This window comes from Macrobrachium nipponense, chromosome 8, assembly GCF_015104395.2.
Source record: "Macrobrachium nipponense isolate FS-2020 chromosome 8, ASM1510439v2, whole genome shotgun sequence".
Classification (NCBI taxonomy): Eukaryota; Metazoa; Arthropoda; class Malacostraca; order Decapoda; family Palaemonidae; genus Macrobrachium; species Macrobrachium nipponense.
The window spans coordinates 29,313,461-29,377,778 of NC_087203.1; the positions used below are offsets into that span (position 1 = coordinate 29,313,461).

General features: G+C 38.4%; 1 pseudogene; it reads right to left on the reverse strand.

Moving 5' to 3' along the window:
• Positions 1–18,344: 18,344 nt before the first annotated feature.
• On the reverse strand, positions 18,345–58,485 carry LOC135223026 (N-acetylated-alpha-linked acidic dipeptidase 2-like; annotated as a pseudogene).
• Between the last annotated feature and the right edge of the window lie 5,833 nt (positions 58,486–64,318).

Below are 64,318 nucleotides of genomic sequence, written 5' to 3' on the forward strand. Positions count from 1 at the left end.
AATCTCAATTTCCTTCTCTTTACAAATGGATTTAAGATTTACATCTTATAACGTAGATCAGTTAGAAATTGCCATTTTGATGTAGCCGAATTAACTCATGTTTCTGATATAGTCTGTCTGCAGGAGACTGGTTACCGGTGCAAGAATCAGACTACCTGAATAGAATAAATTCTGAATTTGCATATTATGCAGTTGCCCCAGTTGATTCATCGAGGGAGTTGTTGGCTGGTCGTCCTTATGGGGGCGTTGCTTTTCTGTACCGAAAAGGGCCTGCCTCTTGTATACAGCGAGTGGGACACCTCAGATGACAGGACCTAATTTGTATTGACGTGTCTATAGAGGAAAAAGTTGTATGAGGATTATCAACTGTTATCTTCCATACTCAGACGGACAAAATGATGCAGAGTATACTGATTGTAGCAAAAAATACACTGTCTTATGTCAGATCACCCAAATGGAAAAGGTTTTTGTAGTTGGTGATTTTAACGCTCACCTTGAATCACGGTTTGGTAACGAGCTGAAAGACTTTTGCACCCATTACGATAATTGTATGGTGGTGATGTTGTGTGATGCCCTCCGACACTTACACTTGGGTGAGTGACGCAACGGGCCACACCCGTTGGTTTAGACCACTTGTCTGCCCTCCTAGTCTTCTAACACACATTAACAATATGTGTGTGTTGCATTCCATTATTGGGTCAGACCATCGTCCTCTTTCATTTTCTTTGAAGGTCTCGCAACTACCTACGCTGGCACAAACGAATGACGGTAGTCAGACGAAGTTTTATCTCGGGGATCTACTGGCATACAGAGGTAAATCTGAAGAAGCTTTGAAAAACATTGAGTTGCCTTTGGAAACTCTACAATGCACACAAGATCATGTCAAGACGAAGATCATTTTAGAGCTATTGAGAAATTTCTTTGGACATAATTAGTGCACTTCAGCGGTCGTCTGAGCCAAGGAGACGAATCACAGAGGTTTCAACCATATTCCTGGTTGGAATGACTTGTAAAGGAATTCCATCGTGAAGCACGGATGACTATTTAGCATGGAAGGAATCTGGTAATCCAAGGGAGGGATATTTCTATGATAAAATGAAATTTTCTAAAGCACAGTTCAAAGGGATGCTCAGATTTTGTACGGAAAATGAGGAAGAAATTAGATCAAATAAAATTGCTACAAAGCCTGAATGGGAGTATGAAGAAATTTTGGACGAGTTAGAAATAAATAAGAAAAAGAAAAATCCGAACCTTCTACCTGGCATAATAAATAATGTGAGTGTTATGAAAACATTGCCGAGTTATGGAAAAGAACATTATTCTGAGCTGTTTAACGACCCTACTATCCTGTTCCAGACCCAATGGAAAATCAAGGTCAGCGAGATGTTACAGGGACAAATGTCAATGAAATAAAATTAAATTATTCTGAACATTTCAAGCAGCCCTGGACATGACGGGCTGACCCTTCAGCACTTAACTGAGGCTCATCCGGTACTTAGAGTTTTTACTAAGTTTATTCGTCACTTCCTGTTTCTGTCATTCCTATTTACCGAGAGCCTCTTATTCTGGTTATACTCTCTCCTTTGATTAAAGATAAAAAATGCGGACCACAGTGACATTCCAATTTATAGGCGATTGCTCTAGCCACTGTTATCTCCAAAAGTTTGGAAGCGATTATATTGGAGAGATGCAAAAAAGCACTATTGACAAAGTGACAACCAGTTCGCTTACAAAATCCAATCATGGAACGGAAATGCCATTTCATATTCTTAAACCACGTAAATCGAGGAGTATAATGCTCGTAAAACACCTGTATTTGCTTGTTTCATGGATATGTCTAAAAGCCTTTGATAAAGTGTCTCAAAAGATGTTGTTTTTGAAGTACTGTCAGAAAGAAATGTTCCTTGCTATATTATTAAACTGCTCGGTGAGTGGTATAAAAAATCAGCAAATGATTGTCAAATGGGGCCATGTATTTTCGAGTGAATTTTCCACTTCATGTGGAGTGAGACAGGGAAGTTTACTTTCACCTTACCTGTTCAATGTATATGGATGACCTCTCACATAGGCTGAGTCAAATTGAAGTGGGAGATGTTGTTTAATAACATGATTTTAAACCTTTTGTTGTACGCTGATGATATTGTTTTATTTGCTCCTTCAGTAAGGTGGGTTGCAGCAGCTATAAAAACATTTGTTGTGATTTTTATGTCTGACAGACTTCTATTGTTAAACGTAAGGAAGACCAAATGTATAATTTTTTTTTCTTAGAGTAATATCTGCCCAGGTAATATATCACCATGTTGTTAACTATGCACATATAGATTTTTGCAGGAAATAAAGTACCTAGGATATAATCTTACTGCTCAAAAATTCGCACGATGCCCATATAGAATATTTAAATAGAGGTCTATGTGCAATATGATTTCAAGGAACTTTTTTAAATGTAGCGAAGATGTCAAGAAAATGCTTTTTCAGAGTTTTTGTACAAGTTTTTATGGCATATCTTTGGTTGTCAGAGCGAAACAACGAACTATGAATAAGCTGAGAGTTTGTTACAACGATAGCCTACGAAGACTCTTGGGCATTCCGAGGCATGCAATCGCATCCCGATCTTTTTGTGGCTTTGGTCAGCCATCTTTTCAAGAAACTGAGACGCAAAACCATAACATGCTACTTGCAAAGGCTGAAGAATTCCGACAAAACTGTATTGTGAAAAGGGTTGCCCACCCAGTTTACGTTGCATAATTCAATTATTTCAAACAATGGAAAGGCCTCATTTATGCTTAGTGCATTTGGTGCGCTCATTATGCAAGAATATAGTATTTCTTTGTTTTGTTCTGATGCTACATATGTATGTGCCCTTTTAGTAGGAAGAATCATTTAGTTTCATTATCCGCATCTCATTCATATCATAATTTTTCACCTCTCTTTCATAATCATTTCTCATACTTATTTTAAATTTTGTCTTCTGGAGTGTGGAGACTTTTTATATATGTTTGTGTGTGTATATGTATGTATTTGCCTATGGCCTTTCATGTCCGAAATAAAGCATTTGAATTTGAATAAGGTATGGAGGCATACATTAGTTTTTTTGGTACGTCTATCATTGGTTTAAAATGCGAAGTTAAAAGTTTATTAAACAATATTAAAAAATACATCCTTAGGGTAAGAGTTTCATTGGAAGATATTAGATAAAAATTCAATTTCTTTATGGAAGATATCCCAGTTCGATTGAGAATACTTTATTGCTCTACGAACCAGGGGTAGAGATGGCATTAAGCTTAAAAAACTCTTTTGAAAAGAGCTATAAAAGTTATTAGATAGTCCGTATACGTTTCTTCCTAAAAAACTGTGTTAAAAATTGAATATCAAGAAACGGTAATGAATTACCATTTTCGAGTTCCACAGTAAAGTTAATGTTAGGGTGTTTCAAATTAATAAACTGTAAAAAATTGTGAAGCTTTCCATTCGTATCTAAAAAAGGGCGAAGGTATCGTCCACATACCTTCTGTAGAACAATGGTTTAAAAAAATCAGACAAGAATTCAGAAATTCTTGTTCAAGACTAGACATGAGAAAAATTTGCAAATAAAGGGCAGAAGGGAGAAACCATGGCCACACCATCAACCTGAGAATGTAATTTTATTGTTTTAAAAAACAAAAGGCTGAGTCTTGAACGGCAAGTTCTAAAATTGTTTAAAAAGAAGCTTATTAAAACCATGAAAGCTTCTTTTTAAAAAATTAAAAAAAATTTAGAACTTGCCGTTCAAGACTCAGCCTTTGTTTTTAACAATAAATTATATTCTCAGGTTGATGTGTGGCCATGGGTTCTCCCTTGGGCCCTTTTATTTGCAAATTTTTTATGTCTAGTCTTGAACAAGAATTCTGAATTTCTTGTCCTGATTCTTAAGTATGTGGACGATACCTTCGCCATTTTTAGATGCGAATGGCAAGCTTCACAATTTTAGTTGTATTCTTGTCAATCACTAAGATGAAATATTATCTCAATGTACTCCACAATGGAAGCGAAGGAGAAACCAGGAGGAAAAGGAAAAGGAAAAGGAAATAGATAGAGTTCTTAATGTGCCCCAACAGTTTCGCCTTCCATCAGCCTTTTCCGGGGAACTTGATTGACTAATTAGTTAAGAAAAACATTACACCGGACTATGTTTACATTGACTTCAAGGCTTACATAAAAACATAAACAAGTAAAAATGATTAACGGTGCGTACAACTGTTACAGGATGATAAAAAGAAATATGAAAAAATATGGAAATATGAGGCAAACACTTTACAGAAATAAATGCTAACACCCACAGATAGCTAGGCTGACACTTGACTTTTTGTATCGCAATTATGTAAACTCATGTAGTCTACAACACACTTTTGAATTACGATGATACAAAGTTTATAACTACAAATATCTATGCTATATAAAAACCATATCAGAACTGCGTACATAGTTTGTTCAACAGAAAAAGGTTAACAGTCTCATGAGGCTACAAATAGGTAATTAAGTGAAACGAAAGTCAAAATTTGTACTGATTTCTTATGACATGTAGAAAGAGCCGGTCTGTCACGAATAAAACCTATACTGCCCATTTAAAGTTATTGTATTCTCTATGCTGCTGAATACATGTAGTTCCTATAAGATTCCTCGCTATAAAATTATTGTTTCTGAACAAAATTCTTGCTTGAGGCACTGAATATATAAAAAACATTCTCTAACATGTTACTAATAGCACTATTTCTCTGATCAGTACCGATATCATCCTTATGCTGTGCAATCCGTTTCTCAATATAAAATTTATTGCAGCCACAAGGAATTTTGTTTGACTACATACACCGTTGTCGTATACAAGACTGTTTCTTATTAAAGTTTCTGCCAATGGTACTGCGATATGAAAATACAACAGCCACATTAGTTTAGTCATTTTAGTGGGGTGGATAATATGATCAAAGGCTGGATAATGTCTGGCAAACACAGTATATTGCTGTTCAAATTCCTATTCCTACTAGTGGCATAAAAAGATTTTTTGGCAAAATGAGCACACCAATCTATGTCATGTAAACGTAAAATTGTGTACGATCCAATCCGTATATTGTTTTTTTTTTCTTTTTATGGTGTTTTACGTTGCATGGAACCAGTGGTTATTCAGCAACGGGACCAACGGCTTTACGTGGACTTCCGAACCACGTCGAGAGTGAAAACTTCTATCACCAGAAAAATTACACCTCTTGAACCCCCCCTCAATGGAATGCCCGAGAATCAAACTCACGGCCACCGAGGTGGCAGGCCAAGACCAAGACCGATCACGCCCCCCCACTGAGGCATTCCAATCCGTATATATAATTCATCTCGGCATCAAAGAATTCCGGGCTGACTGGATGAAGAGCTTAAAAACATAGATCTTATTCGTGGCTGCTTAATCTTGTTATTATGGAATGATCTCGCGTTGATAATTAGATTATTGTTGCTACCTTTTTGATGTAGTTTAAACTTTAAAGTATTATTATTTCTAATGACTTTTACATCCAAGAAAGCTATATTCTTATTTTCTTCCTTCTCAACTGTATATTGGATCGAAGGTACTAATCCATTCAAATATGTTAGTGCAAGTTCTATGTCCAAGTGAATTTTCCAAATACTACTAAATATAGGCATATATCACCAACATAACGGAACCAAAGTACATACACATTATTGCCGGGTAAAATGGAAATAACCAGCTTACTCTCACAAAATTCCACGTAAATGTTAGAGAGAACTCCATACCAAATTTCTGTCTACCCCCCTAAAGTATTACATTAGAAACAAAGCAAGTACGTATCTACTACGCAAAGACTAATTAACTGTCAAATGACACTAACCGGTCAAGTAAAAACATATTTGTCTCGTTCATACTTTTAAAAATCCAGTACATCACTAACAGGTGCACAAGTAAACAAGCTATACTCTGTTTTTTTCCATCTGTCCATCCGCCTGTGGTGTTTTCGCATGGTAACACTGCGTCCCGGACTTTAAATAGTTATGCTATGTGTAAGTTTTAGGTAGTTAAAAGGATATCTGGGTGTACATTTGCAACTGAAAAGTGTTTTAATTAATTATCGTATGGTATTTACACCGTTAATATTTGAAATAGAATATTACTATCATTGTTGAATGTAAGCTGAATGTAACTATCTAAAGCCCAGGACGCAGTGTTACCACACGCAAACACCACAGGCGGATGGACAGATGGAAAAAAAACAGAGTATAGTTACATCGAAACTAACCATAATTGCATCGTCCGTAAGCTTATATTTTTGCCGTTTATCAACAAAATCCACTTCTATACCTTTTGGTGATGTCCTGGATTTTTTTCTCTTTAAATATGAACGAGATGAATTAGTTTTTACTTTGTTTCAAATGGTAAATACTTTAGACAGAAATTTGGTATGCAGGTGGGGAACTACCTTTCTCCGGTTCTCTCTAACATTTACATGGAATTTTATGTGTATTTCTGGTGATAGAAGTTCACTCTCGACGTGGTTCGGAAGTCACGTAAAGCCGTTGGTCCCGTTGCTGAATAACCAACTGGTTCCATGCAAGGTAAAAGCTCCATACAAACAAACAAAAAAATAAAACAATCAACAAATAAAACCACGGAATTTATGATATGTGACTTGGAAATTGTGCCAACTGAATGTAATAAGTCAAGGATATGTGACCCCATCAACTGTACTGATTGTAGGTCTCATAGGATAATTGGGTTTATGGGTCTTTACATTACCGTACAAATAGTGTAGACTTGCATTATATGAACGAAACCTGCCAATCATATCTTGATTTTTGCCAGAAATTACTTTCAATAGTCCCTGAAATTCACGATTAACTCTCTCTAATGGGTTGGATAACAAAGGTTCATATGTACTGGTATCGCTTAACAAATCATTGTTTGTATGGTGGTTTTACGTTGCGTAGAACCAGCGGTTATTCAGCAACGGGGCCAACGGCTCTGCGTGTCTTCCGAACCACGTCGAGAGTGAACTTCTATCACCAGAAATAGATCATCTTTAACGCCTCAATGGAATGACCGAGAATCGAACTTGCGGCTATCGAGGTGGCAGGTCAAGACCGTACCGATCACGCCACTTAGGCGCTTAATCATTCATCCTATTTAAATACATTTCTTTGTCAAGAATGACAATAACACTTGCTTTCTCGGCTTTGGTGCTATACAGATTATCATCTTTAAAAGATTTCAGAGCTACATTGAATCTTAAGCTCCATAAATTATGCCTTTGGCTATACTCAAAATATTACTTTCGTTGGAATTATTATTCTACAAATTTTTCGTTTTGCACAAAACTTTTGAAGATATTGAAAATGTCGGGCTTCTTTGTAGCGTTATGAAACTTATCATACCCAAACTTAGTACTGTCCTCCCTCCTCATTTCCTGATAGCTGTCGGGATGTAAGGTTGCAGAAATTGGATGCAGAAATTGGATGCATCTCCTATCTCATTCCATGTAGAACGGTTGATGAGTGATTCCAGTTTCCTCTTGTGCATTGGTCTGGATTTTCGCCCTTGCTCTTCTGTGACGATTAGATCCTATCCAGTTCATGAGGGGGCGGTGCCACTCCTGGTGAATGTCTCTGTAAAAGTCAATTCTAATACCCTGAACATTTTGGAAACGCTGCTTTGTGGATTCTCCGGCACTGTTGATATGGAAATTTCCCCCCCGGCCGGTTCTCTCTCTCTCTCTCTGGTCTCCATTGGGTTGATTTTGTCACCAAAATGGTTTTGTAACAATGCCCTAATAGCAGAAACAAAGTCGTCTCTCTCTCCTCTCTCCATTGGTTGATTTTGTCACCAAAAATGGGTTTTGTAACAATGCCCTAATCGCAGAAAAAAAAGTCTTCTCTCTCTCTCCATTGGTGATTTTGTCACCGAAACGTTTTTCTTTTTTTTAACAATGCCATAATCGCACGAAAAAGTCTTCTCTCTCTCTCGTCTTCTCTCTCTCTCCTCTACTCTCTCTCTCTCTCTCTCTCTCTCTCCTCTCTCCTCGGGTTGGATTTTGTCATCAAAAACGTTTTTTTTCTGCTAATCGCGAAAAAAAGGCTTCTCTCTCTTCTCTCTCTCTCTCTCTCTCTCTCTCTCCTCTCTCTCTCTCTCTCTCTCCATTGGTTGATTTTGGTCATCAAAACGTTTTTTTTTTTCAAAAAACTGCCCCCCCTAATCGCGAAAAAAAGGCTCTCTCTCTCTCTCTCTCTCTCTCTTCTCCTCTCTCTATCTCTCTCTCTCTCTCCTTGCTTCTTTGTTGATTTTGTCATCAAAAACGTTTATTTTTAACAGCTGCCCTGATCACAGAAAAAAAGCTCTCTCTCTCTCTCTCTCTCTCTCTCTCTCTCTCTCTCTCTCTCCTCACACGGGTTAATTTTGCATTCAAAATGCTTTTCCTTTAACGGTTGTTGTAATCGCAGAAAAACCGATTGTACAGAGTAGCATTGGCAGTTATGAAAAAGTAATATAATTTTTCCGTTCCTCATCTATTTCGACCTGTAACCGTGTGAACCTATGAGATAAATAATATGCGGTAATGTAGCATGTGTCCTAACTGAAACTCTTAAAATCAAAGAATGAAAATGACACTTTATATCAAAACGTCGATGAAATAATATTGCTGGAAAAAGAGAATAGTTGACGTAAACTGTTATAGTGAACATTAATATGTGTTTTGTTCTGTTTTAAAAGTAGAGTTCAGAACGTAACTGGCTCCTGTTTTTTTTTTCTGTCTTGTATAGTGCCTGTTTATTTTTGTTCTTTAAATAGACAGCCGATCTAATCATTCTAACAACTATCTTCCCAGGTGATATACTTCCTGTACATGACATTTGTTTGTTAGATCATTAACCTATCTGTTTTTCCTAAACAACTCATCGCTTTTTCCAGTGTTTCCTGTCATCTTTTAGAACTTCATTCAAATGAATCTCCATATTCTTTGGCAGCTTTGAATTTAAAGTCAATGGCCCTTGGGGTCTTTGTTCCACATGAATTGGGGTTTACCTATGGCTAATAATAATAATAATAATAATAATAATAATAATAATAATAATAATAATAATAATAATAAACGTGGCGCAGTGGCAGAGTGGGTTAGGCCGTCAATTGACTGGTTAAGCAACATCGGGGCTGGTCAGTCGTTGGATGGGTGACCGCTCTCCCCGGCGTTGATTCCTTGGGAAAGGTTCTTTACCATAATTTCCTCAGTCTACTCAGCTGTAAATGATGGGGTACGGTCCAGCTATGGGTTAAATAGCAAAACTCAGCAATGATGGAAAGAAATGAAGGAATAAACGACAACGACGTAAATGGAACCTCTGGCAACAGAGGAGCTTCGTCCGGCAGCCAGGTATTCAGCCCAATTGAAGGGGAAGACGGTCAGGTACTTGGAGGTCGTCATCCAGCAACTGACCACCACAACGACAGTAACCAACAGCCTGAGATTGGAGCTACAGAAGCAAACCAAAGGAAGAAATGGACAAGAGAAGAAAATAAGGAAATATGGAGATGCTACATCAGAAGCAACCCGACAGAGAGAGGATATAGAAGAAGGTTGGTCAACATCTGGAATGAGAGGAATAACACCCCCCAAACAGAGCAGAGGCTGGCAGACCAAGTAAGGAACATAAAGAAAAAGAACTGGCTCTCCCCAACAGAAAGAGAGGAACTGGAAAGGGAAATGACACACGGCAACGAATTACAAGAACACGAACTGAGAGACGATGCCACAGAAGACGACAGGGATGATGAGGTATCAAACAACGACACACGAAGAAACACCGACGAAGTAACAGACAGGACGGAATGGGTAGAAAAGATCAGACAATGGATGAAGCCAGATACAGAGAGAACAAAGATCCCTACAACACCAAGAAATTAAGGGAGAAAACAAGTGAGGTCAATGAAATAATGAGACTAATACACACCACCAATATCACAGAAACAAATAATGCACACCACCAATATTACAGAAACAAATAACTTGACATATGCTGGAGCAAGTTTAGTAGCAGAACTGATGGGAATACGAACACCAACATCACCAGCACAAATAACCCAACAGAAACCAAAACAGCAACCGCCATGGAAAAGGCGCCTGGAAAAGCAAATCATGGTGATGAGATCTGACTTGAGTAAACTGAAAGAGATGGCAGAAAAAAGGCTAAGAAGCAAGAAAACAAAGGAGGAACTGAACGAGAAATACAAAGTACAAGAGAGAGGACTAAACAACACAATAGAAGATGTAAAACAGAGACTTGAAAGACCAAAGCACACAAGATCCAACGGTACATGAACAGGAATAAGGGATACCAACAGAACAAACTATTCGGAACCAACCAGAAAAGACTATACAGCCAACTAAGAGGGGAAGACAACCACCAAGAAATTCCTGAAGCCGAACCAAGTAAGAGACTCTGGGAAAACATGTGGAGCAATCCGGTATCACACAACAAACATGCAACATGGCTCCAGGAAGTCAAGGCAGAAGAAACAGGGAGAATAAAACAAAGATTCACTGACATCACAACAGACACAGTCAGACACCAACTAAAGAAAATGTCCAACTGGAAAGCCCCAGGTCCCGATGAAGTCCATGGATACTGGCTCAAAAACTTCAAGGCCCTACACCCACGAATAGCAGAACAACTCCAGCTTTGTATCACAAATCACCATGCACCCAAATGGATGACCACAGGAAGAACATACTTAGTCCAGAAAGACAAGAGTAAGGGAAATATAGCCAGTAACTACAGGCCTATCACCTGCCTACCAATAATGTGGAAGTTACTAACAGGTATCATCAGCGAAAGGCTATACAACTACCTAGAGGATAGAGACACCATCTCCCACCAACAGAAAGGCTGCAGAAGGAAGTGTAGGGTCACAAAAGACCAGCTCCTGATAGACAAAATGGTAATGAAGAATAGTAAGAGAAGGAAAACCAACCTAAGCATGGCATGGATAGACTATAAGAAAGCCTTCGACATGATACCACACACATGGCTAAAAGAATGGGCAGAGGAAAACACCATCAACATCCTCAAAAATACAATGCGCAACTGGAATACAATACTTACAAGCTCGGGAATAAGACTATCAGCCATTAATATCAGGAGAGGGATCTTCCAGGGTGACTCACTGTCCCCACTACTCTTCGTAGTAGCAATGATCCCCATGATAAAAGTACTGCAGAAGATGGATGCCGGGTACCAACTCAAGAAAAGAGGCAACAGACTTAACCATTTGATGTTCATGGACGACATCAAGCTGTATGGTAAGAGCATCAAGGAAATAGATAACCTAATCCAGATTGAAAGGATTGTATCTGGGGACATCAGGATGGGGTTTGGAATAGAAAAATGTGCCTTAGTCAACATACAAAAGGGCAAAGTAACAAGGACTGAAGGGGCAAAGCTACCAGATGGGAACAACATCAAACACATAGATGAGACGGGATACAAATACCTGAGAATAATGGAAGGAGGGGATATAAAACACCAAGAGATGAAGGACACGATCAGGAAAGAATATATGCAGAGACTCAAGGCGATCCTCAAGTCAAAACTCAACGATAGAAATATGATAAAAGCCATAAACACACGGGCAGTACCAGTAATCAGATACAGCGCAGGAATAGTGGAATGGACGAAGGCAGAACTCTGCAACATAGACCAGAAAACTAGGAAACATATGACAATACACAAAGCAAAACACCAAGAGCAAAATACGGACAGACTTATACATAACACGAAAGGAAGGAGGGAGAGGACTGCGTCAAACATCGAGAACAGAGCACTGGGGCAATATCTGAAAACCAGGTGAAGACGAGTGGCTCAAGGTGCATGGGAAGAAAGACTGATAAAAGTAGACGAAGACCCAGAAATATAAAGAGACAGGAGAATGACAAACAGAACAGAGGAATGGCACAACAAACTAATGCACGGACAATACATGAGACAGACTAAATAATTGGCCAGCGATGACACATGGCAATGGTTACGGAGGGGAGAGCTCAAGAAGGAAACTGAAGGAATGATAACAGCAGCACAAGATCAGGACCTAAGAACCAGATATGTTCAAAGAACGATAGATGGAAATAACATCTCTCCCATATGTAGGAACTGCAATACGAAAAATGAGACCATAAACCACATAGCTAGCGAATGTCCGGCACTTGCTCAGAGCCACACTGGAGCCTGTGCAAGAAACGCCAGATACCTTGCAGTAATAAGTGGTACGACCACCAACCTGAAGGAGTGATAGAAAACGAACAGGTAAATATCCTCTGGGACTATGGTATCAGAACAGATAGAGTGATACGTCCAAATAGACCAGACGTGACGTTGCTTGACAAAATCAAGAAGAAAGTATCACTCACTGATGTCGCAATACCATGGAACACCAGAGTTGAAGAGAAAGAAAGGGAAAAAATGGATAAGTATCAAGACCTGAAAATAGAAATAAGTAGGATATGGATATGCCAGTGGAAATTGTACCCATAATCATAGGAACACTAGGCACGATCCCAAGATCTCTGAAAAGGAATCTGGAAAAACTAGAGGCTGAAGTAGCTCCAGGACTCATGCAGAAGAGTGTGATCCTAGAAACGGCGCACATAGTAAGAAAAGTGATGGACTAAAATAAGGGGGGGGCAGGATGCAACCCGGAACCCCACACTATAAATACCACCCAGTCGAATTGGAGGACTGTGATAGAGCAAAAAAAAAAATAAATAAATAAAAATAAAAAATATATAATAATAATAATAATAATAATAATAATAAATAATAATAATAATAATAATAATGATAATGATAATGATAATGATAAGATAATGATAATGATAATGATAATGATAATAATAATAATAATAATAATAATAATAATAATAATAATAATATCATTATTATTATTATTATGCTGTTGAATAAAATGGCAGAATTCAGCGAATTAATCTTAATCTTATATGTTATCTTTTTACTGAATTTATAATAATAATAATAATGTAACCTGATACAGACGAAGCAGTACCCCATCAGGTTCCTGTGTATTGTGTTCCTTTTTCAAATCACTGTCAATTTCCGTAATCATCCGCCCCTTTTGCGTCGTGCAATGGCTTTGCTCTTCCCGGAGACAGCGATCTCTTCCATTTGGCAAATTAATGAAGAAAACGTATTACTTTATCAGGTCGTTGTTGTCGTCAGAGACAGATTTCCTTCAATTAACTGCTAATTATCCATTTACCGAACGACTATACAGCCTTCCAAGGTGATTTCTTGATTGACCAAACAAATGAATTCAAACTATTCATAATTGATCACGTGTCTACGAACTCCCGAGGAAGATTCTTTACTATAGTAGATTCACATCAACCGTGCATTTGATGTCTAGGCCAGTCCCTTACAACGCTCCTGATTGGCTGTTGATAAGCCAATCACAGGGTTGGAAACTCTCAGTTTCTCGAGTGAGTTCACATAAGCAGGATGTATGTTCCACCTCTCCAGGGATACGTCTTTCAAAAGTATCCCTCGGGAGAGGTGGAACATAGGCAGGATGCCTGCGTGAACTCTCGAGAGAGACCGAGAGTTTCCAGCCTTGTGATTGGCTTATCAACAGCCAATCGGGAGCGTCGTAAGGGACGGGCCTAGACATCAAATGCACGGTTGATGTGAATCTACTATAGGATTATTATCTGAATTAATCTACTGACTACTGCCTTCCAAGGCCAATTCTTTCTCTGTCAGGCATATTCATTCAGATTATTCTCAATGAATAGAATGACTACTGCCTTCCAATGAAAATTCCTGATAAAGGAAATCATTTCAGATTATTCCGAATGAATCTGGTGACTACCTCTTTTCAAGATGGATTCTTTATGAAGAAAATTAATTCAGACCATTCAGTCAGGTGACTACTGTCCTCTAAAGTAGATTCTTTGCATATCAGGCAGATGAATTCAGACTGACTACTGCTTTCCAAGGTGGATTCTTTGTCAGGCTTATCAATTCTGACTAACCGGAATTAATCTGGTGACTACTGCCTTCCAAGGCAAATTAATTCAGCCAATTCTGATCTAATCTGGTGACTACTGCCTAAGTGGATTCTCTATAAAGAAAATTAATGCAGACTACTATTCTTAATTAGCCAGGTGACTATTGGCTTCCAGGGTGAATTCTTGATAAAGGAAATTAATTCAGAGTATCCATAGTTAATCAAGTGGCCACTGTCTTGTCAGTCGGATTCTTTATAATTGCAAATTAATTCAGACAATTTAGGTGATTACTTCCTTCTACGATGTGTTCATGAGAGAACTTTAATTCAGACTATTCTGAATTAGCCAAGCGACTTAATGCCTTCCCTAGGGGATTTTGATCATCAATCTTGCGAATTAACACAGCGGGCATTTTACTGTATCAGCTGAACCTACGTAGCCTTCCAAGCGCAGATATGATGAATACAGAGAATAAAGACGAGTCGTGACTCTTATCGAGTGACTACTGTCCACCAAGGAACATCCGTTGTACAGACGGGCCACCTAGGGTGTCATGTATGCAAGATATATTATATACCGTAGACAAGTTCAGTTCAACGCTATTGCACACCACTGCATCATGCTTAAATGTTGTAATTGTAACCAATTATTACTGTATCAGTATCGAGTCAGACACACAAGCTTCGACCATGTTAAATTCTACCTCATGTAGTACGTAGGATATGATTCCTTATTGCGTACTGAGTTCCGATGCTCCCGTGTTTGTTATGATTCGATTATATACGCTTTGTATTTTGTATAATCTACTACGCGCCTTCTTCAATGAAGGGCGATATTAAAGCGATATCTTTCTCGCTTGAAGGAAGATATCGCTTTAATATCACCCTTTATCCCCCGACCTCGGCAACGAAAGATGTTATTCCACCTCCAATACTAAAAGACCATCTTTTAAGGCCCCCATACACTGAACGATTGTCTGAATGACTGTCTGAACGATTGTCGTTATCGACCCACACACACACCACACACACACACACACACACACACACACTATTCATACAGTTTGACCAAAGATTTTGTCTCGAGTAGACATGGCATCATTTCTAGAAGAGATAGCGTTATATCGGCAGACAAACCCAGACATTGAACGATCTGTGTATGACAGACAGACTTAAGTCGCAAGCCAGCAACTTGGGTGTGATAATTCCCGCTGAGATCGTTCAGACACGAAGCTCCGCCCACTTTTGCATTCAGACAAGCCCATACACAGTGTTTTTGCGAACGATACAGACAGTCGTTCAGACAATCGTTCAGTGTATGGGGGCCTTTACTCTCACACAGGTAAGAAGAAACAATCATTGTTATCACAAAATAGAGAAGCCGCAACATAGTGTCCTGAGATAAGGCAGTTGTTTCTTGAACAACCGATGGGAGATCATCTCTGCCAACATAAGACGTGCAAAAAGGTCTCGCTGGAATTTCCCTGTCCAAACATCAACAGAACTGCGGCAGATCACAACAGGTTGACCATTACTTTAATGGGTGGTAACTACCTCCAGAGTCCCTGCTGTCATGCATGACTATGATATCGGCCTTCAGTTTTTTTATCCACCAGGTAAACTCAGCCTCGTCATTGCCATGAAGAGTAGAATTTCATACACATCGGGCAAAATAATACAAACTAGTCAACAGTTTGCTTCTTTCTTTCCCAGGTGGCTTTGGTAATTCATTGGGCCTATCAATGCAGTCTCGCTATTATCTTATTAGTTACTTTTGTCTTCCGGACCGATTATTTTGTTTCATTCAGAAGGCAAATTCATAATCTGTAAGGTGACTATTGTTTCCCAAACTGGGCTTTTATTCCTTGTACAGGATAATGCATACAGAAGTCATGACTTACTTCATCAGGTAACAACTGTCATCCAAGGTGGGCGTTTCCTATATTAGACGAACAGACAGATCGTAACTTTATTGGATGACTACTGCCTTCCAATGTAGATTTTTCTTTATCCAAAGAATTTCGCTCAGATAAGGCAATATATTATGAGGTGAAGATTGACCTAAGGTTGATATTTTTTCTGTCAGCAAAATTACAGATGAGCGAACACCTTATCAGGTTAAGATAGAAACAAGTTGTACTACCAATAAAAGTTACATGTTTCAAACAGCCTGACAGAACATACAATTTAGGCCAAAGGTCAAGCGCTGGGACCTATGAGGTCATTCAGCGATGGAATGAAAATTGAGAGTAAGGGGTTTAACAGGTATAAAAGGAGAAATACTTCTCATTTGCAGTTATTAGAAGATGATGGATAATCAGATGGAAGGAAGAATATGAACGGAGGTACAATAAAAGTGATGAATGGGGGTTCCAGCTAGGGGCCGAAGGGACACTGCAAAGAACCGTATGAAAGCCTACAGTGCACCGCTTGAGGATGACTGTGACTAGGTGCAACTGACTGGTTCATTTCTGTAAACCAGTGTCATCCAAGAAGGAGGTCACTGATCACTCAAAAATTCATTGCTGTGGGAAGATGTCAGACCCATCTCCCTTATTCTATATACCTTGGTCAGACCAATAATGTCGACCTGAGTCTTTGATAACGGCCATTTAGACTTATCTAATTAAATCTAAAAATTCTTAAAATTTCTCTAATTGTGTTGTTTTAAAAGTCCTTGAAGACTACGTGGAAAAATCACTATTCAAGCTTTGCAGATTTTTGTGTGATACCATTGGTTGTTGAATAATTCCATCGCTGTTATGGCGTAATATTAAAGTGAAGAGACTAGCCAATTGTGCTTGTCTAATTCTGTCAATACGGTTATCTTAATACGACTAAAGATTCGAATCAGCATTGTACATTGTGCACGATTGTGACGAGTAAGTACAGAAGGTTCCAAAACAGGTGCACGATGGTTAAACACACCAAACAGCAGAGGTCAGAAAACAGAGTCACGATGGTCGTGTACTGTACATATCTGATCCGAAAACAGGTTGGAAGAAACAGTGGTCGGGAAGACAGAAGATTCCTTGACAGTAAACAATGGTCGTTTAAAGTAACTGGAACAGGTAGCCTAAGAAAAGTGGAGCATGATTTTCATGCACAATTTACCAAAATAATGCTGTATGGTGGGCGTACATGTAAGCGATCATAAAACAGGTGCACGATAGTTAACCAACACAACTGAACCGAAAATAACTGTAGCCCTTGTACATAGTAAATGACCAGGGAGCAGCAGAATGATGGTTGCTGAGTGGTAAAGAACAGCTTATGTTTATGTGAAACTATGCACATGATTGTCGGGTGCACGGCTGATCAAATGTAGGTGCACGATGGTGAATGTACATATAAATGACCAGTGTTCCCCTACGGCTTAATAATTTAATGCGGGAAACAGACGCAAAATGGCAGGGGAAAAAATAGGCACAAATAGCATAGTATCCATATAACTAATAGAAAAGGTAGCCCTTAAAGAAAACAGTTGCATATGAAGCGTAAACTCCTATAACAAGTGCAATTTTTTTTTTTTTTTTTTTTTTTTCCTTTTCGAACCTTGTCGTTAAGATAACCGTATTAACAGGATTAGACATTCCCAACTGGGTAGCCTCTCCACTTGAATATTACGCCATAACAGTGATTAACTTATTCAACAACCAACTGTATTACGCAAAAAACTGCAAAGCTTGAATAGTGATGTTTCCACGTACTACCTACTCTTCAAGAACATTTAAAATAATACTGTTAGATGTTTATTTGTGTTTTTTTTTACGCTGCATGGAACCAGTGGTTATTCAGCAACGGGACCAACGGCTTTACGTGACTGCCGAACTACGTCTAGAGTGAACTTCTATCATCAGAAATCACATCTCTGACTCCTCAATGGAATGCCCGAGAATCGAACTCTGTGGCACGCCAGCACCATACCGACCACGCCACTGAGGTGCTTAAAGTTTGAGAAATGTTAAGCATTCTTAGATTTAATTATTTAACTCTAAATGCCCGTTATCAAAGACTTAGGTCGACTTTATTAGTCTGACATCTTCCCACCTCGATGAATCTATGCTATAGGTATTTTGAGTGATCTGTGACTTTACCTTTTACCTACTTTTCAATTCATTGACAATCAAACCTAAGAAATTTCCCCCATCCTTCGTTTTCCCACTGAAAGAGGACAGTGTATCTTTCTTCAGATCACAACCCCACTTATAATCTACCCCCTTCTTACTCTTGAATTGCCCGGCTCCATACCCAAGCCCTTTAACTTGGCGTTCGGACAGCCATGTACATTAAAAACCAAATTCCATATTTATACGCCTTTAATATCAAAAGTCTACATTAAAATTTATCACAGACCTTACAATGTGTGTAAAAACAATTCAGAAACAGCCTATTCTCCGTAACCAGCATGGTCACTACACGCACTTGTCAAAAAATGCCAAATCTTTTACCTTTCTGCGCTGAAACAGTTTAATATGGCGAAAATATCTAGCTAATCTTTACTTAACATGAACATAAACTCTTTTTATTTGTCTTTGCCCACGACAAGTTTGTCTCCTACACAAACTTCAAAGACTGGCAACAGATTGAGCTGCTGCTACCAGAGGTCACCAGAGGTCGTCCGTGAGTACTTTGGCAGCGGTGTTTAACAGGTGCGTCACTGCAGCTAGATGCTGAGCGAAGGTCCTCCAAAGGGCGTCCCGTTTGTCCTCTGGTGTTTCAGTAATGGCCACGAGTGTGTCCTTGAGTCCCGCGAAGGCTGTCCCTGAATAGGCGTCCTTCTGGCTTGGCGCCATCACGATGTGGCTGTTATGGAGGAGGAGGGCTCGTGGGATTAATCACCCCGTTTCAAGGTGGGGTTTTAGGACACCTTAATCTTAAAGTTGATTTTGCATATCAACTGTTGCACGGATAGTGGTCTTATTCTTGAAAAGAAATTGCACGGTTGCAAATCAAATTTTGCATTGAACATTGCCTTACTGTTGAAAAATAAAAATTTTGCAGAAAAACTGCAGCAAAGAACATGAGCTTCTGCAAGTCCTGCTTGAATAATTCATGTTTAAGTGAACCACATAATTGCTTGGGAACTAACGGGGTCTCATCTTGAGAAAAAAAATTAGCAAATGATCTGCTGCAAAGAACATGGGTTTTAGTAAGCCATGCTTTACTAATCTATTTGTAAGTGAATGCCTACAGAGCTTACAAACTGAGAAAACTCCACAATGGAATATGCTATCTTTAAAGCATTCCTAGAGCGAGCGAAATCCTCTTTGCAAAGAGCAATACATAAAAATAATCCTTTCTTCAGATAAATGTTATGCAAATCACGTTTCTTTAGTCATGCGTTATCTGCCAAGAATAGTTTCTACCCAGAAACCTAAAGTGGCAAATTCTTGCTATGATGGATAATTATGGACCTTGTGACATTCACCAGATCCACGGAGACAGTCCATTGAATTAAGAATGACCTCTTCTTAATGAGCTGTTTACTGTAACGCAGAATAGATGAGTTTGGGAATTTAATGAAGATAAAGAAAAATTGCTATTCACCACTATACTACAAAAGTTCACTAGCAAAGTTACTGACACAAAGTGCGCAGTAGAAAATAATTCCCCTTTGGCCAAACCGGAAACCTTACAGAATGCCCTCTCAGCCTCCCCTATCCAGAGGTTTATCATAGCAGAAGGTACTTTAGCCCCTTTCAGTTGTCTTTTTCATCTTGCCTCTCTAAGAGATGATTCCACATAAACTAGGACTGAATACCCCAATAGCAACTACCGGTTTCTACTGAGTGAATAGAAAGGTCACAGTGCGATGGTCACTGATTTGAAGTGGTATTATGACCACATACAGATCCTGCTGAGATGACCGACTTGGGCACACTCGAGAAGCAGTAGTAGAGCTATCACATTATAATTTGATTAAACGTTAGACAACATTTCTATTACAGTAGATATTATCATTGGAAGATATGAATAAAAATATTAAAAACTCACATCTCTCGGTAAGGCCTGTTTCAATTTTGACCATACAAGTTTTGAACTTAAACAAACACTAAGTACACATCTTTCGATATAAGTACTACACAGAGATCGTGTGAATCAAATGAAAGCTACCTATACTTCCACCTGACACAAAATGGCATAACTTCCTACTCTCAGATTTCTTCTACAGACTTAATGTTTACAACATACGTACTAGTCTGTAATGTATTTCATTTTCATACTCCAGGCCTTTGGTTTAATATAGCCTTTGTTTTAACATTATTCCAAATTGGATCGTATAGTTTATCTAGAATTTGTCACTTCACATTTTATTTTTTCCCTTTCAGAGCTTTAGCTAAAGATGCTTCGTTCAACGCAGCAATTTCTTCTATGTGCAATTCTGCTTATCAGACATTTCTGATAGATCTGATTTCTATAGAATTCGTATTTTTTTACTTTAAATTGTTTTATTTTTTCTCTATTCAACACCTCCATGTAATATGGACTACTTCTTTGATCACAACATAAAATTTGATTTCGAAAGGATCTGCATTGCCTATTTGTCATTTTCGTCCAATTCGCACCTTTATTTCTTATGTAATATATTTATCTTTATTCAGAACTACATTCTTTGTGGATTATACTGTTCCTATTAAAAAAAAATTATTCTCTGTTAACTATTATACATATATTCCCCAAGTCTGACCTTCATTTATTTGGATAAATACTTTTCAATAGAACTTTAATTTGTTTTTTATGATCATATTAATCAAAACGCCCCCTTTTCGGATCTTCATATTTAAGGAATAAACAATGCTCAATTTTAATGATTATATTTCCACCAATTAGGACTTTCATTTCTGAAGTACCCTGCTTTCGGACCTATATTCTAAGGACTTATATTTAATGCCCCACCCCCCACCCCCACCCCGCCTCAACAACACAATTTCTACCTTTATTCTTTTTTAGGATTATAGTTTAAATTGAATTGAATATAGTATTTGGGCCAACGGCCAAGCACTGGGACCTATTCAGCGCCGAAGTGAAAATTGGACAGTAGTAAAGATTTGAAAGGTGTAACAGGAGGAAAACCTCGCGGTTGCACTAACGAATCAAGTGTTAAGAGAGGGTGGAAAGTCAGATAGAAGAGAGAGAAAAGGAAAACAGGTACAGTAAAGAACCTTAAGTAATGCCAACAGTGGGGATTATATCTAAATTTCAACCGGTTAAGACCAGATTCAAGGATCACATCTAATCCCCCCCCATTTCACTTTCGAACTTCAAATCTAAGGGAATATATTTAAATGGCCCCGATCTGACCTTTCATTCGTAAGAATCCTATTAACTTTTCCCCCAGTCAGGACCTTTTATTTTATTAAGGATTCTACTACACTTTAACTTACTTGTACTCCGGTCTCCCAGGTAACCCTCGCGGATCGATGAAAGCTCTCTCCACCATCATTTGTTGGTCGTTAACTTGTACGCACCTGGAGTGGACTGAGAAAAAATCGTTATTGAAATAATTGAATTGAATATAGGATTTAGACCAAAGTCCAAGCACTGGGACCTGTGTGGTCATTCAGCGCTGAAACGGAATTTGACAGCAAAAGGTGTGAGTGTAACCGGAGGAAAAACTCGCAGTTGCAAAACTATGAATCAACTGGTAGGAGGGGTTGGAAAGTCACATGGAAGAAAGAGACAATGAAACGAGGTAAAGTAAAAGGAACAAAAGGGGTCGCAGCTTAGGGCCAAAGACACGCTTCAAAAATCCTTAAGTAATGCCTACGGTGCACCGCGTGAGGTGCACTAACTGCACTAACCCCCTACGGGGAGTTATTGAAACGTACACAAAATAATGGTTAAATATTACCAAAAAGAATTGCAAAGCATTTTCAAAAACTGACTACAAACTGAATATACTGTCCACAAGCTTAAAATGTTAAAAGTTCAACTAGTATTCAACTTTAAATCTGTAATGCGCAAAAAAAACTTACTAACATTCATATAATAAGGAAAACGCGTATTTCAAATGCTAACCACAAAATGGAAATGTTAAAATCCCCTAATATTTAAGTATTTAACTTTATAAATTGTAACTTTACATCTGTAATAAAAAAAAAAAAAACTTATTTCACCTACTGCCCTCAACCCTGAGAACCTAAGTCACCGACATTCACTTTAAACTCTGAAAATTGAAATATTTCACCAAAAAGAAAACATACCATTTGGCGCAGTCTGACCTTATACTATATATACTCTGTTTTTTTTTTTTTTTTTCGAGATTCTGTCCATCCGCCTGTGATGTTTGCGCGAATATTAACGGTGTAATTTGCATACAATAATTATTACAACACTTTTCAGTTGCAAATGTACACCCAGATATCCTTTTATTTACATAAACTTACACATAGCGTAACTATTTAAAGCCCGCCGGGACTCAGTGCTACCATGCCAAAACACCACAGGCGGATGGACAGATGGAAAAAAAACCGAGTATAGTTAACTTACTTTTCCAAGTCGACTTGTTTCAGTTCTTCGGTGAAATCCTTCACTATCTTGTGAAAGTTTGCAACGGCTTCTGTGAAGAACTCTGAAAAAGAAATGACACCAAGATATCTCAGATGAAAAGGCTCCTGTTACCTACAGTTATGAACGGAACGAAAGAAAACCCCAAGGTGTAGCAACCTATACTGGAACGGAACGAAAGAAAACCCCAAGGTGTAGCCTAGAACGGAACGAAAGAAAACCCCCAAGGTGTAGCCTAGAACGGAACGAAAGAAAACCCCAAGGTGTAGCCTAGAACGGAACGAAAGAAACCCCAAAAACCCCAAGGTGTGTAGCTAGAACGGAACGAAAGAAAACCCCAAGGTGTAGCCTATACTGGAACGGAACGAAAGAAAACCCCAAGGTGTAGTAGCCTATACTGTACTGAGCGACAAGCATAGAGTCAGAGCTCATACAAGATAACTGTCTGAAAGGAACTGAATGATAAAGATTCACATAAGTACTTAAATAGCACAATTCTTACTCTACTAATTAGGTCTATAACAATCAAAAATAATAATGAATGTACTAATATAAATTTTACCAAAGGCCAAACACTGGGACCTATGAGGTCATTCTGCACTGAAAATGAAACAGAGTAAGGTTTTAAGAAAAGAATTGAGCTGTTCCACTGTGAAACAGGAAAGTGTGGAAAGTCAAGATAGAAGAAACACAACTATGAACAGATGAAGAGGAATAAAAATGAAAGGGGTTGCACAGCTGCAAAGTCGAAGGGATGCTGCACAGAACCCCAAGTAATGCCTACAGTGCACCGCGTGAGATGCACTGTCGACATTATCCCTTTACGGAAATAATAATAATAATAGAATAATAATAATAATAATAATAATAATATGTGGCGCCGTGGAGGAGTGGGTTAGGTCGCAATAGACTTAAGTCCAGTTAAGCAACAACTGGCTCTGGTCAGTCGTTGGATGGGTGACCGCTCTCCTCGGAGTTGATTCCTTGGGAAAGGATCTTTACCATAATTTCCTCAGTCTACTCAGCTGTAAATGAGTACCTATCCCTGATGGGGTAGGGTCCAGCTATGGGTTAAATAGCAAAACTCAGCAATGATGGAAAGAAATGAAGGATTAAACGACAACGACGTAAATGGAACCTCTGGCAACAGAGGAGCTTCGTCCGGCAACCAGGTATTCAACCCAATTGAAGGGGAAAGACGGTCAGGTACTTGGAGGTCGTCATCCAGCAACTGATCACCACAACGACAATAATCAACAGCCTGAGATGAGCTACAGAGGCAAAAAGGAAGAAATGGACAAGAGAAGAAAATAAGGAAATATGGAGAAGCTACATCAGAAGCAACCCGACGGAGAGAGGATATAGAAGAAGATTGGTCAACATCTGGAATGAGAGGAATAACACCCCCCACAGAGCAGAGGCTGGCAGACCAAGTAAGGAACATAAAGAAAAAGAAACTGGCTCTCCCACAGAAAGAGAAGAACTGGAAAGGGAAATGTCACACGACAACGAATTACACGAAGACGAACTGAGAGACGATGCACAGAAGACGACAGGGAGGATGAGGTATCAACAACGACACACGAAGAAACACCGACGAAGTAACAGAGAGGACGGAATGGGTAGAAAAGATTAGACAATGGATGGAGCCAGATACAGAAAGAACAAAGATCCCCTCCATGAAAGCCTACAACACCAAGAAATTAAGGGAGAAAACAAGTGAGGTCAATGAAATAATGGCCATAATACACACCACCAGTATCACAGAAACAAATAACTTGACATATGCAGGAGCAAGATTAGTAGCAGAACTGATGGGAATTCGAACACCAACACCACCAGCACAACCAACCCAACAGAAACCAAAACAGCAACCTCCTTGGAAAAGGCGCCTGGAAAAGCAAATACATGGTGATGAGATCTGACTTGAGTAAACTGAAAGAGATGGCAGAAAAAAGGCTAAGAAGCAAGAAAACAAGGGAGGAAACTCAACGAGAAATACAAAGTACAAGAGAGGGGATTAAACAACACAATAGAAGATGTAAAAACAGAGGCTTAAGGCCAAAGCACATAAGATCCAACGGTACATGAACAGGAATAAGGGATACCAACAGAACAAACTATTCGGAACCAACCAGAAAAGACTATACAGCCAACTAAGAGGAAGGAGCAACCACCCAGAAATTCCTGAAGCCGAACCAAGTAAGAGACTCTGGGAAAACATATGGAGCAATCCGGTATCACACAACAAACATGCAACATGGCTCCAGGAAGTCAAGGAAGAAGAAACAGGGAGAATAAAACAAAGATTCACAGACATCACGACAGACACAGTCAGACACCAACTAAAGAAAATGCCAAACTGGAAAGCCCCAGGTCCCGATGAAGTCCATGGATACTGGCTCAAAAACTTCAAGGCCCTACACCCACGAATAGCAGAACAACTCCAGCATTGTATCTCAAATCACCAAGCACCCAAATGGATGACCACAGGAAGAACATCCTTAGTACAAAAAGACAAGAGTAAGGGAAGGGAAATATAGCCAGTAACTACAGGCCTATCACCTGCTACCAATAAGTGGAAGTTACTAACAGGTATCATCAGTGAAAGGCTATACAACTACCTAGAGGAGACAAACACCATCCCCCACCAACAGAAAAGGCTGCAGAAGGAAGTGTAGGGGCACAAAAGACCAGCTCCTCATAGACAAAATGGTAATGAAGAACAGTAGGAGAAGGAAAACCAACCTAAGCATGGCATGGATAGACTATAAGAAAGTCTTCGACATGATACCACACACATGGCTAATAGAATGCCTGAAAATATATGGGGGCAGAGGAAAATACCATCAGCTTCTCAAAAATACAATGCGCAACTGGAATACAATACTTACAAGCTCTGGAATAAGACTAGCAGAGGTTAATAATCAGGAGAGGGATCTTCCAGGGCGACTCACTGTCCCCACGACTCTTCGTAGTAGCCATGATTCCCATGACAAAAGTACTACAGAAGATGGATGCCGGGCTACCAACTCAAGAAAAGAGGCAACAGAATCAACCATCTGATGTTCATGGACGACATCAAGCTGTATGGTAAGAGCATCAAGGAAATAGATACCCTAATCCAGACTGTGGAAGGATTGTATCTGGGGACATCAGGATGGAGTTTGGATAGAAAAAATGCGCCTTAGTCAACATACAAAAAGGCAAGTAACGAGAACTGAAGGGATAAAGCTACCAGATGGGAGCAACATCAAACACATAGATGAGACAGGATACAAATACCTGGGAATAATGGAAGGAGGAGATATAAAACACCAAGAGATGAAGGACACGATCAGGAAAGAATATATGCAGAGACTCAAGGCGATACTCAAGTCAAAACTGCGTCAACATCGAAACAGAGCACTGGGGCAATATCTGAAAACTAGTGAAGACGAGTGGCTAAAAAGTGCATGGAAGAAGGACTAATAAAAGCAGACGAAGACCCAGAAATATACGAGACAGGAGAAAGACAGAAAGAACAGAGGACTGGCACAACAAACCAATGCACGGACAATACATGAGACAGACTAAAGAACTAGCCAGCGATGACAATTGGCAATGGCTACAGAGGGGAGAGCTAAAGAAGGAAACTGAAGGAATGATAACAGCGGCACAAGATCAGGCCCTAAGAACCAGATATGTTCAAAGTACGATAGACGGAAATAAACATCTCTCCCATATGTAGGAAGTGCAATACGAAAAGTGAAACCATAAACCACATAGCAAGTGAATGCCCGGCACTTGCACAGAACCAGTACAAAAAGAGGCATGATTCAGTAGCAAAAGCCCTCCACTGGAGCCTGTGCAAGAAACTCAGCTACCTTGCAGTAATAAGTGGTACGAGCACCAACCTGAAGGAGTGATAGAAAAACGATCACGCAAAGATCCTCTGGGATTATGGTATCAGAACGGATAGGGTGATACGTGCAAACAGACAGACGTGACGTTGATTGACAAGGTCAAGAAGAAAGTATCACTCATTGATGTCGCAATACCATGGGACACCACAGTTGAAGAGAAAGAGAGGGAAAAATTGGATAAGTATCAAGATCTGAAAATAGAAATAAGAAGGATATGGGATATGCCAGTGGAAATCGTACCCATAATCATAGGAGCACTAGGCACGATCCCAAGATCCCTGAAAAGGAATCTAGAAAAACTAGAGGCTGAAGTAGCTCCAGGACTCATGCAGAAGAGTGTGATCCTAGAAACGGCACACATAGTAAGAAGAGTGATGGACTCCTAAGGAGGCAGGATGCAGCCCGGAACCCCACACTATAAATACCACCCAGTCGAATTGGAGGACTGTGATAGAGCAAAAAAAAAAAAAAAAAAAAAAAAAAAAAAAAAAAAAAAAAAAAAAAAAAAAAAAAAAAAAAAAAAAAAAAAAAAAAAAAAAAAAAAAAAAATAAGAATAATAATAATAATAATAATATTTTACAAAAAATCTCCTGATCACATAAGCCACTAAAAATGGTAAAGAATTCTATATTAATGTAAGTGTAAATATACATTTACACACACCGTGTATATATATATATATATATATATATATATATATATATATATATATATGTATGTATGTAGTATGTATGTATGTGTGTGTGTGTGTGTGGTCTGTGTATGTGAATGTGTATGTGTGTGTGTGTGTACAACAACGAAAGCTTCCGAGAAACTGCTAGATTCTCCTTATCACACTAACTAAAACAGCAAAGTTGCCACCAAAATAAAACATTTCAATAATATAATAATAATAATAAACAAGAAGACAAATTTGATTTGTATGTATATCTTATGAATATTAATTGTATCTTGACTATGTACATTACACGTATCTCCTACATCTTGACATGTACAAGACATTAAGACGAGGTGAAAATATACTTTACCCATGGTCATATTTCTCTCTGGGCAATCAAATCTCCATAGGTCTTGGTAATATCTTCCGAAGCCCTACTGATGAAATCGGCATATGCCCCTCCGAGAATAATGGAAGTATCTGTAATGAGTAAAAATTGTTATGGCATCATGGAATTTTGACTTGGCCTCATTATCCCAAATGTGTTGCATTTCGCTTTTTGTGCCTCACTGTCGAACTTCTCAGTTCTAGAGGTCCTTTATTCCTCGCACCGTTGGACTGAGGACAGTCTCTTTACTATAATGGAGCTTCAAAATCTCAAGGGGAGATGAATTACTAACCTATTGCTATCCCCCTGACGTTTTAGTACTTTTTTTTATCTCTTCATTAGTTTATATTTCCTTTCTTAACAAGCGAGAGCTCTTCTTTCTGTACTTTCCTTCACCTTATATCTTGCTTCTTAATGAGCACCATATTCTTTGGAAGCCTGGATTTCAAGTCAGTGGCCCCTGGGGGCCTTGTAACACATGAATTGGGTTATCTTCTGAATAATAATAATAATAATAATATAATAATAACAGAATAAAGCAACTGACCTTCGACTCCGAAAGCACTATGGCGGACATCCCCCAGAGAGCTGTCACTGCCTTATGGTAGAGGAAACCCCTGTCGTATATCTCGTCGACGAGGGCAAAAGTCTCGTACAGGGTATGGTACATTGGTTCTCCTAGAGTAACCTGGAATTTAAAAAGAACGCAAGTGGAATACAGAATGAAGACCAAAGGCCAAGCACTGGGACCTATGTGGTCATTCAGCGCTGAAATTGAAATTGAGAGTGGAAAGGTTTAACACGAGGGAAACCTCGCAGTTACAGTATGAAACATGTGTTAGGAGAAGGTGGATAGCAAGATGGAAGAGACAGGAAAAGAACGGAGGTACAGTAAAAGGAACGAAAGGGGTTGCGGCCAGGGGCCGAAAGGACTCTGCAAATATCCTTTAGTAATGCCTACAGTGCATCGCGTTAGGTGCACTGACGACACTACCCCCTACGGGACTGGAATTTAAAACAACGTCTTATTTTACACCGGCTTTATTGTGTTGTTGAGATTTCATTGTCGTAATGACCAGCAATTAAAAAAAACACCTAAGAACTTGATCTACAGCAACTCGATTCTTGCAATTAAGACAAAATCAAGTTGTGCTTCCTGAAACCTTCTAAATTAACGACAAGTTGTTTGAAATATGAAACTCTTTACCAAAACAAGCGCCCGGATTTAACTGAACTTGACAAGATGAGATCAAGGAATTTGAGAGACCAATTAAGTCATATTTAAGAATTACTCTATACAGTCTGCTTTCAGCCTCTCACACTGTCTAGGTGGCAAATGCCAGGTTGCCATCTTAAAAAGACAAGTGTGTCTAGATAGCATTTAAACAATAAGCCTTCCTGACGGTACACTAGCCTTAGACATAGTTATCAAGTAAAATTGTATTCTTCATGGAAAAAACGTTATCAAGAAAAACTAATGGTGCCATATTTCATTCAACCCCCTTCCTAAAACGGGCTGTCAGATTAATGTCAAGAAATGAAGGTGCCTTTTACGTTGGTGTCAAATTCAGAGTTTGGTCTATGGCCTACTGAACAAAATGCGCTCTGCGACTTACATTATCGTGTGTGTATCGCACATCCATGCTTGGAATGCCAATGTTATGCTGGAAGCCCTTGTAATCGCTGCCAGATCCTATGAACTGCATCAATGGCAGACCAGGCTGAACTGTGTCAGGTCTTCTCACAGCCCAAGTATCGTAAACGGTCGTTCGCCCTCCAGCCACTTCTTCCGGGTTCGGGTTGGGAATCTTTCAGAGAATAAAATATTTGAATATTCCTTTTCGACGTGGGAGAAAGTATACTAAATCAGTCAGTATTCCTTTGGGACATGTAATCCGCAAAGTCTACTACGTTTCATAACAATGTCCTCAGGCGACTTACCTTTTTTGTACCTTCGAAGATGATGTCGTACAACATAGGCGCTGACTTCGTCCGGAGAGTGTAATTACCTTAAAAGTAAAGTTATGAATAATGGTTTATTCAAACTAATTGGATCTTTCTGAGCGACATCAATCCTCATGCTGCTGAAACGATTACCTATTTTTGTATCAAAGTAGAAATGACTGCTGAAGGGATCTCCATACTTTAGAGAATGGCATTTATATTGTTTACATGAAAATGCAACAAATGGTTTATAAACTTGAAAAGCTCTGGATTCAAAAGACTTATCAGGACAATTAAGTGATATCTATTCAAGAATTAATTGCCCCATATTCCTACAGTTCCATTTGCTCGGGAAGCTGCAAGCTACATTTATCTTAACACCACAGAAATGACTTTTTAATATCATATGTAACCTTATTTCCAATAGCCATGACAAAACAAAAAATTTAATAGCTCAAGGCCACTTCTCATTCAGCGTCCTAGATAAGCAATGAGCCAAGGCTACAACTGCAGTATGCTAAGGAGAGGTGTCGGGCCTCCAGCGGCTGGAAAATAGATCCAGAAACACAACTGTTGTTGATGAGTTATCAGCAGAACAAGGACGAGTGGGAAGCCCGGAAAAATATGGAAAATGGCATGGGTGACTTCTTGGGCCAGGTACAAATTCAGACATTAATTACAAGACGGGGGAGAATAAAGACAATCTTGTTACATGTCCAAACCCATGAAGAACAAAATCTTACTTAACCGATTGGGATGAAGTCACTGCCACCCTATAATTTTGATTTTTTTTTTTTTTTCTTCCTGTCTTACCTTCAATGGCCATCATGTCGACATTCAAAGGTAAGCAACAGCACGAGAGGCTAGCTGTTTCTCAAACTGTTCTGTCCATTCCAGGGAAGCAACAACACCATATTCTTCAGCGCCCCAAGCACAGAAGACCAGTGACCTCCTCGGACGCCACCCTGTGACCATTCACAAATAAACAGACACAAGGAATCACAAGTGATTACATTTTCTAAAAGTGAACTTTTGCAACTGCATACTATGAGAGACCTGGCTACACTTGATACTTCAACAAGGAAATTTTCAGCTTACATCAAGAGATCATGAATGCACTCTTAGAAAAGATGAGCCAACGATGGAACACGAAAGATTAGTATATTGCTCTGTCTACCAATGTTTCCAAGGAAATTCAGTTGATTTGGACTTGCCTGTTTCCTTTGAAAGATTGCATTAGAAGGCGAGAAAGTTCTAGCATAGACGGCTGTCCCAGAATTGGAGGATCAAAACAGCACCAAAAAACCACGGCGTCATAGTGGTTGCCAAGTACTACATATCGATCTGTAAAAAGAAATGCCACCGAAACTTAATCAACACAGCTATTATAGTTCCAGTTCACCTGAATGACAATGGCTCTTATGTCTAAATCTCAATTCAGAATGTTAGCTCTGAGGGTACTGCAGCCAAGGAGCTGTTTATGCAATCTATGACGACTTTTCCATCAGTCATGTTAATGTTTGGCATATTTGAAATACTGCATTATACTACATGATACAACTCAAATATACAACGCAACTTACCCGGTTCTACGCTTCCTTTGATAATGCCAATGACATTGTACGTTGTTGTGGGAGTATTTTCGTTATTGACATCCAAGTTCAGTTTCAGATTTTTCTGCTGGAATCCTGGTCCTTGGCGATAGGTAACATTCAAGCCACCTTGCCAATCACTGGGTGCTGCCTCGCCTCCCATTCGGCTGCAGGCAAATATACTCTAGTAATGGCTGTAGTTAAAATAACTTTCATAAATGGTAATCATTTTAATCTGACTGCAAGCAAAATGAACTTAACAGAGTAAAGGTTAGTCTACATACACGTTCATATATGGTACTCAGTTACGTGTTGTACGATATGGGAATTACTATACCCTACTGATGGCTATAGTAGGGATAACTTTAATGTGATAATCTGCTAGTATTCAACTGTTGGAAAATACACCTGGATAACATCTACTGTCGAGCTAACGCTGACTGTAAGGAGGTGGAGGTGCAGTATACAAAAACAACATTATTTGAGAAAATGCTATTATAAAAGGCGCTCTCCCAAGTACAGACTGTAAGGAAATACACACTAACAATGGCTTTCAAGCAAACATGTAACATTACTTTGAGAACACATCTAACAAGAAACATTTACAAGCATAACTTTGAGAACAGGTTTATAAGAGGCTTTCTATTAGCCACAGTGGAGAAAACACGTTAATAAACCGTACACAATAACCATTTGACTACACTACTGGATGTTGTTTAACACATTCACAAAAGGTGCTCTTATAAATGTATCAAGTATATTTCTGTAGAGAAATATAATTGATGGCCATGTTTCCTATAGAGATTACGGTTTTAAAACGATAACCCTCTACTACGTATTTGGTTGTGTGGTGAGCATAATAAAGTCGCAGCTGAGGAACTGAACTCATCACTGTCCTCATTTCCCGATACTTTTTATCTTTTACGATTGAATTCTATATTCAATCAATTTGGTGATGCCTTGAGTATCTTTCTTAACGGAGTTTATCTCCTAAAATCACACAAACCTGAGACTTTATCCCAAACCTTCCAGAAATTTCTCTTAAGACGCCAAGACCTGTTCATCAAATATCATAATAGTTTGAGCGATATCCTTACCTGAGGATCTGCCACGCATCTTCAGGGCTGATAGGTTGAACAGGCACCTTCGGAATTTGTGCTTCGTCTTCTGGGATGTGGAATGCACTTTCTGGCCAAAAACAAAACGAAATATCAAAGTTGGTTCTGCACATTGTAGAAAACAGTCCAGGTAAGAATAGATCAATAATGATTCAGTAGATTTCAGTGCAAGTTTCTCCAGGCAATAAAAATTTGAGATGGTATGGGTTTTTAGAACACTTGAAAGAACAATTTCATGTACAAGAAGTTTACAGATGAGTCTTTACACTCAAGTGTACAATTCTTTAGATAAGAAAATGCACGAAAATGTAAAGGAGTTCTGTCTGCTTAGACTCTCAAGGATTATGAAGGTTAGGAACAGGCATTCACAACACAGGCAAGGTATGTTTTCAGTCAATGGCGACGAAGAAAAAATACCATAAAAACCATATTTAAAAAATAAAAGATTTCGCCAAAACCTACTACTACTACTACTGATGCTGCTGCTGCTGCTACGAGTATATAGAATACCAAGATCATGCAGAGAGTGCAAGTTAGGACCTCTCTTCTCCTCTCCTCAGGCAACTCCTCCTCACACCTACAGTTCTGACACCAGAAAACACACCGACCCTCTGTTTAGTGGAGATTTCCTTCTCATTCATTTATTACTCGCGGATTTGTATCACATTACACAAGCTCTGGGGCTCTGAGTGGCCCCAAAGAGGTCGTATGAGGATGACTATGATAGAGCCACACCAGCAAATAATGCCAAGTCACTCTGAACACCCCCATGAAACCATTCAATTCTTGCCGACGACCTTTAACAATAAAATCGAGAAGAAAGTAGTTGAAGTTAATGCTGTATTTTCTCTATGTATTTTCACTTTACGGAACCATAACGATTCTAATTCCTAAAGCTATACCTTTTGCACAATACAGTAACACTGCAAATTCCATGATCATGACATAATACTAGGAGCCATGGCAGCAGAAGGCATGTTAGTTTGTCAAAATGTAAATTCCGACAGATGGTAAAAGAGGTTTTGTAGAGTCGAAATTCATAAAGGTGCAAATGAAAACTAGTCAGGAAATCCACAGAGAATACCACTTACTCGCTATTTTCAAGTAAAGGGGATAAAATGGACAACTTACAACGCCAGAACAAAACTATACTAGAGGTAGTCAACCTACAGTCAGTGACTTAAGACCCCAAAAAACAAAAAAAAAAGAAAAAAAAAAGTCTGGATCATAGGTGATGCCTAATCGAGAGTGCGCATTACGTAGAAACCAAGTGTACCTCATCAATTCATACCCTAAAAAAAATTATAATGTACCTGGTATTTAGGCCTTAACTGCCGATAAAGCCACGCCCCCCTAGCCCTTACCCACGGTAGCCGCTTGATTCATTATGCAATGTTCCTTTCCCCTTTCTTTGACTCACACCAAATCCGGCCAGTTTATAGGAATGGAGTGGAATATAGAGTTCAGGCCAAAGCTAACACTGGGACCTAATGAAGCCCTTCAGCGCTGAAAAGGAAATTGAGAACAGGTAGATTTGAAAGGTGTCACAGGAGGAAAACCTCACAGTTGCACATGAAATAATTGTTAGGAGAGGGTGGGTAGCAAGATGGAAGAAAAATAATATGAATGGAGGTACAGTAAAAGGAATGAAAGGGGTTGCAGCTAGCGGCCGAGGGGACGCTGAAAAAAACCTTCAGTGATGCCTACAGTGCACGCTGTGAGGTGCACTGACTTGTTCCTACGCATAAAACTGTTATAAATCGGGACCATGAGTACTTATAGGCACGAGCATTTGAGACAAGTTGGAAATATTAAACATTCAATCCTGAAGCTCAAGTTTAAAATAACAGCATCATTTTTGAAACTATGTCTATTCATTATTTTAAAGTTTTGTAGCAAATAAACTGACAGAAACATGGCATGAAACAGGTCAAAATCAGTGGCGGTTTGCATAGACTAATTATATCGCATGCCATAATATAAAGAATAGATTAATATAGTATACAAGACAGACGACTCTTCATTTTCGTGAGGGTGGTGGTTGACGACCGGGTGGAAGAGTTGCCGAAAATTTGAATCAAGATCGAAGTAAACACGTTAACTCAGTCTCCTATAGACATTGTAAACAAAATAGGAAAGTGGCTGTCCCGTGCAGAATAATATAACAAACACTCTTGTTTTCTGTATTAGAGATATGTACTGCGTAGGAGCCCCGTAATATTAGATATACAGAGCCATTACAAACCACATAGTATTGCAGATTGTACTTTGATTTCATTTGCTCAGGTTTACATTTGTTTCCAAGTGAAGAATGAATAAATATACCGCATTCGAAAACTATGCTGGCCATGACTTCGAGCTTGTGTACATACATGGTTTAATATTATTATTATTATTATTATTATTAATGCTTGGCATCCTCTTTCGAAAGTGCCGAGTGCCAATACCTTAAAATCATTTAGAACGAAGTTCCCCAGCTCTTAACATTATACAGAAATAGGTATAGTTAAAACGGAACATGTATCACAGAAATAACACTAACATTGCATAATAAACCAATCAGCTATTTTCATTAGGGGTGAGGGGCGTGGCTTGTGGGCCTTCATAGGGTCAGGGTGTCTAGTTAAGAATCTCTCTTTCTCACATTATATTTTGCGTGTATATATATATATATATATATATATATATATATATATATATATATATATATATATATATATATATATATATACTATAATGTAGAGATATACCTAGGTAGATGATTTACGGCGTGCTTCAGGTTGCTATCTTTTAGATTCTTAATTAAACACCCTGACCCTATGAAGGCCCACAGCCACACCCCACACCCCTAATGAAAATAGCCGATTGGTTTATTATCAATGTTAGTGTTATTTCTGTGATAACATGTTCCGTTTTAACTATACCTATTTCTGTATAATGTTAAGAGCTGGGAACTTCCGTTCTAAATGATTTTAAGGTATTGGCGCTTGGCACTTTCTAGGGAGGATGTCAACCATTAAACATGTATTGTACACAAGCTCGAAGTCATGGCCAGCATCGTTTTCGAATGCTTTATATTATGTGTTCACTCTTAACTTGGAAATGTAAACCTGAGAAAATGAAATCAAAGTACAATCTACATATTTATATATACATATCTATATATATATAGTATATAATATATACACACACTATATATGTTATATTATATATATTACATCATATTTAGTTTATTTTCCCAATGGCCCGTACCTGTGGCGGGATAGAAGGGGGTGAGGGGATCACCGTCCACCAGTTTCACGGTGCCGAACGGAGCAGCTGAAGGGGGCATGAAGTACGAATTAGGGTAAACGAAACTTGAGCCCTCGGGAGAGTAATCTATAGGGTCGCTGAAAAGGACCACGCCGACGGCTCCTCTGGCCTCTGCAATCTCTGCCTGCGGGAGAAACGGCGCGTGTTGCAATCATCTTATCTGGCGTCATGAATGCACCAGGAATATTTGGTGACTGGCACATCACAAAGCTCTTCTAAATTTAAAATCAATAGCATGTGTTGCGCAGAAAATGATGAACGTGATGCAATACAAGCATCACACTGTTAAAAATAATACTTTTCATGAAAGCTTCCCTCCTCCAATAACGACAAATGCAAGCACAGTAGTACTTACGATGTTAGCTCTGAAGATTTTTCCGTATCTTGCAATAATGATCTTGCCAGTCATGTCGACACCTTCACTTTCCAGGAAGTCAAAGTCCTGCTCCCGTCCGTAATTGACATAAACTACATCACTCTGCAGAGAAGGAAAGATCAGCACAAAAATGAATGTCTTAGTCTTCTATATGCAAGCTTACAGACTTTTGGTATTGTCAGATAATGCAGGTAGTACGTTGAGAATGTCTACTTGCTCGTGATGTGCATGTAATTTGTGCGCTCTAACCTCTTTGCTTCTCAAATATATCCGATATAAAGTATACAATCACTTTCATACAAAAAAAAAATCATAATTAATTGCCACAGCCATATCGACCACAAACCCGGATTCATGAAATTTTAATATTTTGGTAATAATCACTACATAAGAGCTAAATGCAACTGAAAACAAGTAAAACAAAATGCACCGAACACAATACAGTTTTCTGTACAGGGTATAAGCAAGGCCACCAAATATAGATCTCTCTTTCGGTGGTCTTGGTATAATGCAGTATAAGCTGCGGCTCACGAAACTTTCAGCCACGGGCTTAGATAAAATAAATAAAACTACTGAGGCTAAGAAGGGCTGCAATTTGGTGTTTGATGATTGGAGGGTGGATGATCAACATACCATTTTGCAGCCCTCTAGCCTCAGTAGTTTTTAAGATCTGAGAGCGGACAGAAAATGTGTGGACAGACAGACAAAGCCACCTCAATCATTTTTTTTACAGAAAACTAAAACTTACCTAGCTCTGCATTTTTTGGAGCTGTTAGGCTTAATGAAAAATGTTGCAGAAACCTGATTAGTTCATTCATACACAAATGTCTGATCAGAACAAAATGTACACCAAAATAAAACCAGAACAGTTCACTTACATTAAGAGCGCCCTTGATCTTGGCCTGAACAATCCGTAAAACGACAGGAATCCTGACTATAGTTCACTTACGTTAAGAATGCCCACGATCTGAATCAATAATGAACCTGTTCTGAACAAAACTGTAAACCAACGAGACACCTGACCAGTTCATTTATATCAAACGCTCCCTGATCTGAACAAACCCAAAAACTAATGGGACACCTGGATAGTTCATTGACAATTACAGTGCCTCCGAACTGAAAATGCCATAAGACAACAGGAAGCCATACAAGTTTATTTACAACAAAATGTTTTTCATCTGGACTAAATCATAAAGCAACCAGAAAAATCAAGGGCGCTTCTGATCACCACAAAACCATCAACTAAAAGGATCTGAACAGCATCATAAACTAACAGGAAACCGGAGTAGTTCATTTATACCAAAAGTGACTCTGATCTGAAAAAAAATCGTAAACATGAACTATAACAGGGCCTCTGATCTGAATAAAATCGTAAACACGAACTATAACAGGGCCTCTGATCTGAATAAAATCGTAAACATGAACTATAGCAGGGCCTCTGACCTGAACAAAGGTAAATCAGCACGAAATATCAAAGGGCCTCTGGTCTGAAGAAACCATAAACCAAGCGTAAACATAAGGTGATAATCATAGTGCACCGAAAGGTGCCTATGATCTGAACAAAATTAAGGCAACATGGAAGAGGACTAGTTCACTTGTACCAAACGTGTTTTTGATCTTAACATAACCGCAACCAACTGACAGTTATCACTCCCAAAAGTGTTTTTATTCTGAAACAGAAAAATCTGAAAACGAGTTGTTTGTTTGTTTTGTTTGTATGGAGTTTTTACGTTGCATGGAACCAGTGGTTATTCAGCAACGGGACCAACGACTTTACGTGACTTCCGAACCACGTCGAGAGTGAAGTTCTATCACCAGAAATACACATCTCTCACTCCTCAATGGAATGTACGAGAATCGAGTGTACGTTACTGATAAGAATAACTAATATTTTTCTGGACATCGTAGAAAATGATTCTTACTATAGTTATAGTTAAAACCCCAACTTTCAACAAATTTAAACAAACCCATCTATTTGCCGCCATAATGCCAGGGAACGCACATGCAACTCTGGCTGGTGAACCCTGACTAAAATCCTCTAACTTTTTAAAGAATGACATCAACTTTCCATTTTTACCGTCACATTGCCGGGGAACGCGTAGCCGTTGAAAGTGAATGGGAGGTCCGGTAAGGCCTCCTCTTCAGCATACAGAGGCTTCTGCTTTGGCGCTGAGACCCATATTGTTTTATCGTCGTTGCTGTCAATAATACGAACCTGCAAGATGGACGAACACAAGCCCAATTAGTCAGTGCAGCTTGTAACCGCCTGTCAAAAATCTCCTTTGTAAACATAGTTCGTCAGGAATTCAGTGTAGAAGAAAGAATGCACAGTATCACAGTTAAAATGAATTAACACAATTAAAATGAATTAACATAAGTGTTATGCCAAGAAAAACGTATGAACAGTTATTATACAATGAATTGACAATTGTCAAATTAGGTCATCAGGAAGTTCTTTTCTTTGCAAATACTGAGTAAATAATAATGCTAAAAAAGTCACGCAATTTCTAAAAATGGAAACATTCCTATGAAAATATCAAAACAAAACTGAAGTCACAAACACAAAACTCAATCTTTGGTAAGTTTTCAGTCACTATAGACAATCTATAGTAACTTCGACGCCAGGCTGTAAATTATAAATCAATCCTTCAGACAAGTTTTCTTTGGGCAAAGGGCTCTGATAATTTCATGAAAGCAGAAACTTTTGGTCAAGTTCTGGCATCTGAGATTGCAGAGGAATGAGAGAAAATAAGGAAGCGAAGGTGAAAACTAAAAATTGACAAAGAAGCCTTACACAATTATTCTAGGATAAAAAAAATGAATAAAAAAACAGGAGCTGGGACCTATGGGTTTCATTAAACCACTCAGCGCTGAAAAAAAAAAGGGGAAAGTGGGAGTAAAAAAAAAAAAAAGTTTTCCAAGATGTACCAAGATGAAAACCGCTAGAAAGCATTTTTTTTTAGGAGAGAGTGAAAAGTAAGATGGATGAAAGAGAATACGAAAGGAGTACAGTAAAAAAGGGGAAGGAAGAAAGGGGTTGCAGCTAGGGACGCTGCAAAAGAACCTGAAGTAATGCCTACATACAGAAAAACACTGTGTGAGGAGCACTGACGCACTACCCCCTACGGAGGCTGGAAGTGTTCGTGTTAAGGGTGTAAAGAAACTTGAGAAAATGAGTCAGTTTCCCACCCACCAAATTCGTGGGACATACTGGACTCGGGTACGAGAGAAGACTTGGTATGGAACGAGGTGCACTTCATCCAGTCCCTGGTCCTTCCAGTGGCCTTCAATCCATCGAGCCATTTCCCTCTCTCCTCGGTGCCACCAAGGCTCGGTTTTCTGGTCATCTCCCTGTGAAAACATTCAAGTCACGACGTTAATGCCTGATTATACGACATCCAAAGAATGACATACTAAGCTCATACAAATAGTTAATTGAGAGTAATAATAAGTATATCTTAGTTTCACCAGACCACTGAGCTGATGAACACCTCTCCTAGGGCTGACCCGAAGGATTAGACAATTTTACGTGGCTACGAACCAATGGGTCACCTAGCAACGGGACCTACAGCTTATTGTGGGATCCGAACCACATTATATCGAGAAATGAATTTCTATCGCAGAAAATAAATTCCTCTACTTCCGCGTTGGCCGAGCCAAGATTCGAAATTCGAAATTAAATTAGGATCACCGGAATGGTAGCCGAGCGCGAAAAAACCACTCTTCCAACGAGGAGCAGTTAATTGCGAGACCCTGAATTATAATATCTTCATCTAACTAAAACTCTTCCCATCTCTAGGTTATTTCCTGAAGATCGTCCTCCTTTCTCGTGAATTATGACTTTCCTGGAATTTCTTTGGGGGGGGGGGGGGGGGGGGGGGTGTGAAGGAAGGAGGAGAGAGGTAACCGTAAACACCGCCAACCATTATCACAAAAAAGCTCCAGTTTCTCACCACCCACTGGCTACAACGATATAGCCTAGGGATATTTAAAGTCAGCTAAAAAAAATCAAGACTAGAGATCTTATCACCTATAGGTCTATACCAATGGTTTTACCAACACTTTCAACGCCTCTATGTGATCTACTGCATTTCACATACGGGTGTCTAACGTTAGAATAGCAAGATCCATTAGCAGCAAAATAAGATATGAAACAAGCGCGGATTCATCGGAATGCATCCACTGCTCTAATTTACTGGAAATTAAGCAAATGCCACAGACATTATAATATACGGTTATGTTGAACATATGCATAAATATAAATACAATAACACTCTAGAACAGCCATCCTCAACCGAAGTCCGTGAGAATTCATTGTTTTTTATTTAATCATTTGTTATTCATAAGCATATATTTTTCTTCGTTAAACATGGCATGAGAAATCGTAGTTCCTGTAGTTATTTTATCGAACATATTGTGCGAGATTTTCTTCTCTGTTTTTACTAAAGGTAATTATTACAAATGCTATATATATATACATATATATATATATATATATATATATATATATATATAATATATATATATATATATATATTTTCTAACTCACATCAGGATCTGTTCCACACGTGGTTATGTATTGATGGTTTCAAAAAATATCCATAATATATTATATATATATATATATATATATATTATATATATATATATATATATATATATATTTCTCATTCCTTGGAATGAGAAAAATTGTCTCACACGGTTCCTAAAAGTGGCCAAGGTTGGGTTCCACTGCTCTAGAATATCTCCCGCATGGGGAATATACGGGGGGGGGGGGGGACCATGAAAATCCTGCACATCATCTTGCTTGGTCAGACAGACGGAAAATGGACAACCTCGGGGTCAATAGACTCAAGAGTATTTTCTCAGAATATCTGTGCTAAAAGTATGTATTTAAAAAAAAAAAGTGCAATTCAGGGCCGTGACTAATAGATTTTCGTCGATAAAATCTTGACGAGGCATTGGATATGTCTCATATTTTTGGAAATAGCCATTTGAAGCCACTGCCAAATTAGCAAAAATATGTAGTGATGTCTGATGTGGATAATTAAGGCCATTATTAGAATAAATCAAAGAAATTTAAAGAAACTTAGCTAAATTTAGCAAGCCACCAGAGAGAGACTAGTTGTGACGTAAACTATATCAGACGTAATAGGAGAGTTCCCGGTAGTATGATGATGATCGCTGAAATACAAATATTGGACCTCCTGTAATAAGCAATACCTTGAACATTGAATGAATGAGTAACTTCAAATCCAGAAAAAAATGAAATATATAGATAAAAACGGGAACATAGACTCACTGATAACCACTGAACAACCCTACACCAAACATTAGTGTCAGTTTCAAGTACATGAATCAAGTGTTTAGAAACAGCAAAACTGACACTGAGGCACACCGATAAGATAATGAAAGGGGCTTGTAGAGTGCTATACAAAGCACTGTGGATTTATTATGGGACTGATCATGATTATTAAGGAAGTTAAGGTAGGGCCACTTGCGTTGTTACATTCATTTGTTTAGCAGGACAAAGTAGGTTCGCTTAAACCGGGACTTTGGAGACAATACGAAGCAACAGAAACTCCAGGGTAACAATGATTTTCAGTGTGTGTAAGACTTGGTGCATACCTCAAGTTAAGAGGAAACGTGAATTGCGCTATGGAATTGTATTACACACTTATATTCTCATTTGATGCCCATTCCCTTATTGTACTCTACTTGAGACATTGCTCATCGAAAATATGAGAGAGAGAGAGAGAGACGAGAGACGAGAGAGAGAGAGAGAGAGAGAATGTAGGGTAGGTGTTTGAGTATGTGAAACACCATAAATATTCCATTTACTACAACTACTACTACCAACATCGGAGTCTTCATTCAAAAAATATATGGAAGGGGTGTCTATACTCTTGTTTTTTTTTCCATCTGTCCATCAGCGTGTGGTGTTTGCGTTTGGCAACACTGCGTCCCGGGCTTTACATAGTTACATTCAGCTTACATTCAACAATAATAATAACCTTATTTCGAATACTAACGGTGTAATTCGCATACTGTAATTTATTAAAACACTTTTCAGTTGCAAATGTACACCCAGATATCCTTTTATTTACCTAAAACTTACACATAGCGTAACTATATAAAGCCAGGGGACGCAGTGTTACCATGCAAAAAAAAAAAAAAAAAAAAAAAACACCACAGGCGGCATGGACAGATGGAAAAAAACAGAGTATAGTAAAGTAGTAGCCAGCAACAAAACCGGTGTGTCACCCCGCCAAACCTGGCTCGGAGGGCTCATGCCCTTCTTGCCCTGAATGATGGCCTTCGTTCAAATAACCAGTACATAGTTACGTAGAATGGTTCGAATGGAGGAGGAGGGAAATTACGGTAATCGGGCAAAGAAATGCAATCAATGAATTAAATGTACATGGAAAAGAGAGAGAGAGAGAGAGTACGAGGAAAGGTAACGAAAGAAATGCATAGTTTATATATAGAGAGAGATACTTTTATTCGTGTTCAGTTATTAACCTGATGGACATATTCGGGACCTTCTGTTTTAATAAGCATGTTATCGTATATATTTTGGAAGATAATTATTATGAAATCATATCACATCGTATTGTTTTAAACTGTTATCATATTCCCTATATATAAAGCCTTAAATATTGTTGGAACTGACTACTCTTATTAATATTACTAGCAAATATTACCCACCTACGATGGGTGATAAAATACGGGTGCAAAAGTGAAAAATTTATATGTACTATTTGTTCAGCAATATTAAAATAAGGGCGATTACACGAATATTCTCTCTCTCTCTTCTCTCTCTCTCTCTCTCTCTCTCTCGTAAGTAATTCAAGGGACGATCACTGAACGCAGAGAAATTCTTAATAATTGTTGTTTCCCTCTTTTAATTATATCTCTCTCTCTCTCTCTCTCTCTCTCTCTCTCTCTCTCTCTCTCTCTCTCTCTCTTTTAAAGTAAGTGAAGGGACGATCAATGAACGTAAAGAAGTTCGTATTCAATATTGTTTGTTTTTAACCCTCTTGGAATGATTCTCTCTCTCTCTCTCTCTCTCCTCTCTCTCTCTCTCTCTCTCTCTCTCAATGTAAGTCAAGTAACGAAGACGGTGATGGGATTATCGATTACTTAGCTCTCAAATCACAAATTATCTCTCTCTCTTCTCTCTCTCATTTTTCGATAGCAAGATAAAATTATAAAATTGTAGTGCATTAACGTCGTTAAATGGCTCTCTTCTCTTCTCTCTCTCTTCTCTCCTCTCTCTCTCTCTCTCTCTTCCTCTCTCTCTCTCTCTCTTTGTCGGTGACTTTCATTTAACGGAACAGGATCTTGATTGGTTCGGTTTCTTTGTCAATTAATTTGCACGGTGATACGAATAATAAAGTATCTTTCTTTTCATTATGTTACTGCAAAGACGCAACTTGTATGTCAGTGCGTTATGGCTACTGATAAATGCTCTTATGATCCTGTGTCTTCCAAAAAGATTAGAACGCAGGAACTTGTCAGTTTCCTTTTTATTATGTCCATTGGCCGGATCGAAATTCCGAAGCAACATTACTGGGCAGTACTTCTTCAACGTTATTTTGTGCACTGGCAGTCCCGATGGATTTAAGTTATTCAAAAAATCTTGCGTATATTGATGATAATTTTCATCTTCTATTGTGTCCGAGCTGAAATATTCGCGACTTTCTCCGGGAAGTTGTACAGAAATTATGTATGAAAAATCGTAAAGTAACTAAGTCTACGGGAATAACCAGCCTAGTTTCACGGCCAGAAACAGTTCCGTTTCATGGAATCCCTTCTCACCCCCACCCCCTACAAAGGAGGGGGTTAGGTTGGATGAAACCCCATTACAAACCATCTTAGGGGTCCTCGCCATAACCCTGCCAAGTTTCATGCCCATCTGACCAGCCGTTTGGCCGTGATCGAATGACAGACAGACAGACAGACATTACGCCCATTATAGTATGATTCAGACGGAAATATCCTTCTTTTTTCATTATCCTATAAGCAGTTGTATTCTCTCTCTGTCTCTCCCTCTCTCTCTCTCTCCACCTGTCGTTCTGTCCTCCGTCTTATATCACCTGGATCCACTATTTGAGTAATGGTAAACGTTTGATATGTTATTTGGAAGTGGGCAAGGGTCACAAAACCGTAAATGGCTACTCTACCAACTTGGGCTTGGCTGCATCTAATTTTGTCTAGATTGACTGTACTATAATTACCTGTATTACCAATAATATACGAATCTGGTCACAAAGATGTTACACACCAGGTTTTGTAGCCGCGGGTTGTATGAGTCATCAAAACATCAATTTTGCTGCAAGGGTCTTATTTTATTAATTAATCTATGCTAAGAACACATTACTGTATATGATAACCTATACAGGATTTGTATTTACGGCATAACTTAGTTGAGTTACCAGTATTTGAGTGTGATGGGCCACTTGGCTCCGCCCCTAGCAACCATCTACGCTACTTATAGAAAGTATTTTAATTTGCTATATTTCTTATATTATATTATATTTATATTATATTGTTTCCGAAACTCTTGGTGAAAATAAATTTTGAAATGAAATGCAGTGAATGTGTGCATCGTTGCATTAATATAATGATGATGGGGTATACTATTAACATATTATTTAGTGTCTCAAATTATTGGGTGACATTCTTTAGACCTGGGCAGATCAGTCACGTCTTAGGTAACCTGTCCCCCTCCCCCACCCTCACCCTACGGCTCATGCTTGCTCACCCGTGACCCACACCTACTCCGGCTATATTTGTCGCTTCACCGCTGCAGCGGCTAATGTCCAACACACCTTGTCGGTGTTCCTCCTCCAAGCAATTCAAGAAATCCATTACTTTCGATATCTCCTGCTCATTCCGTCTTTTACAATTCCATGTTTTGATTTTTGGTATTAAACCAATTGTCAACATTTGAAAAATATAATGGCGTAATGAAATACTGTCATCTGAGTATTATTTTACCTTCCAAAAAACATTCACCTGAACGATCTCATAATAACTAAGGCCTTGAAACCCCGAACATGAGGAGGTGGGGGGGGTAGAGGGAAATAACTAGGTGGGGGTAAAGGTGATGGGGACAGGTGATATTGGGTAACCTAAATGTAATGCTTGACGGGGGTCGCTTACCAACATTTATAAGGTGGTGATAGTAGTATACCTTTACTGATAACAGTTAATGTCAATGATTCAAACTCGCGATGATAGCTGGCACTTAGCGTTCTAGGGTTACTGAGATCATCTTTGTATGGTTAATGTCTGTTACTATCGTTTACGTTATGAATCCTGGTTCGCCCACGAGAGATAACGTGCTATATATACACAGCCAGGGACGATCTGTATGACGCCAGTGGTCTTAACAGTCGTGTGTTTGCAGCCTTTGTGGAGGTTTATTTGGTAATTACAATTACCTACACTTACGTCAGTGTTAGTTGCGGTTGTTGTGTTTATCTATGTTTGGAATAACTGTTGTAACATATACTAATGGTGTGCACTATAATCTAGATATTATAGAATTATTTGTGGCAATGTTTGTAGGGATGGCGGCGGCAAACAAAGACAACTCCTGTTGAGCATATGCCTGCAAACACACCCAATAATCTGAGACACTAAATAATGTTAAAAGTATACGGTTTGACAACACCTACATCCTTTATATCCCACCATCACTATATTAGTCCACCGATGCACACATTCACTGCATTTCATTTCACAATTTATTTTCACCAAGAGTTTCGGAAACAACATATTATAAATATAATATAATATAAGAAATATAGCAAATTAAAATACTTTCTATAAGAACCCTAGATGGTTGCTAGGGGCGGAGCCAAGTGGCCCATCACACTCAAATACTGGTAACTCAACTAAGTTATGCCGTAAATACAAATCCTGTAGTACTAGGTTATCATATCCAGTAATGTGTTCTTAGCATAGATTAATTAATAAAATAAGACCCTTGCTGCAAAATTGATGTTTTGATGACTATTACAACCCGCGGCGACAAAACCTGGTGTGTAACATCTTTGTGACCAGATTCGTATATTATTGGTAATACAGGTAATTATAGTCCAGTCAATCTAGACAAAATTAGATGTAGCCAAGCACAAGTTGGTAGAGTAGCCATTTACGGTTTTGTGATCCTTGCCCACTTCCAAGTAACATATCAAACGTTTACCATTACTCAAATAGTGGATCCAGGTGATATGAGACGGAGGACAGAGAGAGAGACCTTACAGACCTTACAGACCTTACATCTTGTCGGGTTGCCCCAGGTCCCTCAGTGTGAGGCACCTCTAATGTCTTACCAGAGAGTTGCTAGTACATCTTCCGGTATATTTTGCATCTTCCAATCTTGGATGGTCTGGGATGCAGTTTAGATATTTGTCGAGCTTATTCTTAAACACATCTACGCTCACTCCCAATATATTCCTCAGATGAGCTGGCAACGCATTGAATAGACGCTGCATTATCGATGCTGGTGCGTAGTGGATTAATGTCCTGTGTGCTTTCCTTATTTTTCCTGGTATAGTTTTGGGCACTATTAATCTACCTCTGCTTGCTCTTTCTGATATTTTTAGTTCCATGATATTTTCTGCTATTCCTTCTATCTGTTTCCATGCATGAATTATCATGTAGCGTTCTCTTCTCCTTTCTAGACTATATAATTTTAAGAATTGTAGTCTTTCCAGTAGTCAAGGTCTTTAACTTCTTTCTATTCTAGCTGTAAAGGACCTTTGTACACTCTCTATTTGTGCAATATCCTTTTGATGATGTGGGGGTACCATATCATATTGCAATATTCAAGTGGACTACGAACATATGTTTTATAAAGCATAATCATGTGTTCAGCTTTCTTGTTTTGAAGTGCCGTAACAACATTCCATTTTTGCTTTACATTTTGCCAACAAAGTTGCTATTTGATCATTGCATAAACACCTGTTCCTATTCATCATCACACCAAGGTCTTTAACTGCTTCCTTATTTGTGATTGTCTCATTATTAGGTCCCTATATGCATATAGCTTTCCTTCTCTGTCTCCATAATTTATTGATTCAAATTTATCAGAGTTAAATACCATCCTATTTACCTCTGCCCAATCATATACTTTGTTAAGGTCTCTTTGTAGAGCGTTCCTCCATCTTCATCACAAGTAATTTCTCTACTTATTCTTGTGTCATCAGCGAAACTACTCACTACCGAATCCTTAACATTACTGTCTATGTCTTCAATCATAATAACAAACAATATTGCAGCTAGCACCGTACCTTGTGGCACACCGGATATTACCTTGGTTTCATCCGATTTCTCATCGTTTGCAATAACTATCTGTTTTCTGTTGTGTAAAAATTCTTTTAACCATCTTCCTACTTTATCTACGATATTGTGTTTCTAATTTTCTTTGCTAATATATTATGGTCTACTTTGTCAAAAGCTTTTGCAAAGTCTAGATAAACCACATCTGTTTCATTTCCGCTTTTCATATTTTTGAATATGTTCTCACGGTGGACTAACAGTTGGGTTTGTGTGGACTTTTTCCGGGTACGAAACCGTGTTGTCCTATATTAAACAAATTATTTTTTATTAAATGTTTCATAATATTTTTCTTTTTTTCATTCACCCTTTCATACACTTTCATAATATGTGATGTTAGACTCACAGGTCTATAATTACTTGCCTCTAGTCTTGATCCACTTTTGAAAGTAGGGGTGATATATGCTAATTTGTGCTCATCATAAATCTTGCCTGTATCTACACTTTGTCTAATAATATTGCAAGTGGGCTTTGCGATAGAATGAACTACTTTCTTTAACAAAATAGCAGGGACTCCATCCGGCCCTGCAGCAGCTCCATTTTAATTTCATTAATTGCCTGCACAATATCAGCTTCATTAATTTCTATGTCAGCTAAATATTCACTATTTTCTTCCCTTACTTCTATATCATTATCTTCATTATCTATTCTATTGGGGTGAATTCTCTCTTATATCGTTCTGCCAGTATGTTGCAAATAAATTTCCTTTTTTTCATTCGTTAACTAATCTCCCTTCAATTCTCAGAGGGCCTATTTCGATTCTTCTTTTATTCATCTTCTTCGCATATGAGTATAATAGTTTGGGGTTTTGCTTGATATTTAATAGGGTTTTTTCTTCCAAGTCCCGTTTTCATTTTCTTTTGATTGTATAATCTTTTGTTCTGCATGTTTTCTATCTACTTTTTAGTTCTATAACTTTCCATGCATTTTTTTCTTTTGCAAGACCTTTTTTCCACTTTCTGATTTTTCTGGAACAAGATCCTTCTGTCTCTTGGTATGGCATGAATGATGTTTACTTTTCTTTCTTTTCGTATATATTTTTCCACTATTTTCTCCAATATTTTTATATAATATCTCCGTATTTACCCTTATGTCATCACTTACGAAAATGTTATCCCAATCTTTGTTTAATTCTTCATTAATTCTGACCTTTTATATATTTTTACTGTAGAAGTTGTATTTTCCATATCCTTCCCACTTTTTCATTTCTTGCTTATCTCTATTTTCACTTGCTTTGGAATGAACTGTTAATTCTATGACATTATGGTCTGAAATACTCGCATTATAAACTATTATTTCTTTAACATAATTCATCTCGTTCACAAATACTAGGTCTAAAGTATTTTCCTTTCTTGTTGGCAGGTGATTTATTTGTTGAATGTTGTATTCTAGTAGCATATCTAATAGCTTTTCAAATTGCCTCTTATCTTCTGCACTACTATTACTCTCTTTTTTATATGTATAAGTACAACCACAATCTCCTATTCGTTCTTTCCATTCTACGAAAGGGAAAGTTGAAGTCACCAGATAGGAGAATAGTCCAGTCCTTGTGATTTTACTATATATCATCCAATTTTTCAATTATTAAGTCAAACTCTTTAGTATTAGGAGGTCTATATATTACTATGTTCATCTTTTAATTTTTCAGATTCAAATTCTACCGCTATTAGTTCACATTCTGAGTTACTATATTTCTCATATATTTTTCCTTGTTTTTGTCTTTCCCATACCTATTGCGGTTACCCCTTGATTTCCATTTTTTCTATCTGATCTATAAGTTTGGAACCCTTTTTCATTTGATCATCATTCCCAGTCTCTTGGGAATACCAGGTTTCACTTATATTCATTATATCTATTTTCTTTTATTTTCGGGTTAGTTCTTCTAAGTACTCTATTTTTCTTTTTGAGTTACTCGTAACTAAACCCTGCGCATTCATCACTATGATGGTTTGCGTGTTTTCTCCTTCATTTAATAATGGTAGTAATAAGGATTTTCCCATGTCTCCTTTCCGTTCTGGTATGTTGTCTTTTTTCATTTCCAGAAATTCTGACATTAAAAATCCAACTTTTCCATAATATTTGATATTCCTTCATCATAATTATTCATTTTGTCTGAATCTGCAATTTTCTCCGTTTCTGCAATATCCTCTTGCATAATAAATACAGTTATTATCTCTTGAGTAGAATTTCGGAGATGAGCTTTGAAATTTTTTGCTGACACCTCTGCATATCTCATGGGTGGTTTGTTTTCTCTTTTACCTGATATTCTTGATTCTCTCTTATTTGTTTCTTTCTTATTTGGATTTTATTACTTGGTTGGTTATTTATTGATTATGATTCATGGCTACAGGGTGCATATATTTGCATTTTTTGTCGAACTTACATCCTTTTCCTTCTTTTAGGTTTTTACATATTTTGGATGCAGATCTCTGCAATCATCCCCATATCCATCTAAGTATGCACATTTACCATATATTTCATAGTTTTGACATATATTAGGATGTTTGTAGTAACATCTTTCTCCAAATCTGCAATTCCCTCTTTTCAAAAGTTGCAGATTTTGTCTTTCTTGTCTATTTTTTCTTTTTCTCCATTTCCCGTCATTGTGTAGATCTGGTAGAGCCTCTTCGGGTTTGATTTGCTTTTCTGTTGTCATATCGTAATTTATTTCTTCGTAGGTATGCTGCTTTATTGCCTCATATGTAGTATCAATGAGTATCTCTGCATCCATACTTTTATCTTGTTCTTTGTTTTCCTTATTTTTTTCTGTCATTCATTTTTGTTTACTTCTCTTCCGTTTTCCTCTTCTTCTTTTCTTCTTCTTCTTCCTCTCCTCTTCTTCTTCATCCTCAACTATTTGTACATTCAATCTGATTTAATAACATTGTCTATCCATGATAGACATGTTGAACAAAAAATTCTTGTATCTTTCTCAAATCTTGAGAAGAGAGAGAGAGAGAGAGAGAGAGAGAGAGAGAGAGAGAGAGAGAGAGAGAGCTGCTTATAGGATAATGAAAAAGAAAGATATTTCCGTCTGAATAACATTAATATGAATAGTCAGTTCCAACAATATTTAAGGCTTTTTATATAGACAAAATGATTGATAACGATTTAAAACAATACGATGTGATAAGATTTCATAATAATTATTTTCCAAAATATATACGATAACATATTTCTTAAAGCAGGTCTCGAATATGTCCGTCAGGTTAATAACTGAACACGAATAAAAGCTCTCTCTCCTCTCTCTCTCTCTCTCTCTCTTCTCTCTCTCTCTCTATATATATTATATATATATATATATATATATATCTTTATTCATATACATTTTATTCATTATTGCATTTCTTTGCATGATTACCGTAATTTCCCTCCTCCTCCCTTTCGAACCATTCTAACTATGTACTGGTTGTTTGAACGAAGGCCACACCTTTCAGAGCAAGAAGGGCATGAGAATATCTTTCATTTACTCTGATAAGTGCCTTAATTATCCCCATTAGACATCACTGCATATTTTTGCCGATTAGGCTGTGGCTTCAAATAGCTATTTCCAAACTAAGATCCATATCCGGTGCTTTGGTCAAATTTTATCGACGAAAATCAATCAGACACAGCCTGAAATACACAACAGTTTCAATGAACCGTCAAATTCCCGCATCATGCGTGAGAGGTTGTTTTGCTTCCCGATGAAATTCGAGCCTTGTATGTGTGCTCAATGTGTGCTCAGACATGAATTCCAATCATGTTGACTCGTGAGGTTCTGAGACTGCATAAACAAGTGGTCGAATGAGGTAACATTTTCATTGTTTGTCACTTACCAATTTCATATCTGGTCGTTTACTTTAGTTTTTTGCGGTGTGATCGACGAAGTCTTCCCATTGGCAGTCCATGGAACAAGTTTAAGATACACTATTTTTCACCAATAAACTGACCATTTGTAACAACTGCACTTTCCGAGATAATTGGTTAACAAGCAAACTGCTGCTACGGCTCAGTCCACCATTACTGCTTGAGGCAGCGATCGAGTTATGTAGTTCACCACAACACAAGAAGCACACCCGTCACCAAACTTCGAGCGTAAACAATAGTGCATTAAATTCCGACCAGTGGCGATTCTAGGGCGGGTGGGCATTGGGGGGCAGCTGCCCTCCCAGATTTTGGCCATGCCCCTGGTTTGCCCCCCCCCCCTCTTTTTTTTAATGAAATATTATATATAAAATGAATCATTATTGAATATAACAATAGCCACTAACTTGTCACACAACATGATTTGGTTATATTGCTAACACTCATATTGAGTGAATCAGTAAATATACAGGGAACAGAAAATCAAAACTTAAATCACAGAGAGACAACCAGTTCGCGTTTAAAAAGCAATGATATTTGAATTAGTATCCCTTGAGGCTATGAAAACTAAAAGTTTTCTGTAACACTATCACAAACAGTGTCACACATATTAATGCAATTATGAATGTTACTATCTTATGCTGCATATCAAAATAACAAAACTCTCCATTTTGATGTATTTTGTATCTGTAATTCATACATCACTTGAAATAAAGATAAATGTATATCTATTAAGAAATAAGAAATGAAGGGTTTTTTTTTATTATTCGACTTCAACACCGCAAAGTTACCACAGTAACAGTATTCGCTGGAGCATGTCATGAAATTGTAGGTGAAAACTCCAAGCTAAATGTAATTTTTACAAAGGCCTGTTTCCAGCATAACTCCTGCACTCATGTACCATTACATAATGTAATCGATACTAGTAATTGTCCCTAACATATATGTTGACAGTCCCGAGCAATGTTTACAGTAGATTAGAGTTTTTTTATTTATAGCTCTGTGGCGTGTTCAAGTCTGAAGTGCATCAGCAAATACAAGGAAGTCTCCTATGAAAATGCTTCATTACGTCTGGAATATACTTTTGAAGGAGACTTCTGCAGATGATACTGGAGCTCGAGCTGTATTTGCCAGAGGTTTACTTGCTCAGATGGATGCAGAATTTGTTTGTTTATAGCAGTTTTTTTCTGAAATGCTTGGAAAAATAAATAAAGTATCTCAGCAGCTGCAGGACAAACAGGCAGACCTCGGAAAAGCAGCTAAACTTATTTCTTGTCTTCGTGAAGATTTAGCTGATGTAAGAAACTCCAACGTAATTGAGAATTACTCTAATAGGGTTGACGAACTCTGTAAAAAATGAGATTTCCCCAACAGTGACAAGAAAACTTCGACAGCTCAGTGATTTTATCATGCTGGGCACAACTGGCCAGAGAGTTGTGGAGCAAAGTCATCACAACACGTCACAATATTGTATGAAGTACTAGACTGTTTAAATAGTGAATTAGATCGTCGTTTTTTCCAAAGATTCATGTGTGATCTTCTGTGGCATTTCAGCTCTCTGTCCTGCAGGACAGACGTTCTTACATGAGGATGACTTGAAGTCATTTGCTTTATCATATTCAGTTAATCAGAGTGATTTAAAACACGAGCTACCTTTAGTTAAGAAATTGCTCCAGAAAGAACCTCAGTCACCTACAGCATTGGTGGAGTTTTTGTCATTTATTCAGCCATATAAATCTGCCTTGATTGCTTATACAGGTTACTGTTGATAGCTGTAACACTTCTTGTTACTTACTAGTGCTTCTTGTGAAAAAAGTTTTTCCAAAATGAAAATAGTAAAAACATTTCTTAGAAATTCAATGACTAGTGAGAGACTAAGTAACACTGCATTATTATCAATTGAAAGTAAACGGGCTGAGATTATTGACTTAGATAGTTTTTAGATGAGTTTGGCAGCCGACATGATAATCGTAGATTTAAACTGCACTAAACATTTTGAGAATTGTCCCGAAAATGGTCCATATCTGTTTTGAGTTCAAATGTGTATTATAAAAACTTACCATTCTTTAATAATTGCATATTGTTATGAATTATATATAGTTTTGAATGTCGAAACAACATTTTGAGAATTTTCATGATAAGCCTCATATCTGTCTGTTCATTTCATTAATTAAAACCTTTCCGTACTTTGTTCAAATGTGTATTATACAAACTTGCCATTCTTTAATAATTACATATTGTTTGAGATTGTATATAGCTTTAAATGTCAAAGTTGCATTTTCAGAATGGTCATGACATGGTTCATATATGTCTGTTTATTTCATTAGTTAATACCTTTCTTTAAGTTGTGCAAATGTGTGTTACACAAACTTAACATTCTTTAATAATTTGCATATTGGTTGGGATCGTATATAGTTTTGATTGTCAAACTGAACCTTTTCAGAATTGTATATCTGTTCATTTCATATAGTTACTACCTTTCTTTATTTGGTTCAAATGTGCATTATATTTATACATACTATCCATTCTTTAATGTTTGCGTATTGTTTGGAACTGTATATATAGTTTTGAATGTTAAATTTCCATATCATGCAAGTCAGGTAGAATATCAGATGGATGATTTAGTTGTTTTGCTTAGGAATCAAACAAAATTCCATATGAACCTTTACCTTTAGTCCCAAAATGTTTCCAAAATTGTAATTATTTTTACCGTCACCTTTTCTATGATGCCCATCCAACAATTATCTTTGCCCCAGAGTTGCCCCCCCCCCCCCCCCCCCCCCCCCCCCCCCCCCCCCCCCCCAACTTTCTGAGGGGTAGAATCGCCACTGATTCCGACAGGTAATCCTAGCAAGATTTTAAGAAACTTTGGGAGCAACGCTTTGTGTCCCAATATATCTTTTCCGACTCTAATGAACCATCCTATCCAAGTGGCATTCCAAAGACTGGACAAAAATTATATATGCCTAGGCCAGTCTTTAAGATAAGGTCTATTCACAATGAACTGAACATTAAAATCGCCTTTTGAGAATACTCCAAACGCTAGAAATTTGGACAAAGGAAGGTCAAACGTATTGAGAACGTGTCTACCCAGTGTGGGCTATAGGATTGCACCAGGTCTAGACCTTGGGACTGTAATTCATATAATACAAAATATATACTCTGGCGAGATCCAAACTTGACAGGATAGAATCTGATGCCAAAAGTGCGAAGCAGCAGAGGCAGGAATTAAAATAAACAAAACTCCAACTGGTCACGGAGATTAAATGTATGATAGTGCTGCCTTTTGTGCAGATAATCCGTGTAGAGCAAAACTAAATGACCACGAGAACTTTATAAAACAAAAAAAAGAAAAAAAACTTGTCATTTTTATAGCGAAAAAACAAAAATATACACCACCGAAAACATTTACAGATACGAGCATACAATTAATGGCATAAAGTGAGAAAGCGTGGGAAAAACTTCGAAAATAGTAAGCACATACTACTATTTTAGCATTTCCCGTGAATTGGAAATAAAGAAGTTCAAACTTCAAAACACATTATGGATCACTTAAAGCTTGTTCAAAACACAGTTATGACATAGAAGGACTATCCAGAAAAGCTGTAAATGAAACTGTAGAACGGGCCTCCCCAGATGGACCAAAAGAGGGAATACAGGAGACCCTCAAGAATTAAAATCTTTACTAATAGTAGTGGTTCTCAACCTTTATTAACCACGCCACCCCCTCTAAACAGTCTGTCCTTCCTTCCACGCCCCCCTTGCATATGTGAGTAAAATTCCCTCTCCCAGACTTAAAATAAAAAATAAGAGAAAAAGAAGGGGTTTCGAGGGATAGGGAGGGAGGTCAATCATTACAAAACATTGTGAGCCCAACGAACCTAACCATACTCGGTTTTATTCCATCTGTCCATCCGCCTGTGGTGTTTGCGTATGGTAACATTGCGTCCCGGGCTTTAGATAGTTACATTCAACTTACATTCAACAATAATAACAATATCCTATTTCGAATATTAACGGTGTAATTCGCATACAGTAAATTATTAAAACACTTTTCAGTTGCAAATGTACACCCAGATATCCTTTTATTTACCTAGAGCTTACACATAGCGTAACTATTTAAAGCCCGGGACGCAGTGTTACCATACAAAAACACCACAGGCGGGTGGACAGATGGAAAAAAACCGAGTATAGAGTAGTAGACTCTGGGAAAGTAACGTTATAAGGCGATAATATTTTTGCATTTTTTCATAAACTTCTGGATATTAGTTCCTCACCCGTTAAGAGAATAATGAATATAATCAGCGAATTTTTTTATTCATTTTTCCCTGGGGCTCGCGCCTCCCCTGGAAATTACTGACCTCCCCCCCAGGTTGAGAACCGCTGATTTAAAGCAACAGAATGCTGAAAGCCGCCAAAGGCACGAGTGTGAATCAGCTTTCAAGTGGCCCAGCCTGGCACCTATGAGGTCATTCAGAGCTGAAGGGGAAATTGAGAGTAAAAAGGTATAACAAGAGAAAAACCTCGTATTTGCACTGGGAAACAATTGTTAGGAAAGGATGAAAAGTAAGGTGGAAGAGAGAGAATATGAACGGAGGTTCAGTAAAAGCATCGAAAGGGGGGGGGGGGGGGGGGGGGTAACATCTCGGGGCCAAAAGGACGCTGAGAAGAACCTACAGATCGAATAGATCAAGACGTAGTGAAAACTGGTCACCGTATAAAACAGCCAGAAATCAGTACAACTACTTAATTATGAAAACCAAGAAAATATATTACAATAAAATGTTTAGTGAAGAGAAAAATCTTTTTAAAAAATCCATGAAAATTTAGCCGAAATATTTGGACTCAAGAAAGGAAAGGTTCTACACCCGATGCAACTAGAGACAATTAAAACACGACCGATAACTTCGTGAACTACTTTGAAAAAAATAAATAAAATAAAGAGAATCTGTCACAGTTTAGATGAGGAGGACCCTCCACGTCGCCCGGTTATCACGAGAAATAGAAAATTCAGTAAAATTAAAAAAAATTAATATGAATGACTTCGAAAAATTATGAGAAAAGCAAAAAATACCCATAGTGAAAATGATCCGTTTATCGTAAGTGATTTCAAAGAGGCAAAAACTTTGATCAGTTGCGGAGCTATATTTTGACAGTATCAAAATGGGTTTAGCATAGGCGTCCTTCCCAGATAGCGAAAGGCTTGCTTGTATAAAGCCGGCCTATGAGGGAAAAGGCGATAAAGAAACTGTAAGCTTCTATAGACCAATATCGAACCCATCGTCCCTATCAAAACTTATAGAAATGGTAGTTCAAGAACAAACGTGGAAACACTTGAAACAACTGAGCATCAATATATTCACATTGCGCGCAATTATAAATGATATGGTAAAAATTATATCAAACGGAAAACGTGACATCCTGGTTATGCTCTACCTAAGTGCTGCTGTATTCGACACAGTTGACCACAATCTGCTGCTTGAAGACCTGAGAGCAGTAGGCATAGAAGATGATGTACTTAGAAAACAGGAAGGTTACAGTGGTTACATCAAATGTGAAATAAGAAAGGAAAGACCTAACGAAAGGAGTGCCCCAACAACGTTCTGGGTCCAGTGGTATTTGGCACTTACGCTATTGAACTATATCTAGAATTCTAAATAAGCACTAGGTTAAGTATAAACTGTCTGCTGATGATACTCAGTTCTATTTTCTCTCGAAACGGTAGAAGACGCCATAAGTACAATTGATGCAATAATGAAAGATAGAAAAAATGGACGTCTTCGAGGAAATTGAAAAACTTCACGAAATCAAAACTGAGTGAATGTTATTTGGATCTGACGATGCACTACGAAAATAAGAACGCTCCAAGAGGTTGCTTCATCAACAATAGATATTGTAGCAACAGTGAGGAACTTGGGAGTGTTTATTGATAATAAATTGTCAATGAAGAACCATATATTGCTTATTGTAGAAACCTGTAACTATCACATTAGAAACATTGCATTTATTAGAGAATACCTAAACGAAGATATTCTGAAAACAGCAATTTCCAACCAAATACTGTCGAGGCTTGACTAATGCAACGTTATATACTTAACGGTCTCCACACTACCTACTACGAAAATTGCAAGGATTCATATAGGCTATTTGAACCTACAACAATTTGTAAGTCAGGCGAGAGAGCATTTGTTCATTGTGCGCTGAGACTACAACAAAATACCGCCTGAAGTGAGGATCACAAAAAAGAAAGCAAATTTTAAAAAAGAACTAAAGACTCTCTTATTCAACAGGAGCAACGATACTGACGAGAAAACACTAAAAGACAATTATGAAGTATAAGAAACACCTTACTTTAAAAACGTGCAAGGGCCAACTAGAGAGGGAATTATCCCTGTGGAGGGCTGTACATAAAACCAAACAAAGTGCAGTATACAACGCACAGCGTGTGCACTGACGGCACTATTCCCCGTACGGATACTGGATTCTTTGTGGAAATGACCTCAAATATACACTTCTAATAATGCCACTGTGAATGTGAGCTAGCTAATCTATACATACTTTTTGGTATTTGTTAAATACATTCTATCATTTATTCTTGCAAATTAAGAATTTTTAATGACAAGAAGCCGACTTGCAGTTGTCTAATTTTCTCATAAACTTAAACAAAATAGAAAACTATATACTATCTGTCAAAATACTCATATCAGAACATTTTTGCTGCAAAAACAGCAAGGTCCAAGGACATAAAACCTAGACGGAAAGGTCGGGCATCCTAAGGTCCATAATCGCAATAGGAGCACCCTATAAATGGAGGATTCCTCTCCGTGTACACAAGTCTATACTGAGGCAAAGTCCTCAATTCTTCAGTTATGATCCTCTTAATCCAATTCATTTGCAAAGTCTAGAGTTCTTGTCGGTATCATTTAGTTGAATTTTATTTGTATGGTGTTTTTACGTTGCATGGAACCACTGGTTATTCAGCAACGGGACCAACGGCTTTACGTGACTGCCGAACTACGTCGAGAGTGAACTTCTACAACCAAAAATACACATATCTCACCCCTCAATAGAATGCCCGAGAATCGACTTCGCGGCCACGTTGGCCCGGAAGGCAACGATCTGGAAAACTATAACGCGCTGGACCAAATTTCTCGTGCAAGTTGCATATGTGGATCAATTTGCAACTAGCCAGCTGCAGATCTCTCGGAGGAGAAAATCAAAAACTAAGTTTTCAGTAGAGATACTTCGGGAATATTCACTGCTTTCCAAACATCGCGACCCACAGCAACATAAAGCCTTCCTTACCTGAGAAAATTTCTGATATTGTCAGGATTGATGTTGTTGATGATGTATTCTTCTAGATCTTCCATTGACACCTCCTTCGTTGCTTCTTCGGACCTCTTCTCTCTTTCCGATAAAGTCACCACTACAACCACTGTCATGGAGAGTAAACAACCGATTTAGTCACAGTTTCAAAGGCATTACATTGCAACTCGTCTATTTTGAACGTCATAAGATTATTCAAGATTGAAAAAGAAACCCACAAAATCACTGTGTATAACGTGTTTACTTATAAATATTTTCATTTTATTTTACTCCACACTCGAGTACTTTCAGGCCCTATCTGTGGCCCAATTTCTGAAGACTGCTGGGTCTTGACCCAGGCTGACAACCTACACATCTCTTGAAAATGGGCCACAGATAGGGCCCGAAATTACTCGAGTGTGGAGTAAAATAAAATGTAAATACTTATAAGTAAACACGTATACAAAGTGATTTTGTGGGTTTCTTTTTCAATCTTCAGAAGAAAACTAAAAGAAGTTTTTGTTTCATTATTTAAGATATCGGTAAACTACGAATGTTATAGTTTAGCTGCTGCATGCTGCTTATGAAAACAGACGCGTGTTGAGAAGCAGTCACAAGCGAAGAAAGTGCAAACACTATGCACTACAGGTGCCAAAATTTCATCAATATCTCGTATTGATTAAAACCCCGAAACATAAAGAACATTCTTTAGATAGACACTGTGAAAAAATAAAATGTCGTTGTACAGTGTGACCCCGTTTATTCTTTTAAGAGGGTCTTTGCTGTGAGTTCTATCAATCAAGGCAGCGCCAGTCCCAGGTCGATCAGTTGCATTCACAGTGACTGTGTTGCAACGCCCATTCCAGTACTTCGCAGTCTTTTGTCGTCAGCAACAGTTTCCTTCGATCTCAAATAAACGAAAAAAACGAATCATATTCTTTCCAGTCCTTCGCCGTCCCTGGTCATTTCCCCCGAATTCCAAGTTACTTACTTACTTTACTTTATCTTCCCGCCACTGGCCAGTGGCATAAGGCTGATACAGTTCCTCTCCATCTGTCTCTATCCCGAGCCATTTCCCTTGCTTCCTCTAGGTTTTGGATTTCATCCTCAAGATCCCTGACAATTATGTCTATCCACCTCGTTCTTGGTCTACCCAGCGGTCTTCTTCCTATTTGTACTGCTCTCAGTGCTCTCCTGGGGTCTCTATTCCCATCCATCCTCTCAACATGTCCAAACCATTTCAGCCTTTCCCTCTTCAACCTGGTACTGACTGGCCTTTGCCTCAATCTCACCCTGATGTCTTCATTTCTAACATAATCATCCCATTTAATGCCAAGTATCCTTCTCAACAGTTTCATCTCAAAAGCATCCAACCTTTTCTCCTCTGTTCTGGTCAGTGCCCAGGTGGACGAGCCATACATCAGGACTGGTAGTACTACTGCATTGAATATTCTCATCTTAGTTCTCCAAGCTGATTTCATGCATTGACCAAACGTTTTTTCTCAGAACCTCAAAAGCTCTTGCTGCTCCTAGTTTTCTTCTTTGTATATCTTCAATTTGCCTCCCGTCCTGCTGTTACCACACTTCCCAAGTAAACAAACTTCTCAACTTGCTTGAGTTCCTGTCCTATGATTGTCATATCCTCCATGTGCACCAATATCATCCTTACTCACAACCATGATCTCGCTCTTCTTTGTGCTGATGTTCAATCCAAAATTCTGTGTCTCTGTCTCCATCCTCATTACCATACCTACCAGCACCAGCCACGTATCAGCAACCAACCAAACAACATCATCAGCAAAAGTCCAAATCCATAAAAACTGCTCCACCAATACTAGCCCATCTGTTTTCGTTCTCCATCACTCTTCTCATTATAGGGTCAATATTACATTAAACAATGGTGGTGACATAACACATCCCTGTCTTAGCCCACTTCCAACTGGGAACCAGTCACTTTGCTGTCCATCCAGCTGTACACAGCTGCACACTCCTTGGTACCAGTTCTTTAATATCCTTATCACTTTCAGTGGTATACCATAGTGTTCTGCCACTCTCCACATTCCATCTCTCCATACTGAATCATACGCTTTCTCCAAGTCTATAAAAGCACAGAATATTGGCTTTGCATACTCCCATCTCTTCTCAATTATCTGCCTTAAGGTGAAAATTTGATCCACTGTTGACCTTCCACTTCTAAAACCACACTGCTGTTCTCTAAGTTTCTCTTCTACTATAGGTCTTATTCTGTTAAGTATACTCTCATGAATATCTTCCCTGGACTGACAGTAAACTATGCCCCGATAGTTACCACACTCCCTTTTGCTTCCCTTATTTTTTATATATTGGTATCATAATTGCCTTTTTCCAATCACTTGGTACCACCTTCTGTTTTCCAAACTATGCTAAAAACCACTCTTAATGCTTCTATCATCCTTCGTCTCCTGCTTTTAGCATCTCTGCAGTTACCCGCACACGCCAGCAGTTTTTCCATTTTTTACAGATTTTAAGGCCTCTTTCACCTCTTCTGCACTAATATCTTCTTCTGTACCTCCAGAGCCTCGTTTAATCGCAATGCACTCATCCCTACCGGTAGTATCAAACATTTAGGAGTCTTTTCAAAATACCTTGTAAACAGATTCCTTTTCTCCATTTCGTCTGTGACCAAGTTCCCATCTTCATCCAACATGCCATCACTCCCTCCAAACTTTTTCTGGCTTGCGTTCCTCAAGAATCTCACAGCTGCAAACATAGCCCTGCTCTCGCCAATTTGCATAGCTACTTCAACTTCGGTAGCTCTTTCTTTCCAAAACATGTTTTGGTCATGCTTCATCCTATCACTTAGTTCTCTCAGCTTTCTATTTCTTCGTCTTTTTAGTTGTTGTTTCTTCTCTAGGTCTTGTTCATCGTCCATTTGAACTCTCAACCTTTGTTGTTCTTCACTTAAAACTTTTGCTTCATCACTGAACCAAGGTTTGCTGTTACTTCTCTTATAACCTAACACCTCTGTTGCTACGTCCTTAGTATCTGAACTTAATATTGCCCAGCATTCCTCTTAATCCATATCCATATTTTTCCATACCAATTAATGCCGCAAATTTACCTCCTACCTTCACCTCATACTGTTGTTTAAACTCTTTCATTTCTCAACTTATCCACATCAAACCTTATAGTTCACCTTTTTCTTGATTGGCCTGTAACTTTATTCTAATTTGGATATTACGAGTTTGTGGTCAGAAGGAACACGGCAGCCCCTAAAAGTTCTGGTGTCTAATATAGACTTCTTCCATTTCTGATTTACAATAACATAATCTATCAAATTTTGTGCCAATCCATTTGGCGACACCCATGTAGTTTTGTGCTCTAATTTATGGTTGAAATATGTGTTTGTTATAGTAGATAACCCAGATGCACCACATAGCTCTAGGGAGTCTTCTCCCATTATCATTTTAGCTCCCAATTCCAAATTTCCAATTGTTCCCTGAAAGCAATCATACTCTCTCCTACTTTAGCGTTAAAATCTCCCATCAGTAACAACATATCATGTCTTCTAACCCTCTGTATAACTCCAGTTTAGCTTTTCATAAAATTCATCCTTCTCTTCTTCTCCACTCTCTTCATAGGGGCATACACCTGTATAACGGTGATGTTTGTAATTTACCTCGCAACCTACAAGTGACTATTCTCTCATCAATACATTCATAATGCTCCAACACTTTTTTTCAGCTTTCTTACTCAAAGCAATTGCTACACCTCTCTCATGTTCTCCCTGGTCTTTACCAGAATAGATGAACAACAATCCTCTAGTCTTACTTTTCCACACCCAAGCCACCTAGTTTCACTCAATCCCAGCAATTTCCAACCGTTGTATCTCATTGATTTCCTGGTGCCACTAAACTTGATCTTCCTGTCATATACATTGTTCTTGCATCTTTAGACATCCAACTCGACAACTTTCTTTTGTGTTGGAAGGGTGGCCGGGGGACTTCCCTTCTGGTGAGGCATCCTCTGACCATCTTCCACCAACCTCCTCCACCATGTCGTGGGGGTTTGGGAGAAGCATCATGTGAGCCAGTTCGAAGTAAGGACCAAGGTCCATGGCCACCCTGGCTCGGGCCTCATTAGTATTCTCAGGACCATGGTGAAGCTCACATCTCCCAATGTTCGCAACCCCAACTGTATCAGTTTCTGTCGTAGGGGTATCTTTTTATGAGCAGGTTTAGAGCCCACACCCATTCTCCCCATTTATCCGGGCTTGGGACCGGCATGGCAATAAGTAGCCAATATGTCTTTTCATTTAGTCCTATTGCCTTTGATTCGACATAGAAGTCCTATACTCCGTTTTTTTCCATCTGTCCACCGCCCTGTGGTGCTTTGCGCATGGTAACACTGCGTCCCGGGCTTAAATAATATTCTATTTTCGAAATTTAAACGGTGTAATCCGCATACAGTAAATTATTTTAAAACACTTTTCAGTTTGCAAATGTACACCCAGATATCCTTTTCTTTACCTAAAACTTACACATAGCGTAACTATTTAAAGCCCGGGACGCAGTGTTACCATGCGAAAACACCACAGGCGGGTGGACAGATGGAAAAAAACTGAATATAGTTATTTACGAATACTGAAAAAAAAATGAGTTAAGGCCCCTGAATAAGCTGAGAAAGCCATGAGGAGGGCCTCCAGAATAAAACAAGAATAAGGCCTTTAATGCTTCCTCAAACCATCATTACAACAACATTGAACACAACATCTTAAAGAATCTGGGAAATTCATCCATATCAGACACTTGAAAGTGACCTCAGGCAGTCTATAGTAGATTCACATCAACCGTGCATTTGTCGTCTAGGCCAGTCCCTTACGACGCTCCTGATTGGCTGTTGATAAGCCAATCACAGGGCTGAAAACTCTCACTCTCGAGAGAGAGTTCACATGGGTAGGATCTATGTTCCACCTCTCCACAGGTATACGTCTTTTAGGAGAGTTGGAACATACATCCTGTCTATGTGAACTCGAGAGAGAGACAGAGTTTCCAGCCCTGTGATTGGCTTATCAACAGCCAATCAGGAGCGTCGTAAGGGACTGGCCTAGACGACAAATGCACGGTTGATGTGAATCTCCTATAGTCCCTGAGGAGCAGTCGTGTTACCCGAGCTGTTGTTGTCAAGGGCAGATATGACTGTCATATCAAGTGTTTATCAGTCGTAGTTGTCGCATTCTGTCGGACTTCATTTAGCAAATTATCGAGCTATCGTCCTCATACACAATCATCGAGCTGTAAACCTAACAGCCAGAATAATCGGGCTGTAGACTAGTCCTAACGAAAGTATAGGCTTGACCGCTAGGCCTACAAACAAAGATATTGGAACTATTTTAAGGAAAGAGCGCGAAGACCCAACATCCACATTAGCTTATTTTCTTTGTTTATTAAAGGAAGATAGACAATGTTGCACTCAATAAGTTATAAACAATACATCTTTTCGGTGCCGCTTTTGCGTGTCCTACTGATCAGTTTCTGCTTTCGTGTGCATCCTACCACCACCATTGTATCCTACACTATTAACGTAAGAGATTATCATTTATCGTTGTAATATAAAATTTAAAAGCAATAAAAATTATTAAACAAAAAATTTAACTAAAAATTAATAAAACAAAATACTTGAAGTCTTCCAATAAAAACATTCTGAACGTCATTTAACGCATCGAGAAAAAAGTCGGCACTATTCCCCTTTAAAAACCTCCAAGACCTCTGCTCCATGTCCCTGCCCCTGCGTGTGATGGCTAGGCACTCCTCGTTTTCTCTTCATTATCTTAATCTTGCTTTCGGGTAAAGATTTTTTTCAATTTGTTGAGTATGAGGAGAAGCACTACGATCAACAAAATTGACTTGATGGTTTACGATGCGATGTTCATATCCTACTATGAGATTCAGGGCCTCTGTAACACGGTTTTTTCGCAATAACTCTATATC